This window comes from Tachysurus vachellii, chromosome 2 (assembly GCF_030014155.1).
Source record: "Tachysurus vachellii isolate PV-2020 chromosome 2, HZAU_Pvac_v1, whole genome shotgun sequence".
Taxonomy (NCBI): Eukaryota; Metazoa; Chordata; class Actinopteri; order Siluriformes; family Bagridae; genus Tachysurus; species Tachysurus vachellii.
The window spans coordinates 11,025,383-11,097,471 of record NC_083461.1 but is presented as its reverse complement, the minus strand read 5'-3'; the positions used below and the strand labels follow the sequence as shown (position 1 = coordinate 11,097,471).

The following is a 72,089-nucleotide window of genomic DNA, read 5'->3' as shown; positions in this document are numbered from 1 at the left end:
TACTAATAACTTCTCACTCTTCCTTCCAGAGTCACAGGGGTTTGATTGTGTATCTTGCCACTTAGATGATGAACTAAGTGACACATTAAAGTTGGACATGGTATGCTGAGTGTTTTATAAGCAAACTTTCTCAAAATGATCTAATTTTCCACATGCTTTGTCTTGCAGGACAACACAGATGGCCACCATTATGCGAGAACTCGCCTCCACAGTTTTCTGATTGTGTTTGTTGTTTGTGTTTTTGCGTGTGAAATGATCCAATAAAATGACTAAGTATGTTGCATGCATTTGTCAGTCAATACTGTTTAGTTACTGCATATCTTTAATACTGTTTCCTTACATTATTATATATTAAAGGGTCTTTCTGGGAAGGTTTGTGAAACCACATTTGAATTATCTCTTAATTTATGCATTTGCCCAAATCACTGAATTTCCATATTGCATCCAACTGCTGGAGCCTTAAATGATATCTAGCTTCAGAGACATTTTTTTGCCTAATGCGTTTTACACCAGGTTTACTTTAGTATAAAGACACGAAATCTCACACAATCAGTTAAAATCAGTGCTAGAAGTATTGATTTCGATTTATACCTTCATAAGTCACATGAGATTGCATACTGATGTACGTGAAACACATAGCTCAAGGGAAAGTGATGGCCATTTAACAGTATCTTCCCACAATTTTTATTTCACAAATCCATGATATTAATGCAAATAATTTGCATTTGTTTGTTTGCAGGAACCTAGTTAGTGCTGCAGCTGATCCAGATCCTGTTGTCTCTATACTGTGTGAGGCAAGGAGGTTTTCCCCCAATTCAAAGACTTATATGTTGGCCTGGATTTCAAATGGCGATGTATGTTTCATTCAGTAAATATTTTAGGATCTTCTAATGAGGACATTCATAAACTTACGTGTATAAAGTCCGTACAAGTTCATGCTTTATTGGGCCTTTCAAAGGTTTAGCAAAAAATTACTACTGTAACCACTTTAAGATTCTACCCATGTTTTGTCTCTCTATGCTCAAACCATGCATTGATTCTTTTCTGAAAAAAAAAAAAACAACTCTTGATCCCTCAGACATCAGACTACACACTGCTCTCACTTCTCCTTTTTTTCCTTTTTAAAATTTTTGAATACACCTTCTAGAATAAAGTGCCTTTGTCTTAAGGAGCAACCACCTAAACAGTTCTGCTTCGAAGAAGCACATTCTGCAGAATGGCATATAAAAGCTCCATGTTTCTAAATCTAAACTGTCAAACATCCATCAATCTCATGCTCCAAAAACTAAAGTGTGTTCTGACTGTCTACGAGCAGCGCAGCGACGATAAGCGTTGATTTAACAATTTAAAGTATTGTAAATTTTTAAGAATTTTCAGTACAGTGCGGTCAACCTAGGGATAATCATTTCCATTTACTCACAGTCTGACACACTCATGCTGATTTCTCCTTTACAAGATTAAAAGATTTGTCCATTTCTATCTATGCAGACCACTTATGTGCTTGCTCAGTCCCTTGTTTTAACAAGGCACACTATTAAAACAAAACAGCAACATTAACCTGTAGTCACAAAACCTTACACTTTGCCTTGTGAGTGCTGAACCTTTTTTTTTGGATAGCTGTAATGGGATGGTTTATTGTGGACCAAGTTGCAGAGTGAAAACTTGTTGATTATAAATAAATGGGCAACCTAGGTTTTATTTATATATTAGATAGATAGATGCCTCATTGAAGGGTTGACTGTGTGGTTCATGCACTTTGAAATCCTGCCCCATGCAGGGCCCAATCCAGTAATCTCCACTCAAAGACATGCACTCTACAACACCACTAAGTAGACTGGCTAGGAGTGGTGCAGGCACTGCTACCATGTACAGCCATGGTTAAAAAGGCAGAAAAATATAAATAAAAAAAAAAAAAGGGATGCAAAAGCTTCTTTTATTATTTTTCGTTACTTTCTTTTTCTTACCTTTTATACTTAGTTATGTACTTACCTCAGAAAAAAAGCCCTGAAACACCATACCAGCCACCCCTTTACAAAGGTACGACAAAGGGCTGTGGCCAAAGCTGGCCTGAAGTATCGTGCCTGCCAGTTGCAGGCAATTCAGTTTGTTCAGCCTGGAGAATTATGGGAAACTGATGCTCTCCTGGTGCTCCACTGCCTCCCTCTGCTGGCTTCTGACATTTTAGTTCAGCCTTAAATGCTTTGTTTTGATCTCACCTTGCCTAGATTTCTGCTTTTTGCCTTTCCCTAGATCTTTGATTGCTGCATTTCATTTCTGGAGCTCTGTATGTCCTTTGCTGAGTAACCCTGTCAAATACTGAAAACACCAAAATGCTGAAAACACTTACCGAAACTACCAAAACACTTCAAAACCTGTCATTTCAGTAATTTTTGATTTTAGCTGAAAGCCAAAATTGCAATTGATTGTGTTGGGAATGATTAGGAGAAAAAGCTTGAAGGTTCTGCACAAGACGCTTGTAAAGTCTGCAACAACTATTCACCACTCAACCCCTCGTCTCCACCTCCTTGATCATCCCTGACTGCTAAAGCCTTTGCATTCTTTTACAATAAGAAGAATGAATAAATCTGCCAGACCTTCACTTCTGTCCTGATACACCTGCATTACAGAGCCACGATTCCCCTACTCCTTCACTATCACGTTTCTTAACTGTAGCAGCAGAAGAGATTCTACAAGTCATTCAGTCTTGCAATCCTGCCACATGCCCACTGGATCAATCTCTCCTACTATGCTTCAGATTATCTCACAAGACCTCCTGCCCTTCATCACAACAATCATCAATAGATCCATAGCAGGTCATATACAGTACCAACTGCATTCAAAAGAGCAAGGGTTTTTCCTAGAATGAAGAAACCTGCTCTGGATCCCTCAGACATTAGCAACTACAGACTGGTATCATTTCTCTCTTTTCTTTATAATATTCTTGAACACATTGTTTATAATCAACTCTCTGTCTACCTCTAACAGAACAAACACCAAGATCCTGAACCAGACTGCCTTCAAAGCAACGCATTCCACAGAGACTGCCCGTTTGGCTGTCACTGAGAAACTACATGCTGCTACATCAGCCAAGCTGTCATCTCTCCTCATCCTCCTCGACTTTTAGGCAGCATTTGATACATTCAACCACAAGACTCTCACACTCAGGAATCTTGGAATATATGGAGCAGCATGAGAATGGTTTGCATCCTACCTGGAAAGTGGACATCTGCTCCACGCAGACTCATTACTCGGTCCTTTCATTTCCCCCCTCTATACTCACTCTTATATATACTGTACTCTATCTATATCTATCTATCTATCTATCTATCTATCTATCTATCTATCTATCTATATATATATATATACATATATATGTATATATAGATATATCAATCATATGATGATATGTTAACCAGACATGCTAAGAGCCAAGAAGAAGCCATGGTAATATAATATATATATATTATATATATATATGAGTGAGTATAGAGCAGCTATCAGCTGAAACAGTTCAGCAATACGGGGAAGTTGTGGCTTAATGGTTAGAGAGTCTGACTCTTAACCCTAAGATTGTGGGTTCGTGTCTCGGGCCGGCCACGACTGAGGTGCCCTTGAGCAAGGCACCGAACCCACCAAACTGCTCCCCGGGCACCGCAGCATAAATGGCTGCCCACGTCTCCAGGTTTATGTTCACGGTGTGTGTGTGTTCACTGCTGTGTGTGTGCATTTTGGATGGGTTAAACGCAGAGAACAAATTCTGAGTATCAGGGTCACCATACTTGTCACGTCACTTTCACTTTCAATACTGAACTGTTAGTTATCCCAGGGAATTCATTCGCAGGTCAGGATCTTGCGCACAACTCTCTGATCTTCCCTTTGGTCACTGCTCACAACCATGGGGTAATCATACTGTATATGATCAACTGTACTTTTCCTCTTATATTGCTAATTTGGCATGCTCTTGTTGGTTTCTTCTCTACAACAACAGAAGTATTTGGTTATTTTTAACCACACAGACTGTTCAGGTGCAAGTTCAGTCGCTTGTCATTTCAAGACTGGTCTGAACTCACTGAAACTCTCTGCTGGCAGATCTGGATGCAATTCAACCTTTGCAAATGATCCAAAATCCAGCTTTTTGAATTGTTTTCAACAGGCCTCTAAGTTCTCATACACCACCTCTATGCTGCACTTCCACCACTGGCTTCCAATAACTGCATTCATCAGATTCAGAACACTGAAGATTTGCCTACAAAGCCCAAAATGGAACAGCACCCTTCTTACCTCAAAGGTCTTATCACTCCTTATAATGCAACGTCCCCTAGGATCTACTAGCACTAGTGGTGTCTGACAAAATGTGAATAATTATTATATTTTATTTTAAAAAATATTTTATTCATGTATTTCAAAATGGTTACTGTCAAACTACACAAAATTTGCCATTATTCTGTTTTAAATGTGTTTTGTGAGTGGTGTGTCAGCATTTGAATAATGTAGTGCATGAATGCGTGTAATACATATGTAACACTGGTTGGATTAAGTGTGTGAATGGTGTGATTCAAATGTCTCTCTAACATCAACCTGCAGATGGCTATGCACCTTTATGTAGGTAGAGGATGTGTGAATTCTGAGTGCTGGTGGTTTCCCGTCTTTTAATTTACTTTAGCTTAACTTACATAGCCTGAGAGAAGAATCTGTCACTCAGATGAGTCCAGAAAGATGCTTTATTACACCAGCCAAAATAATTTTCTCTTCTGCTGTTTGAATGCCCTGGTGTTTAGGCAAAACTGTAATGTGTGCGGTATGGCAGCTGAAACTGTAATTATCTCACTCACCCCCTTACATTTGTCTCATGACTGTCTTCTCCTTGCTTTTTACCTAAAATCCCTAAATTGCATGTCCTCCCTGTCAAGAAACCATGGCATCAACATTAAGCTGGAAATGACATGATTGGCATCCACTGCCTCCATAATCATCTGAGATTTGATGAATACATATAACCACCGTGCTAGGAAGGCAGGCTACCCGAATTCAAAAACGCCAATTACAGCCTTCCCCTAAGAAAATCACCCAGATGGAGGCAAAATATTCACCAATTTGTGTGTTCATTACAGCAGCTCAGTTTTGTTTAAAACCGTGATTGCAGTATAGCCGGCTACACCTCTTTTTTATGGTCTTGCAAATGATGGAATGATTGAATGATTGCACTGACAGGTGTTAGTGAATGAGGTCATCACTGCCACTTGTCACATGTTGTATCATGGATTGATCTCGCCAGCGTTTATGTTATGAATCTTGCAAGTATTGCAGACAGAGAAACCAGTGAACCTGAAGGTCTTTTTGTGTTTTCTGTGTAACACAGTGGACCATGTATGAAGCATTAAATAAACACAAGAAGGAAATGTAGACAGAGATACAGCCCCACATCTAAATCTACAATAACAGAAAGTGTATCATCTGGCAAAGTTTTAGCTTCTTCATCTCTATAAAGTTTTAACAGAGATGCTAAACAATTTTTTTTGTACTTGCAAGTGTTTGCTCTCAGTACTGAGTAATTGCCAAATTTGCAAGAAGGCTTTTATGGAAGAATGGGAGTTTCCTCTTAACGCCTAGAATTTGCTCACAGCATTCATTCATTCATTCATTCATTCATTCATCTTCTACCGTTTATCCGAACTACCTCGGGTCACGGGGAGCCTGTGTCTATCTCAGGCGTCATCGGGCATCAAGGCAGGATACACCCTGGACGGAGTGCCAACCCATCGCAGGGCACACACACACACACACACACACACACACACACACTCATTCACTCACACAATCACACACTAGGGACAATTTTCCAGAGATGCCAATCAACCTACCATGCATGTCTTTGGACCGGGGGAGGAAACCGGAGTACCCGGAGGAAACCCCCGAGGCACGGGGAGAACATGCAAACTCCACATACACAAGGTGGAGGCGGGAATCGAACCCCGACCCTGGAGGTGTGAGGCGAACGTGCTAACCACTAAGCCACCGTGCCCCCTAATAATAATAATAATAATAATAATAATAATAATAATAATAATAATAATAATAATAATAATAATAATAATAAAATAAAAAATAAATACTGTCAATTATATAACAAACCTATATTAAATTCTATAAAATGCTTGATTTCAGACACCAACATATTTACTTGAAGAACCCCACATCACTCTACCTACAAGAATTTCACAATTATTAAAAGCAAAGGGTAAGCATCTCAAATATTGATTTGATTTGATTTCTACTTTTTTGGATGCTATTTATAGTATGCATTTGATATTTTGAAAGCCTCTCTGCTCCATATAAAGAAACCCTAGACCTTTCAAATTCAGAGTGCTTGCCAATATATTAAACTGTTATCCTAAATTGGTTTAGAACCCCCCAAATCCCCAAACACCAAAACATCAACGCAACACAAACCCTCTACAGCTTGTTAGGCTGCTATCCTCACAGCCAAGCACCTCCTGAGTATCTGCCCCACTATTACCCTCTTCTTCCCTTGAGAGCTGGACTGCTTTTTAAGATAGATTTTAAAAGCAATGAGCACATCCACTGGGACTGTAGGGGCAGCAAGACTCAAATGATTAATTGTCCGACTTGTTGGTGTTCTACTATACACCCTTGAGTCGGCACTGAAGTGCCTGTTTACTGCCTGTGCCACAACATTGCAAGGCTTATGAGTCCTTCTTCTGTACTTGACTTTCTTCCCTCTTTTTTCTCCTTTTGCTGACAGTTCTTGCGGTTGTTCTGGTAGAATCATTTGGTTGACCTGTCGATCTTGTCATAAAACACTTCAAGTCAGTTTCCCTTCAAATTTGTAAGGGAAATATTTTTTTTTTCAAAAATGACTAGCCATAAATGTGTGTCAAGCAAATTATTCATGCTCAGAAGCAGTGTCAGCTGGCCTATAGGGGCATATATAAGGCTAATACTGTATATAGCTGTTTAATAAATTTAAAAAATCCTAATTTACAATCCCAGAGAAATTAAATTCTGTTGAAATCCGTATTAACTGCCCAACTTACAGTACTGTTAAGTTGTCAAGCATTATTGAACCTAGTGGTCAAAAATGTTCATCACAATGCCCCATGCTCAACAGAGGTGTAATAAAGTGAAAACATGATAACAGGGACAGGGCCATACTTTAATTTGGAAGTAGCATTATGGGCTATTTTCAAAAATAATTGCAAATTGTATTTGCAATTGTGTTTTCTATTTGTGGATGCATAAAATTCAAATAAAAAAGGAAAAATGCATATTGCCCCATATATGTCTGCCAAATTTCAAATGGGAAAGCAAAGTCCATTTGCAATTGTATATCCCATGTCATACAAGTTATGACCTTGTCAAATCAAAATAGCAATAGCAATTACTCAGTTTGTTATTTCACTTCCTCTACATCACATTCCGAACCTGTCAAAATAAATCTGGTATATATGAAACTTCCATAATTTCAGAAAACAAAACAAAGATACACTATATAATGGAAAAGCAAACATTCAAAAGCATACATATACATTTAAAACACAAACCTACAGTATGTGTGTATATAATGAATATTTTGTGAAACCTGGTCATTTCATATTAAAGGCTTTAAGTAAAAAAATATTCGATATAAAATAAAATTTAATAAATCAATTCGCCCTTTATTAAGAATGCTACTGCGTTTAAGGAAGATGAGCTGCAATGACTCAGGCTGTGTATAAATAAGGTTTTGTCTTCCACAGAATGTCCTTGTAATGGTATGCAACACTTTATTAGAGGCAGAAGAAAGTGAACGATCTTGTATGCACCCAAGCTGCAGTGAGCCATATACTGCCTAGTGTGCCATCATCAGAGTTCCTATGACACTCGCATTCTACCTGCTTTTCCAAAAACAGCTTTGGGGTGGGTGTGTCAAAAGGCAGCTTTGATTTTAACACACACTTACACACACACACACACACACACACACACACATATATATGTATATATATATATATATATATATATATATATATATATATATATATACACTATATATATATATATATATATATATATATATATATATATATATATATACTATATATGTTTATATATATATATATATAAACATATATAGTATATAGTGAATGGCTAGTGTGGCAGGTCAGAGCCTTTTCTTTCCTTGAATATCATAAGAAATTATTGAGTGTGTGTGTTTTTAATAAGAGAGCTGACATTGCTGAAATGAGAAACAGTATACCACAGGGGTGTATACATCACACATACACCATGGTTTGCTGACTCAACAGGCCATTACTGCACTGTAAAATGGTACAATGTTATATAAAACTGATCTACCATCAGCTTCCAATGCCTGTGAAGCATGTAGTAATTGACAGCTTATTGAAGATTATTCGACCTTCTTCTAGCTGTCAACCCATGAAGTGCCTGCATAGCAATAACAAGAGGGCTTTCATGTATTATTCCATGTGGCACACGGAGAGTTTAAGTATGCCTCTTGAGAGTGAACGTTATTGAGAGTGAGAGAGCTTCTTTCCTCTGTGATCACTATGATCATCTCCTGCGATCAGTCTGATTGATGCATATGAGGATCTTTTCCCAGAACGTTGCCGTGGCAACTCTGCGATGTCCCGCGGGACGTGAGACATTCCCCACAGTTCATTGCAGAGCATGGGTCATTGCTCTCTCCAAATAGCTCGCTGTGTGATGCCTGGTCCCCTACCCTGTCTAAAAGCTGTGATTAAACTGTTTCCACCACTACAGGAAGCTGCGCCTTGCGTCAGTCTTACCATGCTGGTGGCAAATATCTAGAGAAATCAAAAAAGTCTTGACATTGACAGCCATGGTAGCCTAATGGTGGCATTGCATGTCACGTTTTCCTTTCTGATTGCAGAATAAATGAGAACTCTGCATGCATTTTAAGTGCTTTTAATGTGACAATGCCTGCTGCTTAGTGTCATTAAGGCTTTTGGGAACATTATTAAAGACAAATTATCCCAATTAGACATTAGATTTATGATATGAGAAGATTGATTGTTAGGTTATTTGATCATGTTCTTCATTCTTGTGCATTACAGTGGTGGGTACTAGAAACAAGATACGTGACAGAAATGTTGCAAATTCACAGCCGCTCATATTACTCCCAACAGGAACAGCACATTGCTCCTCTCCTCAGATTTCCTTTAGCTCTGCAAGATAAAGGTATGAGTGCTTCTAATTTAGTTACCTCAGACATTAATGGCTCATTTGAGGCTTTGGGTTGCACAGATGCTTCATTGTCTTATAAATACTCAGGCCCCATTAATATTCAGTGACAGTATGTGTGGTGAGTGGTCACCTTGAGTGCATTCAAGACCCCAGGTCTCATTTACAGATTCAGCTGAAGCAAGTCATGACATGGCCTTGCTGTGGTCAGCTCCCTCTAGCAATGATGACTATTCACTGACTCACTGCGCATACTCATGTTATTTGAGGTTAATGAGTGCAGTTTTGATTTAACCCTATAGGTATATTAGTGCTGAGCATTGAAGGTTCTCAGTTCTCCATGAAATGTTTTGCAAACATTTGATATACTGTAATTTTGAATAATGTTTGATTAAAGCAGATGTTGAATCTGGTGATTCTGTAGTCTTCTTTCTTCTTTAGACAATGTTGTTAGTTTATTGACTAGACCCTGAAAAAATAATTAGTTTAGTATACCCTGTTGAGAATACTTTCTTTATTCCAGAAAAGGAACCACAATAATGTACCATTAATAGACAATATTGTTACTGATAATAAAGTCAGTCTCTAGATAATGTAATTGTGCACCATGCTTTTCAGCGTGTGAAATGTTTTTGTACTGAATATATCTCTGAACTGCTTTATGTTGTGGATATATAGGGTTTGGACAAACTACAAAAAACATTTTAGACCACAATAATTTATTAGTGTGGTATATGGCTTCCTATTTTGGAGAATACAGCATCATTTGGTGGAGGGAATGACAAGTACAGCTCCTGCACAGTGGACAGAAGGATTCTGAGCTATTGCTCTTGCAGAGCAGTGGCCAGGCCATTGCATGATGCTGGTGGAAGAAAACATATCCTGACTCACCCAAAATTGGCTCTATAATATTCAGATCTGTGCAGGCCAAGGTATATGTGGAAATCCACTTTTATGTTTATTAAACCAATCTCTCAACACTCTTGTTTTGTGTATTAGTGCATTATCATCCTGATACAATGTTTGAATGCCCTAATATTGCAATCCAAACCATCACTGAGCCACCCCTGGGATTTACTCTGGGCACCCAACAGCCTGGTTGGTAAGCTTATAGACCTAAAGCTACCAGATGTGGGAAACACAGTAAACATGGACTCATCAAAGTGCAATACAAGTGTCACGTTGTCCACAACCCAAGATTTCCACTGGTGCTATTAAAACTGATGTTTGCCATTGCCAGTATTAAAAGCTTTGGATACCTACCCTGTGGTGCTCTGAGAGCAAAGATTTAAGTAGCTGTGGTTTTATGTTTTTTTTTTTTTTATTTACAATTCAGACTGGTACCTGGATATCCCTTTCAGACAGCTTCCACTTGCATCAACAGTTACTCCTGTTGGATGTGGTTTGTCACTTGTGGTGGTTTGTTTTAATTGCTGTGGATACTAAGGCTCTTGAAATACCACAAAGACTTGCTGTCCTGGTTACAGATGTGCCTATGATACTCACACCACAAATTGTCCTCTTTTGAACTCTGATATGCCTCCCATTATTTTGTGTGGATAGCAATATTTTATGTAGAGCCATGCTATTGCTCTGCTAATTCAACCTTCACACTCTGTTCCTACATATGGAATGTGAAATCAGTGAGGATTGGCCACCAGGCTGCATATGTAGGCGTGAAACCTCCAACACTACATTAGCTAATGACTCAGTTCCATTGTCCAACCCATATATGTTAATAGCATATTATGCACAGAAGATAATATTTTTTTGTAAATGAAAGCAGAGAATTGTAGAATTTCAATTTATAATTTGACAGAAATTCTTATATTGTAAGATTTTCACTGTTGCACTGTTGCAAAATGAGGTCTTATATGAAAATCTGTATATTCAACACAATCCTTCACATACCTAGCTAAAAATATCCATAAAAGGAAATGTATTCAAATGAATTTATGCCATGTAATGAATACATTTCTCAATATCCCAAAGAGACAATCCATATCTATTCTTATCAGTATATTCTAAATGGGGGGAAACAAATTTGAACCAGCTGGGTTTACATCAAAAATTCAAAAAAAGATAAAATAAGGCTATTTTACAGGCAAAACATTTAACATTAAATATGAAGCACTCTCTGAGACTTCCATAGAAATACTACCACAGTCAATCGCATGGATTTCTGTTTTAGCTTCACTCGACTCAAGAATATTACAGTTTCAGTCATTCATTTCTCAAAACTGTTAGCTAACCTATGAAATTTTCCCTTTTTGCAAACAGGTAAAATTGTTGAATAAAATATACTTTGTTTAATTAAAAAAAAAAAAAAAAAAGATTAAAATGCTCAGTTAAACTTTATAAAAACTGAAAATAAAATTGACCCTATAATGGATCCCTGATGTACTCCACAGGTAAGGTCAGCAAGATAGGATTTCCTTTCAGATAAATAGGGCAAACAATTAAAGGCGTTGCCAAAAATTCAAAACCACAGTTTAAGCCTCAGATTAATTATAATATCATGATGAGGCTGCATTAAGGATTTACATCATTATAGATCATTATAGACATCTCTCTAATGCATTAAATGTCATTCAATACGCTTGATTACTCTGTCTAAATTTCATTTGCACAATTATTCATATAAAAAAGATGCATCATTCACAGTTTTATTCAGAAGAAACTGAGCATGTGCTAACTTCAAATTCAAAGTTTCATAGCCTGAAATTTAAAACTAATTCAAAACTAGGTGGCACAGACAGTCCCAAATATCACATTCTTATCCTTCAAAAAATAAATACATATAAATACATAAATTAATTAAGTAAACAAAAAATAAATCAAAATACAGGCATACACTGTAACAGCTAGAACATATTAAATGTAGCCTTCTGTCTAAATTAATCTAAGCCAAAGTAGCAGTGTGTCACTGTTGTTTAGGACACTTTCTTACCAGACCACCAGAGGGAAGTCTTCCTCAGTTATAGGTTTCATTTTCCTTTGTTCATTGTGCTCACCTGATCTGTTTTCAGTGATTGCACAGTGGTCACCTTATTTAAGTTTCTTATCTACTTTTTGAGTATCGTATATTTATATTTGTTTTTGCTTTTTTGATCACAGTTCCTGTTATTAGTTTGTTCAGCAATATAAATAAAAAAACTGGCATCTGCTTTCAGCCCTGTGATGTGTCAAATGTAAGTGTACAGTAAGTTGAGATACACCAACACAGACATTCAAATAAAGAAGGAAAAATTAACTTTAAAAACTGTTCACAATCAATAGTGCAAACAGTAGTGGCAGATGGAACACTGTTTACAAATTGATCTAGAGTAGACAATAAAAAACTGTTAGTTCTGTATACTGGCAGGAATTAACTTACTAAACAAGATGCTATTGCCTCCCAAACCCTGGGGTTATAGGAAACCAATAAAGCTTCCAAGTGTAGGTAACAAACCTGCAGCTTTGTTTGTGTCCATTTTCCTACAATGCTTCTGTAATCTTGTTTTAAGCAATGTGTATTTCACCATTCACCCAAGATAATGGTTAATATGATTAACTGCTTTAATTGTTGACATGATGGAGCAAACTGTTTGATAAAACATGTAAAAGATGAAATGATTCAACAATGTTTATGAACTGTGAAGCAAATGTATTAAAAATGTCGAATTTGACAACTGACAATAAATCAGAAAACTCAGTTTGAACGATCGTATGAGGACGTGGCCACCACCTAGCTAACCTGACTATTCTAACCAACTTTAAGCCAAGTATCCAGTACACAGCAAGAGGTCTAAGTTCATTTAAAATAAAAGCCTTATTAGATGAAGAACATACATTAAATAGGATGTAGAGTAAAATAGGATTAAGTAGAATAAGACAATTGTGAGATGCATTAAATTTTCTGATAGTTGCACTCTTTATTGTCCACAAGTTTAAAGCCATACCTACCAGGTCTCCAGAGAACATGGCACAATGAAGCAGTTTTGTAGCAATGATCCGATCAGAAACAACTTCACTTCAGCTGTGCCCTATGCCCCCTGTTTACCCATTTCTCTTCTGACATTGGATATGTTAACAGAGTGCTTGTAGCAGGCAAATTTCCAGAGGGACCAGTAGCACCAATGGAAGTAGAATAAAAGTGTAAGTGCTGTTAATACACATTGCATTATATTCATATACAGTAAGGAGAAATTCACTATATTGTCAAAAGTGTGTTGAACCCTGACCATCAAACCAATATGTGCTTGTTGTACATCCTGTTCCAAAGATGGTGCCCATTTTGCTGTTATAACAGCCTCTTTTTCAGTAGATGTTATGTGTCTGAGGAAATGTTTGCCCATGCAGCTACAAGAACAGCCCCTGGCACACAATGGGCTTTCTAATTAATGACAAAAATAGTGTTCAGAAATGATGGTGCTGAGGTCAAGGTTCTCTGTAGGCCACTCAAGTTCTTCCACACCATCCTTTGTCTGTATGAACCTTACTTAGAGCACACACTTTGTCATGCTGGAACATATTTGAGCCCCTTATTTCCAGTAAAGGGAAATCTAAAAGATACAACATGAAAAGACATTCTAGAAAACCACATATGGGTGCCAAATTGTCTTCAATTCACCAGGGCTATGATGGTCCCACTGATGGACTCACAGTTTCAAAACCCTCTATTACATTTCAGTGGAATTCAAGCCAGCAGATTGTCTTGGCTTCTCAAGTTGTTTGGCTGTACGGTTAGGGTCGTTGTCTTGTTGAAATGAATCTTCTCCACAGATTTAATTTCTTGACCACTGGGATTGAATTTTTCTTTAATATGTTTCAGTTACATTACTCCAATCATTTTCCTTCAATGACATGTAATGGCCCGGTACTATTTGCAGTGAAGTACTGTAGCCCCTTGTATCATGCTCCCACTAAGTTCACCTTCCCTGTGAATAAGATGTTCTTGGAACCTTACATGCAATCTTAAATTATATTCTAAAAACACAACACACTGAATTATTGAAAAAAGTGATATTTTTATAGCATCTGAACAGAGTATATTGCTCCAAAGTGTTTTTATTTGTATACATGCTTCTACGCTTGCATTAAGCGCTTGTTTTTTAGTAGAGGAGTTGTTCCTGGAGTGTAGGAATGGGGTTGCTTGTGGTGCACTGCATTGCTTATTGTTCTCTGTGAAAGTGCTTTTCCTGTTGCTTTTAGGTCATCCTGAAACACGTTTTATCTGACTGCTGGCTTCTCCTCTTACAATTCCTACAATTTCTTCACAATCACAAGTTTGAAATTTGTGAAATCATTGCAATGCAAATAATGAAATGAAAGGTTTTCTATTTTTCTACATTTTCTACACACGCAAAAATATATATATATACTAAAAAGAGCACTGAAGGCAAAGAAACAAAATCAATATTTTGTTTGGTAACTCATTTTAAAATGCATTATTAAACTCAGGTACATATTAGAGGGTCAGTATGAGCTGGAGATGAATTGGCTCATAAACAACTCTAGGTAGACCTTGGTAAGGGTAAGATTATCCTGATCAGGAGATGATCAGGTGTTGTCCATCTAGCCAATGGTAGATGATTTCCTTTCTTCAGATTCTGTGTTTTAATCATGTTTATAAAACTCAGTGTAACAAATTATCGCGGCCCATCCTTTATGCTCATCAGCAGTACAAATAAATCATGAACCTTTTTACTCTTGCCCATGCCTAGCAGTGGGATACTTTATTTTCTCAAAAACCTCCACAACATAAGATATACTGTGCATCTAAAAATGAGAATCTGCAACATTTCTTCTGGAAACACAACGGTCACACTTGCTTTTTTTCTGCAGGTAAAACCTAACAGCCATCATTATGTTTTTTTTTTTGTTTGAAAAGTGGTGTATTACATAATACCTTTTTTCACACTTCACTCACATACAAAAAATAAATTAATAATTAATGAAAAATAATGTTTGGAAAAGAAAATGTGTTTTAATAAATCAATAATGTAGAAATCATGCCATAACCGCTTAACCGCATAACCGCATAACAATGGGTGTCAAAGACTGTATATTAAGGTGTGTGTGTGTGTGTGTGTGTGTGTGTGTGTCTGTGGTCACATTCATAATTCAAAGACGTCAAAGCCAGAATAAGTGGGAAACATTTTTGTGTTCTATAAAATTACTATTATATTAAAATCACTGGATTTTTACTGACCCTTCATAAAGAAACACCATATTGTTACTTTGTGGGACCAGTTGCTCTCAAAACAAGTTGGAAATATTCCATTGCATTGGACTAGCCAATATAAGATGCACAAGCCATTATACGATACAGAAATTGTATCCATAAAGGGATGCACATGGCATAGATTGGATCTGTGTACAAGTTTGTGGCAAGACTGTGCTCCATACACCATTACATTACGACTAACATCACCATCCTGAACTGGTGACACAAGACAGTTTGGGTCCATTGATTGACGCTATTGTTGCCAAATTCTGACTCTGCCATATGCATGTCAAACCAGAAACCAAGATTTATTAAACCAGGTGACATTTTTCTGATCTGTCTAGTTTTGGTGTTCCTGTCCTCACTGTGCTCAGATTGCTGCTCTTCTCTGACAGAAGGGAAATGTGGTGTGATCCTCAGCTGCTGTAGCCCATCCATCTTAAGGTTCGATTTTGCTTTTCTGCTCACCACATTTGTAAAAAAGTAGTTATTTAAGGCTTTGAAATCAGTTTGAACCAATCTGGCCATTCTTTTTTTATCTTTAATGAGGTCTAACCAAACTCTTTGATTGGTTGATTCATTCATTCATTTCCGTGCATTTCTACTACTTGACTAGCTGTATGGATAAATGCATGAATGTGCAGATGCATGTTTTTCTATTAAGTAGAAATTTTTCTATCAAGTAGCCAATGAACTAATTGGAAATAAATATGAAATTATGTATTTTTTACTTTTTCTTATGTCGACTAAGAAAGCTCCTAATACCCCAAGCAGTTGTTCTATCTAACAAGATGTTAATCAGTAGAAATAGAATTCTTTGAACATACGTTAAAATAAATACATACGTTTGCAGTAAGTCTTGTGAAAATGGTGTTCAGCAATGGATAATGGACCATTATGGGTCTCCAAAGGCTAAATTCTATCCTCAATTCTCAACTGTATTGTTTTCCCTCTACCAGAATCTTCAGAACATTAAACATCACATTTATCCTCAAGTTGTTCATGTAGATTAAAATCTATAAAGCACAATTTGTAAAATTATACTTTTCTCTGTTCTCTTTCAAAACCACTACCCTGCTACTCTGGCACATGTCCATGTATTTAAAGTGCAAATTAAAATCTGCTCCAGTTGGTAATCATCTGGAGACATCCACCAGTGTATAAAGGGGTGATGAAATATGATCTTACAAAGGAATGAAAACAAACCCTCATGCGCAGGCATATACATAAACCCCTCTTTTGCATTAATCAGTGGATTAAAGTTCTTGAGAATGCCTGTGAAAGTATTTTTAAATTAGATTTTTAACATGAAATGCAGTGTGAATAGATTAGAGAGAATTGTAGTTGTAATCAAATAAACAGAAAATTTATTATAACAAATATATATCTTTAAGAATTATTGAATTGCTCCTGTCATATCACAAAAGGACTCAACTATGAGTCTTCAGACTCAAATTCAGCCATGGATGGACCCATTACACACAGTCACTCTCACGTTTATGGTAATCTAATAACTAATTGCACACAGCTATATTATATTATATTATATTATATTATATTATATTATATTATATTATATTATATTATATTATATTATATTATATTATATTATATATAATATTATTTTTTTTTCCATTTTAAACATAATACAAAATAGCAGTTTACACATCATAGATAGATAGATAGATAGATAGATAGACAGACAGACAGACAGACAGACAGACAGACAGACAGATAGATAGATAGATAGATAGATAGATAGATAGATAGATAGATAGATAGATAGATAGATAGATAGATATGGTCCTAGTGTAAGTGTCAGACGAAATATTAGAATTACATAGCATCTTTGGTATAACTTGTCAATCCAAACACAGATGAGATTTTCAAGGCTTTATTATCAAAATAAGTATAAAAATATAAATACAGTATAAAACAATATGACAGCATTCAACCAGAATGAAGACTGTATGACCAGGTTTCTACAAGATTACACTTTTCATTGTACAGGATCTAATTCTATGTGCTGAGATGAATGCACACACTGACACTTTGAACCAATAAAAAACTTCCACTGTAACACTGCCTTTTAACCAAAGATACCAAATAGTTTACATGTATTTATTTTATATATGGTTTGCAATAAAAGCTAAGCTAATAATCAGATTGTTTTTCATTTATTTGCAGTAAACATCAATAGTATAGAAAGCTGCTATTACTGTTCGTACATACAAAACACGTTATTCACACCATCGATCACAACAAATTCCTAAACTTCAAAGGCATCTTTATGGAATATAAAACAGAGAGAATAGGAATAATGAGAAGAAGTAGATCAAGAATGAGAGGAGGAAAAAAAATTTTTGAAACAAATCTCCCAATTCATTTGAGTTTGATTTTAAAGTCTTGCTTGAATCTAAGTGGATTATACAGTTGGGTAAAATTGGGTACAGTTGAGTGATGTAAGTAAGCTCATGGAGTGATGAGTCAGAATACTCAGGACAGTGTTACAACATTACCTTAAGTCTCTCTATGAATCTCTTTTCCTATATACATATCTGCAAGTTTTTTGAATGGTGGCCCCCACTGACTAAGATAATCAAAATCCTGATCCCCTTCAGTTGCTGTAGACTCAAGTGAACTGAGAGATTCTGCAAGCGAACCATTGCCCTCATAGGCATAAGTGGCCAGTGAATCATATGGCGGTGCCGCGGGGTCCAAATCATTGTCCTGAAGACGTCCGTTAATAAAGTCCCTCACGTCTGCGTTGTTCTTAATGGGTGAGACACGTCGGAAGGGGAAGAGCATTTCTGGGATGATGTCACGCCTCATCTTGTTTGTGTCAATGACTTCGGGGTTCCTCAGAGTGCCAATATCGAAGGCTTGTGTGTCTTCCTCCCCTCCACCCTCGTCATTGTAACTCACAACATTGTCCCTCACGTCCTCTTTGGAAATGATCAGAGGCTCTTTCTTCCTCTGCCGCCTCAGTGCCGCAAACATGACCACAATCACTATAGAAACGGGAAAAGTAAAACAAAAACATTATCATTTCCATAGCAACCATTGAGATAAACAATGCTTTTTGTCCCCTAAACATTCTGTGACTGGATGTGATAACATCGGCTAGAGTGGTACATATGAAGAAAATGACTGAAAGCCAACATGATCACCATAGCAACAAGCAAGAGAAAAAGCTGTGATCGAACCCTGAGTGACCAGAGGGGAGAAAATGCTTAGTAAAAATGGATTATATACAGTCATTAAGCCACAAAATAAATAAATAAATAAAAATAAGTAAAGAGAAGAGGGAACAATCAAGCATCCTTTTATGAGAACTAGTAATTCATCAGATTATTAATGCATTCGGAGGCCGCTGGCTGGCAGAGGGCAGGAGAAGAGATAAGAATGGAGCTGGCATTGTGTAAATCTGTGTAGGGCTCAGCAGACGATGCAGAGGAGTGTGTTTCAAAACATGATATGTGTCATGAATAATGGGAAAGGAGCCATAAACTAGCTCTGATAAACACTTAGTACTGTATGGAGATATAAACTATATAAACTTTAAAGTATTAAAGTTTCAGGTATAAGGATGTTTTGCTGTATTTTACTCTTTGTGTTGTATATTTAATTCAACTGAGCAAATTCTCTCTGAGAAGAGAACAGGTGCTCCTCTTGGCAGATTGTTTTTATTTCCTGATCAGTGGCTGCTCTCTCATCTCAGCAGGTAAATGAAGCGATTGCCCCTGCCTCCCACTCAGGTGTTAATTATGAAGGAGGCGCCGCAGGATGTGTGTGTGCTGCATGATGCCCAGACTGAAGGGCCACAGGTGGTGAGGGCTTGTTGAGGGTATGTTTGGGTGAGTGTGTGGAAAGAGTAGTTTTAGGTGGAGGGAGCTGCCTCTTGTCATGGCCCAGTGGCCCATCTTTTACTGCGCTGGAGTGCGATGGTGAATTGGACAGCTTGTCAGAAAGAACAACTAAAACGGTGGAGCGAGGGAAAGGTAAAGTAATGAGCAAATGTCATGGTATTGCACTCATGAGTCATAAATGCTAAGGTTTAACCATCAGGGCTATCACCTGTCTACTCAAGAATGAAGTACTGGTGGAAAGGGTGTCATAAAAACAGAAATCTATGCACAACAATAAACTGTTTTACGCTTAGTGCAGTTCAGCAGATATAGTAGAAGATGAGAACCTATTAAATATAATGAGCTAGAGCAGAATTTATAATGTATATGACAAAAAAAAAAAAATCTGCACATTCTACTTGATGCATCTATACATTCACATTCATATGATTATATTCCCATTACCCTATACTGTATGACTGTGTAATAGGACTCACTATTATATACTTTTTCCTACATTCTCTACTGTGGACACTTGATTTAGCAGCACAATTACCTGAGATGAATCACAGGGCAGTGGGGTACAGGTTAACAATAATACTACAAACCTGGCCACGGAAATACCTGATACAAACATAGTGGCTTCAGTAGTTGTACTAACCCAAATTATATTACTTCAGCGGAAACATGAGTCATGCTTGGTTAAGTGGCATACTGAGAAAATGTCCTAACAAAGTGCCTCTGGTTATATACTGTATGTGGCATATTTTAGCTCAGTGCTGCAAAAATTAATAGATAAATAAATAAATAAGACCTTTGAGTTTGGTAGGGGCTTTTTTATGCTACATTAAAGAATATCCAGGTAAATGTGGTGTTTTATGATGGCAGGGGCATGTGACCTACTTAGAGCCTTACAACAGCAGAAAGGCCTTTCTGTCAATTTCATCCATTTAATAATGAAAACAATTTTTTTCCCAGCATTGCATTTTGAATGAGAGAAAGAAAAAGAGAGAGAGGAAAAGAGACTTTCTGTAAGTATAACCTGAAGTAACATCTTAATGGGGTGCCCTACTTTTAACCTAGTTTGTGATTGTTTGTAGAAAATTAAAGGAGAAAAAAAGATTAAAGTAGAACATGCAGATCCGAAAAAAGTCCCACAGAAAACTTGATAAAATGTCACTGTGAACTGTTGATTTTCAACATTTATTAAGGTTTACCTTTTTTAGTTAAATTATGAAAAAAAAAACAACAATATAATGAATTTAAAGATGCAACTACCCTGTTGTGTTCCAATAAGGTTTGGCTAATTAGCAATTTTCTATGACTATGGTTCCTCTCATCTAACTGGCAACAAGCTTAATGGTTTTGCCCAGACTATAATGATAAATGGTTCTGTTTTCTTTCAAAGTTTGTTTAAAGTTCCTATAACCATAGCATTCTAGTCAGATTTAACTGGCCATACAAAAGAAACTGACCATAACATTCATACTGTATATTGATTGACATACTTTTCATACTGTAAAGTGTTGCTTCAATCATTGTTTAGCCTTTTTATTGCTTAATCTGATTACATCTGTAGTGCTTAAAAAGCAAATACAGTATCTAGGCTAAACGTTGACGTAGCATTGACATATATGTGGTTGCTCGGTGTTTACTACATTGGTCTATTAATCTTGTGGTTCAGATCTCAGCAGTGCTAAGCTGTACATGTATAAATAAGATGGATATTGCTCTGGATAAGGGCAAAATAATCACTCAACAAGGTGCTGTAATAATATGAGTGCATAATATAATTTAAATAAGGTTTATCCACAATAAATTCACTATTTTGTGGATCTTGTGAATGACAAGTAATGGAGGAGTTGCACTGTTGGTCATAATACATAATTAAAAATATGCTTTAAGCAGTTACAAAGTCAGCATGTTCTTTTAACATTCATTTAGGTTTCTTCTGAGTTTGTTTTCACCTCTCAAAAATATGCCAGTCAGTGGATTGCTACTCTAAATTCCCAGTAGGTGTGAATGAATGTGTGAATGTGTGTATAGATGGTGTTATGTGATGTTCTGGCATCCCAAACATGATTTATTTACACCTTAGCCATAGTATTTACGGATAGACTCCGGATTCACTGCAAACCTGGACAGGATAATGTACATATTGAAGATGTATGAATGAATGAATGAATGAATGAATGAATGAATGAATACACTGCAGTATGCACTCAAAAGGGGAAAAAATGAAATTAAAATCTATCCAATTTCACCCTTGAACAAATTTAGTAATAATTACAACACAATTAATAATGAAAGACAAAAAAAAAAACATATGGTGATTAATCTTCGCATGACCCAAATTCCTAAACCACTGCACCAGCTTTAAGTTTTCATTAATACCAAAATCCGCCATTTTAGCAACAATACTGAGAACCAGAGTCAGACCAACAAATGTTGTGCATTTGTGAATGATATAAATAGAATCAGTTCATGGCTTCAACAATAAATTGGCTGTGAGGTTACACTGTGTGTGTGTGCGTGTGTGTGCGTGTGTGTGTGTGTGTGTGTGCGTGTGGATAAAATGACATAGTTTGAGGCATGTTTAAAGCAGGATATCATGATGTACTGACAATATCAATCGCCAATGCTAAATGTTTGTTAGGCTGGATGAATGCTAGGTATAATGTAAAAAAAAAGTGGATACTATAAATGGACACAGATATTTCCTTGTGTGTTGCTGACACTATGAAGCATGTTTTGCTCATTTTAGTTCATCTACAGCAGAGCTTGATTCTGCATGTTAAAGCCTTTGCACACTGAAAGAATGTTTAAATAGCATTTTTCTGGTATGGTTAAAATAAATGAAGCTTTCTGTTTCTCAAAAATGTAGTCTGGAGAATCTGTGGAATGTAGAATCTGAGACACATCAGTTCACTTCCAATACTGTCTTCAACTGGACTCCTTAGAAGGAATGAAAGATAAATTTGCCAATTATTTCTGTTCTTTCTGTCATTCTAAATGCAAATGGATCATCAGTTATGAGCTGAGTAACCAATGCACTAAGGCATGTTTTGACATACCATATATTTTCTGAAAAAAAGGTAGTTATGGACTTTATTATATAAGAATTGAAAAGTTTTCACTATAAGTATTTAATCATTTTGAAAGAACAAAATCCTATTTGAGCACCTAAAAGCTTAAGAAAGGCTTCAGAATTAATTGTGATTGTTACATATTTTAATTGATATTGAGTGAATATAATTTAGTGAGATTGAGCAAATGTTTAAAAGAACAGAGAAAAAAATTACTCTTGATGTTACTGATGAACTATAATTAAGACTATTTCAAATAAAGGTCAAATATTAGAGTAGTATGAAAAGCACAATGCATACTTTGGACACGTTTTGCTAATACAAGCTCTACTCACTGAGTAGTATGATGATACAGAGTAAGATAGCGATTAGTGCCCCGGTGCTCAGGCCTGCAGCAAGCAGTAGGGCTTCAGTGCTGCATGACTGCACGTTCCCACGGCTGTCACAGGCACACACCCGCACAGTCAGAGTGCTTGTACTGCTCTGTATTGGGTAGTCATTGTCTGAGATCACCACGGGCAACAGGTATGAGCTCATCTCGTGTCGGTTGAAGCTGCCCCTGCGTGTCAATATCCGTGCTGTGTTATCTGGAGAGTAAACAAACAAAATCACCAGGATTAATGGCCATGTCTCTGTTATCAATGCTGGGAAACAACCGTGTGATTGTTGTATCACTTTATGCTGAGATAATTCAATACTGCTAATATTTATCTCAAACCTGTTTCAAACCTGTCTCAAACTTCTGATATGGACCAAAATGTTATGTAGAATATATTACTACCAAGGCCAAACATATATCTGTTAATACTGAAATGTAGTAAACAAGAGAATACCGGACAGACGTAAAAAGCATTTCAGTGCATGTCGTACTCTGTATGTGTATGTGACAAATTAAATTTGATTTAGATTTTTTTCTTATTGCAGAATTTCATCATGTTATATTTACCTTCATTGTCAAAAATGGTAAAGTTAGGGTTGACTGTGCTCAGGCTGAAGACAAACTTATGTGCGACAAGTGGCTCATCCGTATCCACAGCACTTATGGTCTGAATGAGCTAAAATACAAAATACAATATGGCGATATTATTATTCTTGGTAAAGTTTTTGTTTAAGTTACTTATATCATTTCATTATAGTATCCACAGTAATTGTGGGCAAATATCAAACTGTACGGACATAACGGAAATTTAAATAACGATCATATACTTGGCTGAAAAAGTGAATTCTGATATAGCGATCACGTACCTGTCCAGCTTTGACATTTTCACAAACAAAGGTCTCATAATACATGGCAAACTCGGGAGCATTATCGTTTACATCTCGTACTTTGATAAACACAGGGACTCTAGTCTGTAGAGATGTACCTGAATGTGAGAAACATGTTTGTGTTAGCAGTCATGGACAGGCAGATATGTTGTTCAGATGTGTTAAGATTATTATTAAGGCTTGAGATTATCTTCTCATGCCCTTTTTTATGTTTATTGACATTAGCAGCATTTATCTAATGTTATTTTAGAAGACCTGTCAGCATTGCAGTGCATTAATATGAAGATAAAATTTTCAAATGCTAAAAACTGATTCTAAACTGATGACTAAAGGAAGGTGAAGTTATTCAGAAGAATTTTACCCTATTATAATAAATAGTACGTTTTGGTATGTTTACTACACTAGATTAATGACTATATTAATCGATTATATACTATAGATACTATAGATTAATAACTATTTGTGACGGTTATATGCCATTTCTAATCAGTAACAAGCATGTGGTGTTTAATAATAACACCAATAACTTTCTACTTGTAAATTATGATAATGTTTCCAAATATACTGTCATGTGTTTTTTGTTAAATTTCTGAATTTGATGTGTTTTTAGTATTGTTGTAGTTCCAAATCTAATGTGTTTTTAGTTTTGTTGTATTTTTTTTTAATTCGATGTTGTGTTTTTGTTGCATTTTCTGATTTGCTTTACAGTTTTTTTTGGTTTGTTTTTTGTGTTTTCCATTTAAAGGCTGCCATATCAATACAAGGTTTGAGTTTATCACAGCTCTTTGATTAATGGCTCCATTATTTCATGAAGCTATTTGTAACTGGGCAGCATATGAGAACTTTGAAATAAAGTTTTCAAAAATCTGACTGCCATTCTTTATGGTTACACTCTGCCATACCTCTGATGAAGTCATTTTCACTTCATTGTGGTTGGGGACGTTTTTTTCTTTTAGTCAGTGAGAATCATTTTAACTGGGTTTTGGGTTGATTGACTGATTTGAACTACTCAAGTATATGGCACTTTTTGCCCTGAAAAACTCTATGCCTCATTTATTTCTGCAAGATGGAGTACCATCCACTGGGTTTTGAGGCAACGCTTGGATTTATGCAACTAAAATGCTAAATACATTCAGAAATAAACCTGCTGCTTCAGCACATCATTAATAAGACAAGTGAGCCAGTTCTACACAAGGGTAGTGTGCTTGGTGTGCTTTTTCTTTCTCCCATCACTCTGGTGCTTGTAATTTTCATCTCAAAAACCTATAAAACCTAACCTTGCCTTTAAGGTCAGTCCTCTGATTCCACGCTAGCATATTGCTGTGTTCAGTTCCTTGATGATGTCCCTGGGTTCTGTATAAGATTTTATATTACACCTTTGTTAAGTCTCTTGCATATGAATTAGGAAAGCTTTGAAGAACATTATGTTAGGTCTTTGATCAAAGAATAGACAAATTTAGGTACTCAAATATTCCATATGGGCTTTCTCTTTTGCACACATTTTATTGTTTTATTTTCATTAATTATACATATTATATTAAATTTATTTTTTCTGATTGCTGATTGCGTAGATAATGTGTTCTAAGCAGGTACAAATACAGACATGAACATTTATTATTACTTTTTGCCAAAAGTCAAGACATGTGTTTGTGTGTGTGTGTGTGTGTGTGTGTGTGTGTGTGTGTGTGTGTGTGAGTGTGTTTAGGTGGGTGGTTGAGTGGGTGGTGAATGTGTTAAAATTTTAATACATTAAAATGTAATTATATTTGACTTGAAATTATAATATAAAAAATCGAACTATTTGGCAGTATTGAGAATTGCGCCACACTCCTACTAAATGTCTGAATTATACATGTTGCAAAAAAGAGGATTTTAAAGATGGAATTAAATTTGAACTTATTCCAAAACATTTTTTAGCATTGACAAATGATTAACAAGTTGAACACATTTGTTCATATGTTTGTTTACACGTAACATGCACAACGCAATTTAAAAACAAATTCAAACTTTGCTTTTGCTCTCAATTAAGTAGGTTACTGTTCATTTTATAACAATTCAGATGTTAGAAAGAAAACCTACTGATTTCAGTGGCCAGGACGGAGATATTGTGCCATTTGGATGTCTCTCTGTCCAGAGCTTGCAATGTGCTGATGGTGCCATTGTTGGAGTCAATATTAAACAGCCTCTCTAGGTCGGTGTGCCGATCGATGGTGTATCTTCAGAGAATACAGGCAAGAAAAAAGAGTGATTATAGACCAGCAGAGGGAGAAAGCACACACAGTTTTAGACTTTAGTGCAGGCAGCAGTGTTCATCATATAGTTATTACTAATGACCCTGAAGGCTCGCATTTGGGAAGCAGCCAAATAAACACTTAGGCACTAGTTTATTATTCATAAATGTTGGAGTATATAGGTTTGACTTGCCAATTAGAACAAAATATGTTATCGGACAAATCAATGTTAAAAGCAAAACAGCAAAGAGTGTTTGGACTGAGCCAGTTACTGCTTTCCACAAATCTAGGTCCTTCAGTAATTTTCCATAGCGTTTGTAGAATAATTTATGTATTTACACAATGCATTTGATATTCTCGGCTGGATATATTAGGTAGCTATGATGATATGGAAATCTTTTCACCTGGGAGCGACAGTGCTTTAATAAGGTGACATTTTGTTAGGTCTCATTTAAAAGAGCTAAATTGCTGATCGCTCTGAGTACCCTATTTCTTTTCTTGTCAGGACAGAAAGCAAGGAAATCCCTCATTTTAGACCCATTTATCAATGTCAACTCATATATTCTGGTGACATTTAAACATGCAGTGTAGTACGATGTGTTTTACAGAGCCAGAGTGACAGCTTTCTGCTTTTCTTACTCTGTGTGTGTGTGTGTGTGTGTGTGTGTGTGTGTGTGTGTGTGTGTGTGTGTGTGTGTGTGTGTGTCAGAACAAAAACAATGCAGGCTCTTTCAAATCACGTTTGTGACTTACGGAAGTTGGAAGGAATTCAAACGGGTGGTGCATGAGAATATTGGAATAAACAATGTCTGTACTCATGCCACTCAACTTCCATGGGAAAATTACCAGCAAGGAATTCATGAATAATTTGCTTTTCTTTCACCTTTCCAATGATATGCACACAAAGACAACACAGCCACATACAGATAAATACATAAAGATGAAAAGCTGAAAGCTGAAATTTGATAGTAGACAGGAGGAGACATTATAATAGAGAATTACATGTCAGTTTTAAATGTGTCGCTATGCTCATATTTCACATATTCTTCACTACACCAGCTATAACTGTCACTGAATATAACAAACCATCAAACATACAAAACAGTGCTTTAGTTAATGCTGGGCTGCATAACCTCACATTATGGCAGGATACATTTTGAGTTTAAAAGACAAATTTGTGAAATTGTAATAACATGTTTTGTTAAAAGCAGCAGCCAATGTTTAATTTAAAAAAAAATGCTTATAATTTTTCTCAAATTAATTCTGTTATCTACAGAGGTACCATCATCTTTGGATCAGCTGAAGCATATGCCAATAATGGGGATACCAACAATGATGCTTTTCCGCTTTTTCAGATAAAGTAGTGGTCAAATCAAACACACACACACACACACACACACACACACACACACACACAAATGTAAAACTCCTGGCGAATGCATCCTGGTAGTGAATTTTATCTAAGTAAAATTTTGATTCACAATCTGTCTGTCTCTCTGATCTGTTTTTTGTTGTTGTTTTTTGTTGGCTTGATATTTGCTAAGATTAATTAAGATTAAGTCTTAATTAAGATTAAGTCTTAATTAGTAGTGTTCACCCGTTGTATTTATTGATGTGTAACTGAACATAATAACAGTAAAATATAATATAGAAATAAAATACAACAATATAAAAAGAGGACGTGAGTTACTGGTGTATGTTTTTTGGTTTGGATAAACAGGTATGAGGTTAGATAAATAGATAAATAAATATGACATTTGGAAAGGTTTCATCTGTCACTTACTTGACAAGGTGATTGGCAGCATCAGGGTCACGGGCACTTACAGTTCCTACAGGACTTCCAGGTAGTGTGTCTTCATCCACTTCAAAGATATAATGGGTCCGACCAAAAACGGGTGGTTCATCCACATCTGTGACTGCGATTCTGACTGTAGCTGTGTCACTGAATGGACCCAGATGTTCAAATCTACGATCCAGGTGTGTGTTCATGACCTGAACACGCAGTGAGTACATCCTCTTGCTTTCATAATCTAGTGGCTGAGAATCAAAGAAACTGAATGAAGTTTGGGTATAAAATCCTTCTCCTGGTCTTTTCAGCTTTGGTTGGAAGGGTGTAATTTATATATATATATATATATATATATATATATATATATATATATATATATATATATATATATATATATATATATTTGCTTCTCCTGAACTTTTCACATTTAAAACTGATCTACTATGTTATGCTCTTGCATAACATTTCTCCTGTCTGTCTATGAGAAGCATCGTTTTTTGGTTAATTTGCCAATGACTGACCTTAATACATCATTTTAATTGCATGGAGATTAGAGACTCAAGGGTTTTTTGCCTGTTCTGTACCTCTGTATCTATCTCTAATTCATATTTTAATAATAGAGTTTGGATAATGGCCACAGCCTTTTGAAAGCCTCACCCAAGCAGAGAGAGAGAGAGAGAGAGAGAGAGAGAGAGAGAGAGAGAGAGAGAGAGAGAGAGAGAGAGAGAGAGAAAGCTAGGGCTAAGACTAAGGCAGGCTTAACAAACTCAGTAGAGCCCTATACAATACAAAAGGGAATAAAGGAGTCTTTGGCAGTGAATGGAATTAAGCATCTTTGTAAAGTTAATAGGACATGATGTCTCTGATTGAAGGGATTACTTTCTCGGCATTCTTAACTCCAAATGCACATGTATGCAAATGATTGTGTGAATTTGCTCTGGTGCAGGTTTGAAAATGAGAAAAACTGCACACAGCATGGATGAAAAGGCATGAACAATCAGGACAGATGACGATACATTACTTTGTTTTTCAGTACTGTATATCAGAACATCTTCAGTAAATCATCTGAAGTAATAGTATCGTAATACCTAATGGCTATACAGTAAAAAAAATCTTTTAGAATAAAATATAAATATATTAAACTGCATGTAATATTTTGAAATATTGTATTAAAATTCGAGGCAAATTCTGTTTATAGACACAATATCTTAATTATTTGGGGAAAATATAATTAAATTATCACTATATAGCATCATAGTAATAGATTATCCTATACCAAGAGGATGTTGGCAGGTGGGTCCTTAGTACTGAGCATTGGATTATAGCAATTCACAGGATTCAGATGTTTGAAACATGTGATATCTGTTCATTCACCTTCTTGATTATGATCACTCCTTCCTGAGTAGTTCCATCTGTGATGACACTGAATACATCCTGTCCATCACCATCCAAAATGCTGTACCACATTTCGGCATTCTCTCCCACATCTGCATCGTTTGCTTTTATCCGGCCAACAGAAGATCCCACTTCAGCTGACTCGACCGTGGAGAGATGGTACGCACCTCAGGAAGGAACGAGGGAAGTGAGTAAATTGAGTAAACATCCCGGTGCTCGAGTGAACCTTTTGTTCTCTCTGCCACTGTGGAGTGCATTTGTCTATTTGTTTACCCATGTCTCAGGGGAGACACAAAGCTGCCCCTCTATGGTTATTGTTTAATAGAATTTTAGCTCCAGTGAACCACCGGAGTTTTCATCGGTATGCCTATTTTTTCCTAGGATGATTTTTTCTGGTGTTGCCTCATGCACTGGATTTCAGCGTGTAACAAAAAGAGGGATTATCAAACCAAAAGAAGCTCTATTGCCCTGTCTATTCTTCTTTCTCTATCTCTCACTTGCACACACATATACATACATATTTAATGTCTACTTCCATTAGAAATATCTCATTTTTTAGCTAGCTATTTTATTTCATGACAAGCATGTAAATGTGTCCAACAGAAATTTAATGTGCCTTGCATAAGTATTCATGTCATTGAACTTATATACATTTTGTAGTGTTATAACCTGTTCTTAGATTGGATTTTTACCATTTGATTTAAAGAATATATTCAAAATTTGAACATGCTATATAGGTATTGGTTACACAAGTATTCACCCTCTGTGTAAATACATGGCAGAACCACCCTGGCTCCAATTATACTGTAGCTACAAGTATTTTGAGACATGTCTCTTTATGTGTCTGTATCCTAATATTTCTGCCTATGCTTAAAACTTTGTCAGATTCAGTCACAAACTTTGGTGAACAGCAAATTTTAATAAAATACTTACTTTAGGTTTATGGTCTAGGCTTTGACTGGGCCATTCTAACATATTCAAATACTTGGTGGTAGCTTTGGTGGTATGCTTGAGGATGTTGGGCTGTTGGAAGGTGTACTTTCATCCCAGTGTCAAATCTCAAGCATTTCCTTGCTTTCTTAAAATTTTCTTCTAGTATTTTCCTGAATTTGCCTGTAAACATTTGGCCCCATGATGCTACCTTCACCGTGATTCATTTCATGATTCATTGTGTTCTTTTTTATGTTTACTCAGGCTTTTTTTGTTAAAGCTCTTTAAGGTTTTGTGGACTCTCTAGCTTAAGGTCATCCTCTGATCAGCTTCTTTCATACAAGTTTTGATCTCAGCAGCTCCTGCAGTGTTACGTTTATCCTTGTGGCTGCTTCTATCGCAAATGCCTTTCTTACCTGATTTCTGACTTTTCTTAGATTGTTGCTATTGTTAAAATATTCAACTATTGCATTTTTTTATTACCAAAACCCACTTGTTACTTATTCAAAGCAGTGCATGTAGGACATGAAAACATTCACATGCACTTGAATTAAGGGTTGTTCTCAGGGAAGTCAATTATAGAATACACACAAGCTTTACAAAGGTCTCTTTAAGGATTATGTTTAACACAACACAATGCAGTGAGCTTGATTTTTTTCTTCATAATGATGTTCAAATGTGCAGCAAGTAAAAGCAAAGATTTACTATGTGGGAAGCGAGGAGGGCTGTTGTTGACATCCAGCAGTGTGATATTGACTGTGGCAGTCCCTGAAAGTCCACCCATCTGTCCTGCCATGTCCTTAGCCTGGATTACCACCTGGTAGTGTTCCCTGTTCTCTCGAATCATATTGGGCAGCGCTGTCCTTATCACACCTGATGGAAAACAAAAAGTGCATACCTGTTATGACCTTAGCATTGGTAGGGTCTATCTGATATTTTGTATTATTTGGAATGTAACTTCATTGTCATAACATACTTATTTTCCATTGTGTAGCTATCCAAGTCCATCTATAAAAATGATATATATTTAATAATTAAGTGTGTATTAAATATGAGAAATATGACTAATTACAATGTCTGTATTTACATAACTGAATTTCACAATGTGTTCACCTGATGTATTAAATAATAATAATAATAATAATAATAATAATAATAATAATAATAATAATAATAATAATTATAATAATAATAATTATTTTATTCTTATTATTATTATTATTATTATTATTATTATTTATATTTTGGTTTAGTATTTAGTATAACTGAATGTTTGTAATGATGATATTGCTTTTATACAACTGTTCTACAAACAAGAAATATCAACCAACTGATTATTCAGACACAGTTTCACTAAACATTTTGTTAATTTTCCTTTGCTCCTAAAATAGAACCCTAAAATGAAATAGGAATTTGGTGGCGAGTTATATATTTATTTGCTGGAGTATTGTGTAGTTCCTGGTCTGTTATGTTTTCTAAGCCAACATTTTCTAGTCTCAGCGAATGATCACCAGTAAGATTTTAGCAAGCTTTATGACCTACAAGAAACTTTATTTGAAATCTGATTTTAATTTTAAAGGTTTACATTAGATGTGCTAAAGGTTTTTAAGGAGAAAAGTCAGGTAGCATACAGTACCTTCACCAAATCACTACTACAGTATAATCTCCTTTGCTTACAGATTAGATCAGATCTGAAAGTTTTCAAATCCTTGTAGCCTTAAACCTGTGGTTAGCGTATGATTGTGTCCTACCCTTTGAGCCAGCTGTTTTACTCCCAAACGAATGACGGTATACCAGATGATATCATCGACAGCATTTATTCTTTGGGCTGCAGGTAGAGAGCTTTGGATTTGGGAGGTATTATGCTAAGCTATTTCTCCTTCAATGTGATTACATCAGAAATGTAATTGTTTCAGTTTGTCCAGGTCTATGTTCTCAGTAGGTACAGGTCATTGGATGAAAACAGACAGTAGAGTGTTTACTGCTCCATTGGATTTGTTTTACAACTCCTTTGAACACATTGTTGGCTGAGATTAATTCTGAGTCCTGAATCAAATTGCTTGTACGAATAAGAGAGAGCTTGCTGATGTAAAAATCTATCCCAACCAGACCTAAAGTTAGCTAATGATGCAGTAAAGCTCTCCCTTACTGTTCCGAACGGATCCATAAAAATCCCTTAACACTGCACTTACCTCTGATTTTTGATTACTTTTAAAGTCGACAGCGCACTGTTTTTTTTATGGAGACAAGGGTTAAAGCAACTGACGGCCCTTACTGTTTGCTTTAGAGTATTAGATTAATTTTTTACTTTTCTCTAAAACATCCAAATCTATCAATGTGATATTTAATTATTTAGAATATAGTGCTGTTGAAATTGCCTTTGCATCTTCAGTTTCATCTTCACCTGATGAGCCTCCGTATTTTATGTCAAAAGTTATATTCATAACTATTACTATGATTTGAATTTAAGCTGTGAACACATATGAGCAGAGTAATTAACAGTAAAATGTCCCAGTGAACTTATATTAAACCGAAGCAGTCTTGGAAAAATGCTGTTCCAATCTGATTACTGGACCAAAACTAAATGCTGTATAAAATGGCAATATACTTGACTCCTAGTAGATGATTTTGGAATGCTAAGTCTGATAAGTGATAAGTCTTTCTTGCTCATTTTTTTTTTGACTCTTCTCTTGCTTTCATAACACACCATATTGCAATTTTTTTTAAAAAAAATGAGAGACATGCTTCCTGTGGATTTATTTATTTATTTATTTTATATTTAAATAATAAAGATCCTGTGCTCAGGTTACTGTTCATGTTCTCCCCATGTTCTCTTAGGTTTCCACCACATTCTCTAGCTTCTTCCCACAGACCAGACACATGCAGCTAGGCAGATTGGTTATACTTAGTTGTCCCTATATGTGAATGTGTGCGCATGGTATTCTGTGATGAACTGGCATTCCCATCTGGTGTGAATTCCCATCTTGTGCCCAGTGATGCCTGAATTGCCTCTGGGTCATTGCGACCCTGACCAGGAAGAAACAGTTACTGAAGAAGCGTGAAGTAATGAATGAAGTGCAGTACTGTACATTCACACTGAGTTTCACAGTGCCTCTTTCAACAGAAGCACTTTTTGAGACAGCTGTTGTAAGCTAGATCTGTGTTAGATCTGTGAAACCGCGGTTACGATTGTTGTGTGTTTGTTCTTTTAGGAAGTGATTAATTAATTGATCTTTTTTTCTGAAGCAGTTACAGGTTTTTTTATGATGCACAAAATTAAGATCTAAATCCTTCTCAAAACCTGTAGAATGGCATAAAGTGGGCTGTGCACATAGAACTTATAGATCTCCAATTTTGCAAATAAAAGTCAAATGCCAAGTCAAGATGTTATACATTAGAAAACTCCCAAAAAGGCTGACGGCTGAATTATCAGCAAAGGTGATTATTTTATTTAAGAGATAGGCACATTTATGCTTTCAGGTTACTTTATTTTTTAAACTAGTTTAACTTGTTTGTTTGTTTCTTTTTTTTTTTTATCATATTTTAATTTCTTTTTAAATTGAAATTTTTGGTTGCTACAGTATACCACAGAGAGCCTGAAACCTGTGGGTCCCAGGGCACAAAGCAGGAGACAGGAAGTGGTGGCAACCCATCACAGGGCACAATTGCACACACAGTTACACATCGCTTCACATACACTACAGATAATTTAGACATGCCAATCAGACTACAACACATGTCTGGGGAGTACAGGTTAGATTGGACTGGGGAAATTGGTGTATCTGGAGGAAACTGGAAGGTGTTAGGATTCGAACCACTAACTCCGGAGGTGCAAGGAAAACATGTTGACATAGCTTCTGACATGAAAAATACAAAGGTAGTATAACACATTTAGGCATCAGTTAATTCAATTAAATATTATTCGATTTATCTTTGGTGATCTTTTAACATTACTGAACAACTATATTGATGAAATGGGCTCATAAATCTAGGCTACACATTCTTATAGAATGTGCTTATAAAACAATATTATCTTACACAGACATATCCACTTAAATGTGGGTTTTATTTATGTTCAATTAAAACACTTTCGCAGGCTCTACTGAACTGTAAATGTGGTTAATACTCTTCTAAAATAAAATGATCTCCTAACATTAAAAAAATTTGTTTGCCATGGTCAAATTACCACAGCAACACATGGAAATTTACATAATAACTATGAGTTCTATAATGAGTTCCCATTGATTTAGATAGAAAGCATATTGGCTTAGAGTGAAACGTGATTGAATAAATCACATCGTTCGTCAAACATATTATGTGCATCACAAGTAGATTGAAGTAACTTGAGTAAAAGGAATGTCATGCTTGTTGAATTGAATATATTTTAATAGGCGATTGTGTTTCTCAACAGCAGACAGCCTGTCTATAGCTCTATGTTCAGGTACAGTTATGCCCTAATAAGACATTGGGCTATGGCTTGGTGAATGGGTAAACATTCTGCATTCCAAGCATCTAAATGGACTATAAAAGGCAAAATGCAACTACGCAGTGCAATGCTCAAATTGGATTTCTCATACAGTTGCATTAGCCCATAGCTGTACCGCACTGCTTTCAATACAGTGACCCAGAATAACTTGTTCACTTAGTCAGAAAATGCTCTGAGTAGCGTGACTGCCTAACATCACAGCACAAGCTCAAGGGATGAAAGGCCAGTGCTGTGCAAGTGAGTATTACTACTGATTCCATGTAGAGAACAGAAATATTTGCTGCTTTTAGACTGGGGAAATAGAAATAAACTAAACTAAACTAAACTAAAAACGACAAATGGATGTTAATAAAATTCCTTATCAACATCCAGACTTGTTATGTATTTACCCATTTCAGGTTCCACAGAAAAGTATGGCTGTCCCTGTAGTATACTGTACACAAGCTTGGCACTGTTTCCATACGATTCATCGTCAGCATCGGTAGCAGTTACTCTCATCACGAATGCACCTGAAAAAAAAAGAGGGAGGGAAAGAATCAGTGAAACAAGAAATTGTCTAAATATTTCACACAGCAAATCATCATATCAGGAACCAGAAGATTAATGCATAACTACCATAACAAATATGACTAATAATTAAAATATTAGTCATATTTTAAATAAAATAAAATATTAAGAAGAAGAAGAGGAAAAGGAACAAAGCCCTTCTTCTTCTTCTTCTTCAAAAAAAAAAAAACACATCCTGGCACACCATTTGATTTATAATTAAAACATGGAAATGTGTGTGCACCCCCCCAGTGTGACCAGTGATGAAGGCCAGGCGCTGCTAAATCATGTGCTCCTTTATCCTTGATCAGCTTATCCCATGGTGTTTAATATCTAAATCATAATCTTATAATTACCTTAGTACTACTATGTGATGAACTTTTCTTTGATAGTCAAAATTTCATCCATCTAGTACTACTGGGTCATCCCATTCTTTTTCATGCGCTCGCTCTCTCTAGCTAGGGATCATGAAACCAGAGTAACACAGTCTGATCTGCTCAAAGAATTATAATTAGCCTAATTAAGCCAAAAGTAGGCTATCTCAATTTATGGTAGGATGACATTTTTAGAGTCCCTTTCCACTTTCAAGGTAGTACATTTGCTTTAAATGAATGTTTTAACTAATATAATAAGAACAGCAATATAAGAATAATAATAATAACATAATTGCAGACTTACAGAAATACAACCTTGAAATACAGCTCTGTGTGATTTTCTGTGACCCAGTGGTAATTATTTTGACCAGTAAAATCCAGATGTTATGCCCGAAAGACCGTAAAAATTATCTATTAAATAATAATAATAATAATAATAATAATAATAATAATAATAATAATAATAATAACAATAATAATAATAATAATAATAATAATAATAAGATTTGTTTTAATGTGGTAATTTGTGATAATTAATTAATCATCCAAACATTAATTAGTTAGTTAGTCTACCTCTTTCTCTCTTTGTTCATATATTGTAAACATTTCTTCCCACATTTGAATGAATTTTAAAGGTGACCCAACTCTTCCATCATGCTTCGAAAGGTGTGCGCATGGTGTCTCCCACCCATCCATGTTGTCCTTGGCATCTTTGAGACCTCCATTGAGTGGTGTTCATGTTAAGCCCAGCTTGGAGAATACTAATGAACTCAAAAACATCTGTCGCTCTCCGATGGTGTTGGGAAAACATGGAGTGAGCAGAGGCTCACTCTTCACGGATGGCCAGGCCTGATTAACAGAGAGCACGTTCACAACACATGGCCAGTTTGTTCGGCTTAAACGCAAGTGCCACCCATGACCTCTTGACTCGACACATGCTGTGCGTTTGAATCCTCTCTGCATGGAGAGGGATAAGAGGAGGAGGAAAACGAGTTGGCTTATGAGAGCAGTGTCCCATTTAGAGTTGCTGTGTATGATGTAACTCCAAAGCCCATGGAGAAATAGACAAATGAAAGGGAGAGCGTGGGCTTGTTGGAAGAGAGTCTTAGGATTTCAAGTGCAAGAGCCCCAGGAAGCCGAAGAAAGATCCATTAAGAGTGCTGCTTTTAACTCAAACTTCTACTATATGTGACCCATTACATAAAAGTCAGGTTTTGCAGATAATAAAAAGAGTAAGATAGAGTTATACCACACTACATATTTCCTTCTCATCATTAAAAAAAAAATGTATATGAAAGTTACATTAAGTGTTCACAAGAAATACAAGTTATCCATTGCAATATAAAATTTATTTATCATTCTGCAATGCACTAATTTGCACATATTGCTACAGATTACGCCTTCAATTTATGCAGCTCAATAAGTTTAAGAAGATGTAAATAGCAAATCCATGTACTGTCACAAACCTGCCATGACTCATTTCACTTAGATTAATTTTCTTGCGTGCCGATTTGTTTGTCAGCCACGATATCATTAATATCAACAATGACTATGTTATACTAACCCTAAACTTCTAATCAAAATACTCTGGCATGCTTTGTCTCATCTGCAAATGAGCTTTGATTTATGTGAGATAAAGCCACGGGCTAATTTAGTGCTTCTGAACCAGTAATGGATTTCCACTTGCTTTGGTGCATTCATCTACATTTATTCAGTCTGTTTGTCTTAATAGGTGTAAAAAATCATTGATGATAATAAGATTAATTAAAACAGGATGAAGCAATTTACTTTTAATTATCTGAGGTTGAATGTTCATCATACCTTTTAATGACAACATTTAATTGGCCAGAGAATTGAATATAATTAGACCTACAAATTCCAGCACTCATCAGTGAACATTGTATCAGTTAATTCTATGAAAACCTGCATATTAGAGATGTTTTATGAGCCTCTAAATAGAGACGTACCATTTTTTTCTGTTGGGAAATACAGCTTTAAGAAGTCAAAGGTCTATGAGCAACCTGATTATGTGGAAGTTTTATTGTAGACGTGCAATTTTATTTCACCCGCTTTAAGGACTGTTTATAAAGGCACCTTAATTCACAAGTGAAATCCAATAAGCACAGAGGATAGCTGAGGTTTGAATTCAATAGGGCTGTTGAGGCATTACTTCTTGTTGAATAAGATGTACTTCACTTTAAGTAGATCACAGAAACCTCTGAAGCAGGCAGTGCCAGAATCAGCAAAAAAAAAAGTCTCATTACAAAACAGCCAGAACTCTCCAGCTGCTGATGCACAAGTGTGTCACAACACATTAATACTGAAACTTACCAACGTTGGACATCTCAGGTACACTGGCCACATAAGTGTCCTTACTGAACTTTGGCTCGTTGTCGTTGATATCATGGATTTTGATGACGAATTCCGAGGCCCTCTCCAGGACATGTCCAGATGTTTTGTTGACTGCTTTAGCACTGAGAGTGTATGAGGACTTCTCCTCCCTGTCTAATCTTCTGGTGGCATGGATATCACCAGAGTTTTCATCAATCTCAAAGACTGTGCCTGCTCCATCCCCGGTAAGGACGTATATCACAGAACCATCCTCAGTGTCCATATCAGAATGAAGCTAAAAACAAAGAAAAAATGTGTTAACTTCATGTATAGGGAGAGAATTGAATCCTTATATCTAATCATTTTCTTTGTGTTACTTTTCCATCTTTTTTCTAAAGCACATACAAAATTATTGTTCAGTATCATGTAATCTGGTGATTATATATTAAATAACCTAAAGGCCTTGTGTGCTGATAGTATCAGAGAATTTTTTTTTTTTTCCAAGAAAGTGATGTTATGTAAGGAATGAAACATGGCATGGCATGCTGTTGTAGAATAAAATTCACTATCGTAGTGGTGTGATGCATCCAGTGTAAAGTGGGAACTGCAAAGCCATCTGTTCCCAAGACTTTTTTGTGTCTAAAAAACATAGAAACAGCCTTACCTCTGACTATCACAAAATGCTGACACTTGAGAATCCTACCAACAATGTTAAATGAACGTCTCCTCACAGAAAAATTCACCGTATCAACTCTTATGCACTGAAATTTTAATCTGCTTATGTGGAGTGTCTGCTGTACAATTTCCTGTGTAAGTGATAAAGAAGTGATAAGTATTAGAAAAAGCACATTTATATAAAACTTGTAGGCAGTGTTACTGTCAGTGCCACTGTTATAGATTAATCAGCACTTTGGAATCAATCGGAATGGAGAATTCAACAATACTGAGGAATACTAGTGAATAGTACGTGTATATTAATAACTTTTTTGTATTATCAAGGACTGCTCCGTTTTCTGTACAGATTATCCTACAATGGGTTATAGGGAACCTGGAATCTAATGCAAGTGATTCAGGGCACAATGTGGGGAGGTTTAGGTGCCAAATCCTTACAGTGCATAATTCATATAGAACGGTGAAGAAAACTGGAGAACTGTGAGAAAAGCACACACAAGACAGAAACAGAAGTAGACACCAGGGGTGCAAGGCCACGAAGCCTCTGGGCTAGCTTAGATTTAGTTTTCATTTATTTATTCTTTCAATTGCTGCATCCTCAACATTCCCCCCCTTTAGCAGAACGGTTGCTGTGTTAAAAAGAACTTTTACCCATTTCAGAATAAAGTACATGCCAATTTTCCGTCAACAAGAGCATCCATATGTGAACTCAAAACCATCTGACTCGAACACATAAACTCATTTTGCACCTGTCTCTTAGCAACAGGAGTAGTTGTGCACTGGCTACATCTCAAACTGATTGCAATGCTTCTAATCTTGATTGAAGATGCTACCTGAAGAGGACTTGACTGGAACTACACACATCCTGACAGACAGAAGCGATCTGTACCAAGATCATTACACAACACTGTTATGTCCTGTTTGTCCTTAACATTTTATAAAAATCAGGTACTGTACCATAAAGAACACTGAACATTGACTTTATTATGTTAGTAGTGTAAGGAACATCGGAGGCCACAGTTTCATGATTAGAGTAATTACAGCTGACTGCCGGCTATAATTGGGTGCTTCTTTTTCTCTTTGTCTGCAACCACATCAGGATGCCGATAGGCTAATTTGAGTGGCTCATGCTTCCATTTAGGGATTGTGTCACCACATGATATCACTGTTTCAAATCATGCAATTACATTAGCTGTCCATTAAACCATGCACAATTGTTAGCAAATCTATGCACTCTCTTCTTCTGTAATTGGCTTGTTTGTGTGTGAATGTGTATTTCTTTCTATATTTATTTATTTATTCATTCATTCATTTATTTATAATACACATATCACTGTTTTCTCAAATTTGTCATATTGAAAATGTTAACTCCTTTGTACAAAAGGTCAGATTTTCCTCATGTCTATTCTCATCTATTGAAGAATGTGCTTAGACACGGCTCCGATACATTTGATCTGATATGAATCATAAGGTTTTAGGCAAACCAGTGGAGTCCATGACAGCTCGAGTGAACACTGTCATTAAAACAAACAAACAAAAAAAAAGGGGGGGGGGAGAAATGATTCAGAAAGAGATTCATGTAAATATTTCAAATAATCTACTATTCATGATGTTCTATGATTGTAAAATGTGTAAATAATATATACTGTATTTTTATTCATTCATTCATTTTCTACCGCTTATCCGAACTACCTCGGGTCACGGGGAGCCTGTGCCTATCTCAGGCATCATCGGGCATCAAGGCAGGATACACCCTGTACGGAGTGCCAACCCATCGCAGGGCACACACACTCTCATTCACTCACGCGATCACACACTACAGACAATTTTCCAGAGATGCCAATCAACCTACCATGCATGTCTTTGTACCGGGGGAGGAAACCGGAGTACCCGGAGGAAACCCCCGAGGCACGGGGAGAACATGCAAACTCCACACACACAAGGCGGAGGCGGGAATCGAACACCTAACCCTGCTAACCACTATGCCACCGTGCCTCCGCTGTATTTTTATATTATATATAATTTATATGGTGTACCAGTAAGTATGTAAGGCAATTCAAAGTCAGTATGGTATTCTACAGCAATAGCAAGTGCTACACAAGTAAACACACACACACACACACACACACACACACACAAAACACCTACACATATAACATTGTTTGATGTGCATTTCCAGCAGCTAGGATGTGATATCTCAATGGGCAGAAATGGTAATTAACCTCTTTCTGCTTTTTTTATTTTCTTTTAAGACAAAAATGTCTTATGTATAAACAAACAATATTGAAACTGTCATGAAGTTGGGAAAATGGTTGGGATGCCTTTGGGAGAGATGAGGGATGAGGCAATAATACATTCACACATAGATGCATACATTAATGAAATGTTTATGCACACTTCCTCATGGGTCCATGTATGTTCTTCTGAGTGACAGGGAGACAGCGAGGGAGAGCGTCACATAATACAAGCTGACAAAGATATTAATAACTTCAGATATTGTGTATATTTTCTAGTTATTTAGCAGTCACTACTAGAGACACGTAAGCAAAGGTGAATTATAGGTTAATAAGTAACAATAAATAAATTTCAAATTTAAATTAATTATATTCATTATTGAATAATGATAACTGATTAAAGCTTCATTCATAAAGAGCTGTTTAAATGCAGTTATGTGCCTGAATACACCTATGGATTGCAAATGACACCGTTAGTACCCAAACCTGTACTGGTTTAACAGTAATGGTGGCTCTCAAAGGGGAGTTCAGAGTCCCCCAAAGGTCTATTAAGCATAGTCAGATATAAAGAATGAATTTTAATTTAGTTACAGGTGTGGAAATAACCACCTTCCATTATCAAAGTTATTACATTTATAATTGAGTTCTTAGCCTGTTTGACTTATCCCTTGGGTTTAATGCAAACCTCAATACCTCAAAATCAACTATTCTTTAATAATAATAAAAAATAATGTCATCTTGGACCTACTGAATTCTATCCATGGGACGTTCACAAATGAAAAAAGCTCTAAGGCTTTAATAAATAGATGATTTTTGTATGATTACTGTACGCCTTTAAATAATGCACACATCTCCCCTACCGCCACCACCATCACCACCACCATCACCTCCACACGAAGCAAGAGTGAAAACCCTCCACTGCAATTACAATATGAAAAAAAATGTTCTATTAAAGGGTACCTTTGACAACAAACAACATATTATAATAAGGTACTAGAGAATCAGGGAAAAAGCACTAATGTGTGTTTTAATAAGGAGGAGCTTCTATATTAATGCAGATCCCATTTTCATCATAGCTTTTGAATAAAATCCCCTGACAGCCCTGAAATTACTGTCCTGGGTAGAAAAATCCTACAATCAAGCCTAGCTCTCATTTGTCACCATCTACGACAAAGACGCGCAACAATAGCCGATGACAGCGAGAAATCAACACAAACACACATGAGCGTAGGATAATTGGCATTTGACAGACACCAGACTGCAATGGCTTATGGGATACATACATAAAATAAGTTGTTCTTTGCAGTAAGCACATGCATGAACAGAAGGCATTGATAAGAGGTTAATACAAGCTGGATTATTGATGTTTTGATGTATGAGTATAGTCATAGTATATACTGAATGGATCAAAATAGTATATAAGTATAAGCATATCAGCTAGAGGCAAATGTTAGGCCCAAAGTAAATAGTCTATGTATGCGCTCTACAATTACATAAACAATTATGGCTAGTTAATTGAATTTTCTCTCTTCTACTGTTGGTCATTTTTCATTTTTCTGGACTAATGCACTAAGATGACTGTTGGCTATGCCCAGTCTTATACACGCCAACCTGAACATGTACCATTACAGCAGTTAGTAACAAGGCTAATTGATTGCAATTCCCTTTGTATTTTTCATTTCTAATGCCTCTGAATAACAATTCTCCAGATGTTTCTTTTCCACAATGTAGCCAATGTTTTTCATTCAGCTGCTCTCCATAGCCTCAGAGGAACACACAGGGTGTCCTAATTACTGGCCAGAAAAAGGACTCTTCTGGGGCTTTAGGGACAAATTAAAATACATTTCAGAATAAAATATCCCCTAGCCACACAGTGGCAGTTTATGGTGATTCATGAAAAATATCATGAATATGTTTTGGCCATGCAGATTTTCTCCACATTTCAACTCCCTCGCCACATTTCAGAGACAACATAGCGAAAGCAAGGCATGGCAAGGAATACTGATTACAAATTCATTTGCTCAGTGAAAACTTTTTGGCACAGAGTAATGTCCTTTTTGCCTGACACTGCAGTCTTTGTGAGATTGGCAACATGAACAGATAGCCTTTGTTAAATCTGTAATGGGCAATGAACACTTCATATATATATATAAATATATATATATATATATATATATATATATATATATATATATATATATATATATATATATATATATATATATGTGTGTGTGTGTGTGTGTGTGTGTGTGAGTGTGTGTGTGTAGTTAGATAGATAGATAGATAGATAGATAGATAGATAGATAGATAGATAGATAGATAGATAGATAGATAGATAGATAATATTATAAATATAATTTCCCTATGAATACTCAAGTATACAGCATTTTCACATTGTGTTTCATCTTATGCAGAACACCTTGTAGGAACAGGTTGAAAAAACACATGAACATTGACAATTACCTTCCGGGTCTTGTCCAGAATACTGATGTGGTATTTAAGTGGATAGGGACAAACAGCACACACGTTCAGATAGCTTTCACACCTTGAAAAATTGTCTGTAAAAGTGTGTACAAAATCGTCTGCCAGAATGTCTGTGGGATTGCTTTCAGTGAATACAGAATGATCTGCAGTCCTTTGTGACTTACTATTTTAGTGTTTTGAGGTGGTATAATATATAGGACCATGAATATGATTCATCCTAAAGTAGACACCAACATTTTTTGCTGTGTCTGTAATTGAGAAATCATTCCAGGTGGTTGTGTAGTCTGATGTGAGTAATTGTATTGCAACGACATTTTTATAATCACAGCACTGAAGCTCAAGTGACTCCATTAACTTGTGTACAATTGTTTACCTAAATAACGTATCATCAAGCACACAATTAGTTAATGAGTAGTAACAGGTGCCGAGAATGAATGAGTAAAGAATGTGTATATGTATGCAAATGGAAGCAAATTGCGGTTCATCTGCTTTAGAGTTTTTAAAAATTTGAAACTTATTTTTTTTACCGTATGATATTTATCGCCAGCTAATACAGTGTTAAAATTTGGAGGTTTAAATTGCTGTCGCCTGCCATAGACCATAAGAATTAATTTAGTAAATGAATATTGTTGTTTCAGTGACAGCAAGATCATGTTTTACTGTAGGGCAGCTAGTGAGATTGCCTCATGCCAATAAGTTCATAATTCACACTTAGCAAGTTTTAGCAATCTTCACACTCTCTCACACTCTCTCTGTGTGGATACAGTAAACAATTCCTTTCACTCTTTCACTCACCGTAATTAGTGCAATCAATCATTGTTAACTCTGCTTAGCAGAATCTTAGGGGATTGGTCTTTTCCTACAGTAGGTGACTCTAGAGGAGTCAAGTGTGGAGGAACAGGAAAGGGCTTGTAAGGAGAAGCCGAATGAGGGCAAAGGAAAGACTGAAGAGTATGAGCTTGTTTACTTACCCAGTGAATCACAGGGCTTGGGGAGGTTAATAGGATTTTGTTCACATCAATAGTGCGGATAGAACAACGTGTGAGCTACTGCCCTTCCATCAAACCACAGCCACAAAAGGAGGCCAACTGCATGCCAGGTTCTAGCACTTCAGCTACTCACTAGGATCTGACTGCTTATGTACTTCTACTGACTAATGACAATACAGTGCTAAGTACTGCAGCTTTGCTCTTGTGCTGTGTAGTAAAAGGGATGTCAACGTTTCTGTGTACTTCATGTTGACCAAAATATCTGTTCTTACCTCCAGTAGACTCACGGATATTAAAGAGTTAAATCATTAAGTGGACGACCAAATTTCTGAGGGAGCAACAGGATACTTATGAATATTAGATTTTATTCATCTGGGTTTTAAATGGCCATTTGACATTGATTTATATGAGTTCTGTGCTTAATAAACATGTGAAAAGAAATCATAATATACGATGTGTTGTTCTGGATTGCTGAGAGTATTGTATGATTTTTAAAAAAGATTGATTGTTCTGGTCTAAAAATAAAAAAAGGATGTCTATATTTTTGTTTATATTCAAATGCTAATAGGAAAATTAAACTTTAAGCATGTATTTTCCTTATTAGCATGCATAATATGAGAGAGAATTCATATTCAGGTGCAAATATGTATTTTTGTAGAAAACATTTTACGTTGGCTGCCCAGATTTAAATGCAATTAAAATGCCCACTCAACACTACATTTTAAAATCATTTTAAAAGTTGTCTAAATTGTTTTGATCCTGCCATATTAGAAAAGTTCTAACAATCCTTTCATTTAAAGATTCACAACTAATAAAATAAATCAAATGTCACTTTAATGTTATTTGCATATTTGTTTTTAACACTCAGTCAGACTGTACACATTTCAGAGGAAGTGATGAAATCGTTATACAGTTTCTGTAGAGGGAAGTTGACTGACCTCTGACACATCATGGAGACACTTGTGGGAACTGATATCCAACTCAGTGTTTTGTAACAACAGTGAAAGTCCATGTGGTGGCAGGAAATAAAATGGCTGGTGAAAGCATAAAGACAGCTGAAAAAGCAGTGTGGAAATGCCACAGAGGAGAAGAAGGAGGACATTAACCTTTTGCAATATGACATCAAGGTCAAGCTCACAACACTAAGGAGAGCTGAGAACCTGAGGGAAAAGCACAGGATGAAAGAGCAGGCAAGAGTTAGTATATACTAAGATCCTTTAAAACTTGTAATAGACCTACAGACAAAGAAAAAAAGTCTGGGAAACTTTCAGTGCCAAAGGCAGGCCTAAAAAAAAAGCCACCAGGCATTTTATAAGTATCCAGACTGTAGATGAGGGTGATGAGGGTGGCAGAAAGATCCTGGAAAATCCTGACATCATGGAGTAGTGCAGAAGGCATCCAAATAGCAAAAGAGTAGGATTCTGTTGACCTCAGTCAGTTTCACCAGATTAGATCATTGTCGAAGGCTAAATATTCTTTAGCATGGTGGCACAAAAGCTGCTGGACTACCTGGAAACAAATCTCTTTATTTATCTCTATAAATATAACCATGATCTGGCATCAGATGCAGGCTGCCAAAAGAGATGGAAGAGACTTCCATGTGGTGTTTTTGGATCTTGCCAATGCCTTTGGCTAAGTTCCCCTCAACTTCCCCTGGGGTGCATTTCTTTGCATTGGTATTTGAGAGCATCACACACCCAGGACTAGTTCCATGATGCCCAGCTATGTGTGATGACACTAGACTAAACCACAATATGGCAGCATTTGGAAGTGAAAATCATGGCAGGCTGAAACATCTCCATACTTATCTTCACAATTCCATTGGAGGTAATTATAAGATCTCCATGGCGGGTGGTTGCTTAATTGGAGCAAATAAAATCCTGCTTAAGGCTTTTTTCCCACTAGAGTTTAAACGGATGACCTGACAACGTTCGCTACAATGAGGCCATGCACCAGTGGCTCCTGAGAAAACTTCAGGAAAATATCAAACTGCCTGGAATGAAGATCAAACCAAGCAAATCCAGAAAAATTTCCATCATCAAAAGGGAAAGCTGTCAGTGCAACATTTACAAATTGGCAGTGAACCACATCCAATGGTGGGCAAGAAGCCAATCAAGACTCTAGTATGTTTGTATGATGCAATTCAGGATCATATGGACACTAATTTTCCACAAGACATCAAACACAAAGATTGACAGATTAGAAATGAAAATTCTCACCAGGTGTCTCAGGTACCACTGGGCTCCAAAGCAAAGGCACCCTATACCTACCCATTTTTTATCTAATAGTGAAATGTAAATGCACAAATGTATGGCTGGAGAAAATGCAGACAGAGATTTACGATAGCTACTGTTGCCCCCTTCTTGTCAACTGGGAGGATGTGGATATCCGAGGCAACCCTGCAAGCAAAGGTGACAGTCCAGAACAAACAAATACTGTTGGCCATCTTGATCTTGCAACCAATTTACACTGATGCAAGGCTAATCCAGTCCAATGCTGAATTTTCATGATGGAGAAAGTGTATCAATGAATGCAGGCTACAGGCTACAGTGCTGTCACACTGTAAAGGCTAGGGCAATGGATAGGACAAAGCAGAGAACAGGAATATCTCTTGGAAGACCTCAAATATATGGAAGCATTTAGATATAGACATAGACATCATTAATGGAGCCACAAATAATAATAATAAAAAAAAATCAGCCAATACCAACAAAAAGAGTGATAATTCTCTGTAGATGTAAACAGATTTTGCAGTTGAATTCAAACGCTGTCTCAAAAATATGCACTCATTTGCAATACATGTTATTGTAAATACATGCTTGAATTAGCATTTTCAAATTAAAACTTGAATAAAGTCTGGAAAATGTTGAAATGCAATATGATTGGTCTTGAATAAAATGAGAAAAATTAGATCTTAACCTTAACCTCTCCAATTTCCAATACAAATTGAGTTGTGCACATTTCTTTGATTTTACGAGCATGAGACCATGTCTGAATAAAGCAATAGTTATGATTTAAATATGAAAGGAGGCTCCATTGGCCATAAATAAACATGGCCTCCCACAGAACAGGGCAATGGCTGGTGAATTATCTTTATAAGAAAGACCATCAATGGCTTTGAAGGGTTCTTGCTGGGTTTTAAGTGCCTTTTCATCGGTCAGCACAGAGGCTCTGACACAGATTCACTACTATGCACTGATGGAAATTGATGGGATTAATGGTAACACATCTGCTTAGAGTCATCTTTGAAACATTTTCTCTTCTCCATACTTATTATTTATGGCATTCATTTGTTTCCTAGTACTTTTCTTGGGAATGTGATCGGATAGACAGGAATAAGGCGGGCCACGGGTGATTGTTAGAATTCCAAAGACAAACACAGAGTGAGAGAAAGAGAGAGAGAAAGAGAGAGAGAGAGAGAGAGAGAGAGAGAGAGAGAGAGATAGAGAGAGAGAGAGAGAGAGAAAGAGAGAGAGAGAGCACACAAACAGAAGCATCCAAATACTGGGAAAGAGGCCAAGCAACTGATGAGTATAACACTACCTCTACTGATGAACTTGTCCCAGTCAGCACTGCTTTACTGCTTCAACACATCCACACAATGATGCTATGGCAGAGCGCATCTCTTTCTTCTACCTTGTTTTATGATTTATTGTTTTCTTTATCACCTTCATTCATTATTTCTCACTTTCCCTGCTCAAAAGCTTGGGTCTGCTAGCCAATGATCTCTTCATTCACACTTCATAGATGTGAAAGGACAAGATGCTATCTGTTGGCACTCACAGACTCAAGTCCCTTCTCTGCCTCAAACCCCTGCTCATGACACTTGTTTACTTGGGCAAGATGAAGGGAGCGATGAAAGCAAGCTTCCTCAACAGAAAATTGGCTGCTGACAGTCGCCCTCATTTCTCTCCTCCCCCCCAGGACTGTAACTGCTGCTTTCTAAATTATGGTCGTCTCAGAGCTTGGCGTTTACGCCGGTGGCTTGACAAGCACTTCACTCTGATCTGATGCCATGCAGGCAGAGAAGAACACTTACACTATTGTGATTTTTATCAGAGTACTGCTCAGCACACCTTTCTGTAGCTGTGAAATACTCTGGAGTTATATTATAGAATGGCTTTGACTTTCATATTGTGCTGTAAGTGTATTCAAGGATTTCAGTCATAATGGAAAATCTAAAGTGGATTAGGATATTTTGTACATAGGTGTTATATTTAGGTGCTTTAGTTTGATGTAACAACGTGTATAGCTTTTTCCTGCTCACCTCTTTGCAGAGGAAACACAAGAGGATATAATAGATCTCTAAATTATTATTGTGTTTTGCTGATATTTAATTTCAAGCATCATACATTTTGCGACTTGGCTTCCATTAAGGATTAAACTCCAATCTTACCTTGCCCACATATTGCTTTCCACTTCCGGTCCACTCCTCCAAGAGAAAGAAACTATTCCACATCCATCCACGCTTAGAACGGTGAAGTGTCCGTCCATCCCTATCGGCTGTGCTAAATCCAGGCACCGGGCGGAGCAAGGCTGAGCTCCACTCCAGGATGGACAACAGCAGAAGCAAAGTGAGCTGATTAGTTATCATTGTATCCAATCGCTCCTGGAGAGTCCTTGATAAGGAATCAATTAGCGGTTTGAGTGTTGTTTGGGAGATACAGCTGAATGCAAATCACAACAGAATGGGACATCCTATCCTCATTCTCTTTTTCTCCTCTCTTGTTCAGGCCTGAAAGAATGCAAGACAAGATTGATGAGGCACAGAATTATGCATCATGCTTTTTTTTTTTTTTTTTTTTTTTTAAATCCTTGAGATAAAAGCAACTGAATAGCTTGAAAGTTGGCAGCAGTTCAATCGTTAGAAAGTCCAAAAAAGTTACAAATACTTTAAAAACAACTCCAAAAACATATTTATACCCATTATTTATTTAGGAATGGATATCATACAGATGTAGATCAAAAATCTAGAGTGAACTGCAGAGCTATGCTCAAAGTTCTGATTACATACAAGTCTATGGTACACAATAAACAGAGCAGGCTGCTTAGCTAAACCCACAATGACTCACTGAAGCACAGTGTGCCCCAAGAGCACTGCTGAATGGTAATTTAGGGAGCGCATGCATAATTTATGGGCTTTTGGAACTTAATCCTAATAAATCGTTCTTCCTTCATTCCGTGCGAGCCAGTTTACAAGGAAAATGTGGAAGGCCAAAGTGTCATGCCAGCCTGATAGCCATTTATTACCCCACTGTGTCTCTGAGGGGATCACAAGCAAATCAGAAGCGAATTCATAATATTATGTCGTTCTTGCTCAACGATCTGAATTTACATGAGAAGGAAACGGAGAATAAAATGACACAATGTCAATGAAGGCATATAAAAGAACAAAGCATATATAGCTCTTTTTTCTATAACAAATTGGATCTATGGTCCTTTTTGATGTTACTGAAATAGTACTTGTAAAAGCACATTATCGTACGAGCATGAATGAAATAATTTAATTAATGAGATACAGATGAAACTGGGCATCATTTAAAAGATACTTTAAAAGTCTGTCGACTGTTGTAATTTTTGGAATCACTGTCTGTACTAACGTTGATAATGAATTCATTCAGGCCCAGCATGGGAAGGCCTCTTGTGGGCATCAGATGTGTTGTTCGTGTATCTCAGGGTCAGAGAGCTGGGGAAAACGTTTACATTCAACACCTCTGTAGCAGTCTTTATGAATTAAACATCACGTTAAGGGCCGAGGTGTTATGTGCTAGTGTAGAATTTTTAACCGAGAGTGTGGGGTCAGTCTACATGCTTCTAAAATGTGCTGTTCATGTAGGTAAGATTACATTGGTAAGATTATAATAGTGGGGGAATATAAAATGTAAACACCTCTTGGCATCATTGTACAGCTAGTGTACGGCGGTTTGATTAACTCTATAATTTGTACAGTAGATAGAAATACCATCAAACTGGCACTTTTAATGAATTCTTCTTACACCTTCACACAAATGTTGTTCTTCACACAAATGCACATTTTGTCCACGTAATAAGAATTTAAATAAATATAATCATTTTAAAATATATTCATATATAGATATAAGTACATTCTATTCTACACACACTACAGACTATACGTCTTTTTTTGTCAATGATAAAAACATACTGTGCACTTCTATACAAATGTTCAATTAGATTATATATAATAAGATTCTCCGTAATCCGGAAATGATGATTAGTGTGAGGCACAAATATTTTCCGTTGACATTGTCTCTCCTTGATTCCGCGTTAGTGCAATCTGGGTATGTCTTGTCCTTTTCTAGCTCAGGGACAATTTTATTACCTTTTGAAAATTCATCATATAATTTTAAATGACATAGGAAGTCACTATCATTTGTTAATAATACTTGAATAAGGTGGTTAAGATGTTGATAATAATACTCGTGGTTAAGGTGTTGGACTACTGATCGGAAGGTTGTGAGTTTGAATCCCAGGTCTGCCAAGTTGCTACTGCTGGGGCCCTGAGCAAGGTCCTTAACCCTCAATTACTCAGTTGTATATATTGAAATAAAAAAAAAAAAATTAAGTCACACTGGATAAGGGTGTCTGCTAAATGCGGTAAATTTAAATGTAATATATATGTTAGGTATGATTAAGTGCACTCTCAGTACCAGAATAAATATCAATTTATCTGTTTCTTTTTTCTTGAGCATTATGCATGTCTCTCCTCCAGATGACCAACTGAAGTCTACTTTGTCTTTATACGTTATAAAAGCTAGAGCGCTACTGTGTGTGAGTAAAGCTAGTATGCGTGCATCCTTTCTGTGTTTTCAGGAACATGGCAGGTTCACACTTCACATACATTTGAAAACATAATCAAGCACATTTACAAGCAGTCAAAATACTGTACATAATGACACAAAACACTTTGATATGATATTTTTAGAAGTATGAATGATATTTTGGGACATTTTGGTAAAGCTATGACACAGATGGTGTCAATACATTTGCATACAATGCATAGTGTATATGTATTTTTATTTTAAACTGATAGCAAAAATGAACAGAAATTCCATTTATTAGGGTCTATTGGTTAAGACTACGTTATTATTGTATATTAAATTATGTAATAATTAAAAGTTGACACGATGACGCTCTGCTTACTGCAGCATGGTTGTGTTGAGCTGTGGATCATACTGTGGATTGCACATGTATGCAGTCATTGTGAACCAGTTCTGCTGAGAAAGTGTTATGGATGTGGTTTGTGGAACGGTGCAGATAGGAGATTATGTGGTGGTGGCTGACTTAGAGGGCACCAATAAGCTATAAGCTGATAAAGGGTTTCTTTTTTTTTCCCTTGTACTGGCTTCCACACTCAGAGTTGAGCTGTTCTAGACTGATGACAAGTGCATCCTTGGAATCTCCCTAAAACTGTTTGTGGCTATTAAACTATGGTGATTATTGTGATTGCATTTTGTAATTAACATTCAAGGCCGTCCTTGGGTTTTAATAGCATTCTGGATATTAATCTTTGATGCAGTATGCCTATTAAGCATTAAAATAGCACATCTTTTTAAAATTCTTCTTGCTGCCCCATGCCAAGGGGGTGAATGGGCTCACAAAAATCCTTGCCAGATGTTCAGCACTTTCATTTAATTATCTCAACCTGATTATTGTATTAAGACTCAGCAGCATATTAAAATGTTGTTTATGAAGAAAGGGATCTGTGTAGGAGGATTTACAGTAGCTTAAAAGAAAAAAGAAAAAAAAAAGGAATGGGGAAAAGCAAATACTCTGATATAAAGCCTCACAGTCTTACTTGTCATTAAATGGTAGGTGTACAAGCGGGTTTCAAAACTTACTGAAAACTTACACACAGACAGAGAGAGAGAGAGAGAGAGAGAGAGAGAGAGAGAGAGAGTGAGAGAGAGAGAGAGAGAGAGAGAGAGAGAGAGAGAGAGAGAGAGTAGTAGTAGTAGTAGTAGTAGTAGTACTCAGGTCAGTAGAGTGGCTGTGCCCTGGCTAGTGAGACTCTGTCTTTGTAATTGCTGTAGTCCTGTCTGCAAGGCAGTGATCTATTTCTCCTGAGACTTATAAAAATCAGTCTGGAACAGTGGTGCCTACTGGGAATACATTTCCCATAGTCCAGCACAGCCTCGTTTGCTCAACCCTGTGTTGTGCCAGTTATTCCTTTCCCTTTCTCCTTCTCTTTCTCTCTTTGCTTTGCCCCGGAGGGCTGCCTCAGACATGGATCATTTAGGGAATCTGGGCTAGCCCTCTCCACGGCTGGTGCTGTGCTGATGGATGGTTGTACGCATATATGGGGTAACGCTGTCTGTGTCAGTACATTCATTTTACACAATGTCTTTAGAGGAAAGTTTTTTTTTCTTTTTCTTTTTTTGTTTCCTTTTCTCCTTTCCTATGACCTTGACGTCTAACAAACGCAGAGGATGGAAAATGGATTTGAAGCTGTGATGGGATCTAGTAGTGATTGCGAAATGGAATAGAAAGGAAAAAAAGAGGGGAAATGCGTTCTGGTATAGCATGTTGGATGAGCAATCCATTCTATATGATACAAAGCTTGAAACACCATCATAAGTCTTTAAGATAAACTTGATGGATATCTATGAAGAGAATGATAATGCAATGAAAGCAGCAATCCCATCAGAAATAAGAGCTAGAGATAGTCATTACAATTTTTCATTTCAAACATAAATTGATTGTAAATTGATAGTGTAATATCATCATGATTTAAAAAATGACAAGAGGTTTTTTTTTTTGCTCAGAGCGAATTGTTGTGAAGTAACTTAAAATCTCAACCACTTGGTGGAGCTCACCATCTCTCAAAGAATGCAGCACAATTATGGCAATGTTCCTCGCTCTCTTCTCTCTCTCTCTCTCTCTCTCTCTCTCTCTCTCTCTCTCTCTCTCTCTCTCTCTCTCTCTCTCTCTCTCTCTCTCTCTCTGTCTCTCTCTCTCTCTGTCTCTGCTGTTTTTTATTCTATTCAAATATTGACTGTATTGCATTGATGAGACATTCATTAGGATACTCTTTATGCTGTAAATAGCTTGCCAATAATAGTGAAATCTTCATCTTCAGTTTAATACCTGCTGCGTATTCACATACAATATTTTCCAAAATGACACTCAAACAACAGAAAAAAAAGTTAGTAATCCTTCAGAAAAAATATTTATACAATCCTATACAAGATTCTTTAAAGTCAATGATGTAATTGACTGCAAAACATTTGCTAAAAATCCAATTTCCCATATAGTTTTAGGTTTAAAGGTCGTGTAATTTTTTTTTGTATATTATTAGATGTTATTAGCTTCAGCTGTCATGAGTGTTGTACATTCACATCCGTAGCTGATGCAAACACGTAAATGAGGCAGTATAAAAAAAAAACACCAAAAACAAACAACCAAACAAAACAAAACAACAACAACAACAACAAAAAGAAAAAATAAACACTTTAAACTGTCTCCAGAAATCATTATGGCGAACAGAGGGAAGGGTAAAAAAAAATAGAAGGGAAAAAAAAATAGAAAATATCTAATTTATTTGCAACTTTACTTTGGATTGGAACAAAATTTTATTTATTTATTTTTCTTTATACTTTTTTTTTATTATTTTCCTCAATGTTTTCTCGTTCTGTTCTTCATTTCTTTCTGTGGTGTTTATTTGTTCTGCAGTGTACATCATGTTACATCATGTCTATCCATTGAAAAATTTGGATAGATAGATAGATAGATAGATAGATAGATAGATAGATAGATAGATGTTTTTTAGTAAATGATACACATTTTTTATGATCATCAACAATTTATGACGTGACTTGAAGCCAGGCAGTAAAAGAGTAGACAGATGACAGTTCACAGTAATAAGCGGCTTAGTGGAATCATGCAAAAGCATTTGTGTAATTGGAGAATTCCTATAAGGATCGTTCCTAGAGAACAAGAGAATCAAAGCATGTACAATTCCTCTTATCAGTTCATGACAGGCTATTTAAAGATCTGACTGAATTTAAAGGAATTCAAAACGCTTCAAAGCAAAATTTGCATTTCCCTCTCTTCTTTGCTGTCTTTGATGAGCCAGTATTTTACAATGCCGAACTATTAAGATATCTCTAAAATCAGCACAGACTCTCCATGCACTAAGTAGAGCAATACAAAATGTCCACTAATGTAAAGCATTAAATGATTTCATTTCTTTTTATCTGGAAAAAAAAAAAATCTAAAAAATATCTAAACAATAGAACTTGCACTGCTGATGCTACCAGCCTTAGTCAAGCTTTCCCAACTCCACACACGAGATACCGAAATACCGAAAAGTGACTCTACAGCTATAAATAAGTACTGATGCACAAAGAAGGATTTATTCATATTATATAATCATTGCATTATATCTCTTCACATGTTTAAGCCCTTCTTTAATATCCTGCAAATGTAAAGAAAATAAATCCACTTACATTGTTGCAGCTTTGAATCCTTCTCTGACTAACTTTATTCACAGGTTTGAACTGGCTTACAGTGAGATACATCCACAGCAGCAGTGTAAGTCATGGGGTGAAGCGCTCATGTCTTAATAATAACCTTTAGGTTTAGCAAGAGAAATTACGTACATGACTGCACTCTTTCAGTGCGCTCCTTTCATCTGTCTGAGAGAAAGGGATGGAGTGAGAGTGAGTGGGAGAGAGAGAGAGAGAGAGAGAGAGAGAGAGAGAGAGAGAAAGAGAGAGAGAGAGAGAGACCGAGCAATGCTGAGGGGGAGAGTGAGAAAGGTTTTACCTTCAGTGTTCATGCTCCGTTGCTGATATACGCGTTAGCAGTCATGCTGCTCTGTCCCTCTTTAGCAAAGCGAAGCACTGCCTGCTCTGTCACCTTTCCTGCACTTACACGCCAAGCTCGAGTGCAGTCTGCGAGTGGAGATGCGTGGATGGGAGCCAGGGTGTGTGAGTGTGAAATAGACTGTGTATGAGAGAGAGAGAGAGAGAGAGAGAGAGAGAGAGAGAGAGAGTGTGTGGCTACAACACTGACATGCTGTTTTCTCTTTCAAATATGTTTCCCTCTATGGTCCTTGCTTCTTTTATTCCTTCTATACAAATGCATGTGTATGATTGAATTTATTTCTACTTTTATGTTTATTCAATTGTTTTTTCTTTCTTTCTTTGTAATATCCATCTACATTTATATGCTTTATAACCTCTCTCTCTCTCTCTCTCTCTCTCTCTCTCTCTCTCTCTCGCTCTCTCTCTCTGTCCGTTGCTGTCAGGGAGAGAAAGAGTGAAGGAGAAAGGACTCAGCTCATGATTGGCTGCCACTTAGAAGTCCCCAGTAAAAGACGACAGGAAGAAAGAAAAAAATGAAGAAAGAGGAGGGGTTAGGAGAGCCTTTAGTCCCCTGGAGCTGTGGCTTTGACTTAGCTTGCCACAGAGCGCAGTGGGAGTGAAAGGATACATAAAGGCCGTCACTGGGATGTTAGGATGGACATGGCCAAAGAGAAAAAGGAAAGATATAGAGAGAGAGTGGAAGAGAGCGAGTGAGGGAGATAGAGATAGGGACAAAGACAAAGGGAGCTCAAGCAATAGATGGCAGTAATGATCCATTGCAAAAAGTCATTTCATGATGGATGGAGTCGCTGATGCTTGATGTCTAAAGCAATCCAGGCCTGAACTAATCCAGCGCCAATGACAGCGAGATGAAGGAGAAAAAGACCATAAGATGTAAAGCAGCAGCAGAAGAGACTGGCAAGGGACTTTTGCTGACTTCTTCTCATTCTTTATGCCTTGAAAGTTTCTTGAAGGATAGCTTTCAGAAATTCTGTTCAGGTCTAACATTTAGCATCGAACCTTACCTGAGTGAATGCACATATCACAGCCAACACACATAAGAACATGGTGCAGCCTTCCTATTTAAACAGGGAGTAAGCTAAGCAACAGGCATTTAGGGGGTTTGGTTTAAGTTCAGTTTTTAAATTTAGATTGAGAAGACAGATTAAAAGAACATGACTAAGCATGTAAAAGATAGCTAGCTAGTAAGAGGAAGAGATAGAAGCCTTTCATATGATGATTTGTGTAAAAGTACCACAGGCCTGATAACCTATCTAGTAAAGATACTTTGAAGCGCATGGGTTTCTATGAATATTTTATTAGCAAAGAAAGGGAATAAAAATGACTCAGTGGTGGCTGCTTGCCCTGAACTTTTTATCCATAGATTTGCTGTGTTTTCCTGATCTGAAATTTATCCAACTGAATTAACATATTAACAGATAAGAATGAACAAATGAGTGTGAGAGGATCCCTCAGTTCAACTCAAAGTGTAATTAACTTTGCCTGGGGCTTTCTGTTGTGGCAAATCTTTATCCATTATAGCTTATACTGTTTTAGGTATGTGTGTGTGTGTGTGTGTGTGTGTGTGTGTGTGTGTGTGTGTGTGTGTGTGTGTGTGTGTGTGTGTGTAATTTCTTTCTACGGTTTCTTTTTACACATAGATTATTAATTATCACAAATGATTAGATAGGTTTGTATAGCTTTTTAAGTTAATTACATTTGATGTGACAGGCCAGAGAAGTTTTCTTACTACTGATCGAATATTTTGAGTTAACTCTGTATTTCCATTCTGATTAAACAGAGCAAGGTGATGAGTTTGAGTAAAAACAGCTCACTGAGACACAGTGGCTATTGGATACTAATTTTAATCAACATAATAGACGGTGCTCCTCTGAGATCTACAGTATAATGGCTGAGATCTATAATGACTATCATGTCCGTGATTCAATTATTTATTTTTAATTTTATGAAGACCCCCCCACCCACACACCCACACACACACACATGCAGCATCAACCCCATCAAATTAGAAATACTTGTGGAATTCTAAGATCATAGATTCAGAGACGGACAAACCCTCAGACCTGTATGAGGTGACTATGACTGTTTTACAAGAAGCCTTGAAGGCATACCATAATACATACTCCCCAATGTCTTGTTGAACGTGTCATGTACGCGGGATGTGGTAGCCTAGTGGTTAAGGTGTTGGGCTACCAATCTTAAGGTTGTTAGTTTGATTCCTACATCCACCAAGCTGCCACTGCTGGGCCCCTGAACAAGGCCCTTAAACCTCAAATGCTCAGTTGTATAAAATAAAAAACGAGATAAAATTTAAGTCGCTCTGGATAAGGGCGTCTGCTACAAATAGTTAAGAATCAATTACTGAATCCTAACATGCTTACAATGACAAACTGTCTTAAGAGAGTTGAATATTACTAGGTTTCAACTAACTTGAGGCTTTTCAACTATATAGAAAACATATATCATTACTGATAGTATATAAAATATATTCAGACACTTATTCTTTAGGAAATGTATTTAACACAATAAAACAAAGATTAATTAATTTATGTTCATGTTCTTTATTAGTATTTATTACACTTATGGGTAAATTGGCATAATATCCAATCTGCCAAAGTGCATGTCTTAGGACAGTAGAAGGAAGCCATACAACCAAGATGAATCCCAACTGAACAAGGAGAAAACATGAAAAACTCAACATAGATGGCAAACCAAGCTCAGGATCAAACTCAGGAACATGGAGTTGTGATGTAGCAATCCTATGTCACATTCACATTTACATTAGCATTGTTTAATCACATGCTTAAACATTGTACAGTATGTAAAGCCATTTATGATAGGGAAATAGTGCTAGTACATAATAGTTCTACACAGACCCTTTAACGGTTCCCCTTCAAGTTAAACCAAATATTACTTTAAGGATAGGAGTGCAGAGCTGATCTTAGGCATTATGTTTTGATGTGATTGTAAATCGTACACTTTCATTACCAGACAGAAATAGATACTGTATACCTTGTTCAAACATTTTCACCTCTGTATCAAAACTATAATGCATTTCATATTAAGCACCCATGAAAGATGTCAGGCTTCCCACAACATAAATCCCAGTTGATTTATGTCCCAAATTTTTATTTTAGAGAATCTATTCTCTAGTATTACTTGATAAACCAACTTTGTAATGAGAATAAAAATGGAGTATAAAAGCATTTACTGGGTACCCTTATTTACCTAGGGATGATTTTCATAGGTCTACATCATACCTGTATAATAATAGCGATTATGTCATAGTTTGCTAAATAAGGCCAATTGGAATAACAAAAGTGATCAGAAATATGACAAGTAGTTTTTCCTGCCCCAAAAACTGCTGTTTAATGGGTTTAGATAATGAAAGTGATTACACTATAACAACAATGTTGTGCATATTTTCTTAGACTGTAAACAAAATGTGCTATACTTTCTACACATGCTTTTTCATGAATATCTACTGTTTTTTTTTTTTTTTTTACTTAGCTAGGTGTAAATAAAAGTGTGACCTTTGTTTTACTATGCGTAAGATTTATTTTTTTGTGAAAATCTATTCAACCATGTCCTGCAATATCGTGTTGTTAAACTGTCTTTAATCGTAATGTACTGTAGTGCTAGTTTGGTTTTGATGTTTAATTTGTCACATCTATAATATGATATAACCCTGATTGTCATGATGCTCTAACACACAGCAAGTCAAGAAAGTGTTAACAAATAATATCAGTTGACTTGTTACATCTAATTAAGATCAAGACTGACTTTTGATGTTTGTGTTGGTTTATGTCACCTATCTGGAAGAACTTATATAAGTTTTGTGAGCACCATCTTTAAGTGTCAAGTGATAGACATGATAAGGTGGCAGAGCATTACAGGAGTATCACTGCTAAGACATTAAAAGATTTGTGTACCTTATCACAAGTCAAAGTTTGAGTGATAACATACAAGCTAAAGTGCTGAACTAATCTTAAAAAACATGACTTGTGTGCTGATAAATCCCCAGACACTGGCTTTATCTCTCTGGTGATTTAGACTGTACATGGTCTCACAGTAATATTATAACAATTCGCATGAATCAGTTAGGAACTTGAGACAGGAAGCAAGCATGTAAGCTCAGTGTTCATTTTTTAAGGCAATTCTTGATTCTTAATCTGTATCCACACTGGGGGCCAGAATACATGTAGACAAGGTAATTATAGGCAGATCCGTGTCAAAATAATAAGGCATATGGGTCAACAAAGAAAACTAGACCATGAAAACAAAGCCCAGAGTTACAGTAACAAAAGCAGGATACTCAACAAAAACCAAATTACATGTGGAATATTAAGACAATCTAATCAATACATACCCATAACAGAAATCAAAACATGAGCTATATGTTATGTATATTTATATGTTAATAAATGTATATGTTATTTATATGTTAATAAATTTAAAGGGGATTAAACAGGCCTGAGGTTAGCATTTCCACTTCACTTATTTAAATTCCTGTATAAGATCAGATTCTTCTTCAAGGAGACTTGTGCAGAAGGAGTATTCAGTTATACACTATTAAGAAACATTCTCATCATCTACAACATCTCATTATATATAATTAACATATAAGTAGTCAAGACGATTCTTTGTTGCTGTGTAAATTCTCTCTAACTAGGTGCACATCATAATTTACATTCACACTCAAGTGTCAGGGTGTATTTTTTATCTCTCACTAGATTGATTCTTTTGTGTGTGTGTGTGTGTGTGTGTGTGTGTGTGTGTGTGTGTGTGTGTGTGTGTGTGTGTGTGTGAGTGTGTGTGTGTGAGACAATTGGGATATAAGTAATAGCATCATGTTAAATAATACCAAAGGGGGGCAATGTTGAGCTGGGGTTTTTGTTCCATTAGACTAAACACCTTTCTAAAAATCCAAAATAAAATTAATCAACAAACAAATAAATGAAAACATGAGCTACTGCATGGCAAACAAAGCTCACATGTGTCCAAGCAAAAGATTAATGCATGGCATAGGAGATCATGGGGAAGGCATTTATCACACCTACCCCTACTCCATTACACAAACACACAAAAAGTTTATTACTGCCATCTGCATTTCATCTTCATGAAAACAGACTGTAAAAATGATGAGTAATGATGAGTAATGCTGAGAGGTTAAAAATTCTCCACCCAAACACTCTCAGTCACACACAAACATGCTCTACAAGGTTTCAAATTCTCAGACTGGGCTTCAAATGCTAAACAGATTTGAAACAAAATGTATTGCTTATTTTAACGTTTTAGCTGCTATGTGGGGGAAATAAATCTATGTGTCTATTTATTTTCCCAGGACAATCTCTATGAGAATTATGATCATGACATTGGTGATGATGAAGATGACAATGATGTATGATATTAGCTTGTTTCACTTTAGTGTCAACTGTAAAAGTCAGTGAGATATGCAGTATAGAGTGAAAGGCCTGGTGTGTTACAATAAAGATTAAGAAAGAAGTAAAATGCAAATCATAAATAATATGGATTTTAGAATTTGAGAACTGGAGCATGCACCCGAAGCACCCACATGCACACACACACACACACACACACACACACACACACACATGCACTCACACACACAAACAGACTTTCTTACTTTTTTGCATTTCCATATTACATATGTTGTCTGTCATTTTGCTTTATGAAAAGTGCTCTTGCTTTGTGTGTCTCTCTCTCTCTCTCTCACTCTCTCTCTCTCTCTCTCTCTCTCTCTCTCTCTCTCTCTCTCTCTGTCTGTCTGTCTTTATGTTGTGACAAGCCTGTGCAGCCTTACTCAACCACCAAATCTCTGCTCTCACTACTGTCATATCTTTTCTTTTCCTGCACCTTGCCATGCACAGACAAACCAAATCATTAAGTGTTGAACTGCACTGTAGTTCTTACTCTCTTTCTCCTTACACTGATGCAGGAACGGATGCAGTGCTAAGACACGTTAACTTAGTATATAACACAGTCATAAATATATATTTTATATATATTTATATTAGTCATTATATATTTATTGCTTTAAGGTGCAGGTGAAATGTAGTGCAGCGGAAAACCAGTGATAAAGTGAAGGATAGGCCACTAGCATTCCTGTGCTAGCTCCCGGCTCGGTGTAGGACCTGGAATGAGAAATCCTGTAATGAGGGGAATCACCTAGCTACCCTGGTGTTGGTGTCCATCACCTTGGCCTTTTAGAGCAGAGGGGTGTGGTCTGTCACAAGCTTAAAGTGCCACCCTGCCAGGTAGTACCGGAGGCCCTCGATGGCCCACTTGATCTCCAGGGCTTCCTGTTCCTCTGCGGTGTAGTTTTTCTCAGCGGGGGTCAGTTTCTGGGAGATAAAGGGTGCTCTTCCCCATCGAACTCCTGCGCAAGAACGGCTTCTAGCCCCATTTTGGATGCATCTGTCTGCAACGTGAAGAGGTGAATGAAATCCGGATTGCACAGTACTGGCTGGGTGGTGAGGGCCTCCTTGAGTTCTGTGCCGTCCATCCAGTGCAACCTGTTCGGCTGGCCTTTCTTGGTTAGATGTGAGAGGGAGGCCAGCTAAAGTCGAAAAATTAGGCACAAAACATCTGTAATAGCCCGCCAATCCCAAAAAGGCTTGTACCTGTTTCTTTGTAGTGGGTCGGGGGTATTCTCTCACGGCCTGGACCATTTTTTCTTGGATGATGATGGATGATGTCCATGAGGTGCTGGAAGGTGGCCGGTGCCCCATGTAGGCCAAAACAAAAAACCCGGTACTGCCAGTGGCTATTGGTGGGGCTGAACTCCATCTTCAGTTTCAACTCCAGCACAATGGCCACCTGCCAATAGTCCTTTGTCAGGTCCAAGGGTGGAAATGAACCGGGCCTTCCCCAGGTGCTCCACCAGGCCGTCCACTCGGGGGAGGGGATAGCTGTCAAAATCCGAGATCTGGTTGAACTTCCAGAAGTTGTTGCAGAGGCGAATGGACCCGTCCGGTTTAGGCACCACCACAATGGGGCTGGACCAAGGGGTGGCAAACTCTTCAATAATCCTTTCCTTTAACATTCATTCCACTTCCTCCATGATAGCGTGACGGCGGGCTTCCAGGACCCTGTATGGCTGCTGTCGGAACCCCATCCAAGGAGGGGTCTTGATCTCATGGTGCACCAGCGCTGTATGTCCTGGACGGGATGAGAAGACATCCACGAACTGGATCCACGGACTTTCCCCTTCTTACCAGGAAACACTCTTGTGGATCTGTGTGGAGGGAAGCAAATACAGTGTCTTCCTTCACGATTGGCCCGATGCGCTCGATCCATGTCTTCATGTCCTTCAAGGGTTGTTCCTCCCAGTCCTCCTGAGCCACATCCAGCATGTCTCGAGGGCGCCGTCCGAACAGGAGTTCAAACACTGTGAAGCCGGGGGATGGGATGCCTGGGCGTTTGTTCGACAGCAAAGACCTACCACATTTAGTAGCATCCACTTCAGGGTTTGGTTAAAACGCTTTACAAGTCCATCTCTTTTGGGGTGGTAGATGCTCTGCTGAGTGATGGAGCCAGGGCGTCCGCCCAGTCCCTTTTAAACCAGCCCTTCCAGGCCACGGTATGCTCACAGGTGTCCAGGATCGCCTCCACGTCGTCTTCTGCGCTAAGATTAGTGAGTCAGGGAGGGGGATTGTTACGGTGCGGGAGCTCCAGTAATTCTTCTGTGGCGCTCTTGACACTTTTGGCCAGCTCCTGGGTCACCTCGCGCTGATGAAGGACTGGCCTTCAGAAGATGTTGTAAGACTGTCGTTCTTTTACAGACGGTTTCTGTAAAAGAATACTGGAAAGATACTAGCTTTCTGCTGTGCTCTCCTCCTGGAGGGTGAATGCTGGCCAAGGTGCTGAATCGCCGCCTTTTACACTCACTCTCTTCTTGGCTGCCGATGCAGAGGTATTTATACAGACAGTATTTACAGTTTTAATTACAGCACAATTGTAACAGATTGGACGGTCTATTCTGTCACTTTAGCACTGAGGTGCCTCAAACAGATACAGACCCTTCTTAATGCATTTTGTTTAGAATTTGTTTGATATAGAGCAGTTTGGAATATTTGCAAAGCTAATTCTACATTTCTGAAAACAGCACCTTTAACAGTTTAGTGATACTATTTGATAGGTACCTACACTGGGCCTTCATAACACATTCATAAGCAGTGCCTAAATATTTTAGAATGCAATACTGGATTATTTATGCAAGGCGTATGTCAAAACATGAATGTACATCAATGTTTTATTAGCTATATCATTTTGTCTTTACACCACAGCGACAAGAGAAAAGATCTTGTAAATGATTTGCCACACACCCCACGGACAGGAAGTGGGGTGGCGTCCTCCATGGGAAACCAGGAAGTGAAGCAACTTTCCCCACCGGAACAGGTGCGGGGTGATGCTGGAGTGCACAAAGAAAAACAAAAACAAAAACAGGCTGTGACATCGTCCGCAGGCAGGAAGTGAGGCGGCATCCCCCGCGGGAAACCGGAAGCGGAGCGGCGCCCCCCACTGGAACAAATGCGGACCGATGTCACACACACAAAAAAAAATAACAGTCCGGATAAAAAAAATGCTCCCACAATAAGCCAGTCCAGGCTGACGCTATCTTGCTGGGTCTTAAAGTGGCGGAATCCTTCTGTCAGGGACGCTGGAATAAAAACAGACCAAAATGCAGGATGGCTAAAATAAAAGGGTTTATTAACTAAAAAACACAAAACAAGGACAAAGACACGACAACCAAAGACATGACCAGACTTGACACGAGACGAGGATTCCGCGGTGTGTGAGGAACAGGTGTGCAGAGGCGGGGAGGCGTAAACAAGGGTGTGGCAGACACGTGACACAGAACATATACAAAAGCACGTGGCCAAAGTCCCGGCTGGATCCTGACACCTGACACAAAATCAGGGCCTGAGAGCAAAGAGTGGATTTGGAACAGGATGCTTTACATTAAAATCTGGGTGTGATGGTCAGATGTCCATAAACGTTTCTTAGGGTTAATTGGAAAATTAAAGAAATTGTGCAATGTCAAAATATCTGTCTTCTGTTCTTTGGCTCTATCACTTGGTAACACCAGGGTTAAAGGCTGCTGTATAACGATTTTGGATAATGACAATAATTACACTATAATTCCAATATCAGACATATTGTCATTGACCTTTAACCAAAACCATTTTTTTTGCAGTTTTATGAATACTGTAATAACAGATGTTTTTTTTTCTTTCCCTTAGATAATGTGAGCTTAATTTAGCTATTTGTCATAAAATAATACAAAATAATAATAACAACTTTGTGAATAATTTCTTTGACCTTTAAACAAAATGTATTGCATTTTTATAAATAACTATTTTAATGCCCTTACATGAATTCACCATTATTTTGAGATGTTTATGAAATCCTGACTGTGACCTGTATCCTAATAGCCATCTTAGTATTATTCTTTTGTCTGAAATTGTAAGGTAAGTTTGGCATTGATGGCTGAGTTGTCTCAAATTAAGCATTATATAACTCCGACATACTTGAAGTACATGAAAGAAAACCAGTTCTAAAAATGATTGAACAAACAACAGGCCTGAAATTTGTTAAGAAAAAACAGTCACTTGACTTTGGTGTTACTTAACATAACATCAATCTGATTAAATCAAAGTCGATTTATATTTATATATGCTTGTGTAGGTTTATTGGCATTGCGAGGAAGTCCATACGGAAGTGACAAGTAACCTTCTGAACCCCATGTTTAACTAAAGTGAGAAGTAGATTGTCACTGCTCAAATAATAAGTGATCAGATGACAGAGCATTCCAGGAACAGTACCACTAGGGTATTATAAGATTTGTTTACCTTATCACAAATCCGTGTATGAGTGATCATTGCGCTCAAGTGCATGAAAGTGTTGATAAAACCCCAGACATGTCTCAGTCTCTCTTTCTTGACTGCTGAGATGTTTTCCTGCTTGCATTAGTAGATGATATTCAGACTGCAGGCTGCTCTGGCTGGGATCAGGGAAAGAATTGTCAGATTTTCTTTTTTTCTGCTATGTTGATCTTTAAGAAAGAGCAAGACAAATAAGAGAGCGGGGAGAGAGAAAGAAAAAGTGTGTGTGTGTGTGTGTGTGTGTGTGTGTTTGAGAGAGTGAGGAGAGCGAGAGAGAGAGTGAGAGAGAGAGAGCGAGAGAGAGAGAGAGAGAGAGAGAGAGAGAGAGAGAGAGAGAGAGAGAGAGAGAGAGAGAGAGAGCAGTAAGCCTCATTGGAGCATTCCAAATAAAGTCTCCATTGAGAGTAATTAAGTCTGATGAACCTCTTGTTATGAGAAGAGAATATAGTGATTTTCTAACTTTCACAGTCTTAAGGCTGCTACTGTAAAATGTTAATCATTGACTAGCTTATAGCTTGTTGACAGAGCATTAAGGACACTGCACATCTATGGCAATATGTGTTCCTCAAAACCCTACAAATATTCTATACACAGAAGAGAACATCTCATTCTCAAGAGATAAGAGTCACACATTCATTAAAGTACTGGAACGTCTGTGACAGAAAGTGGAATAAGGGAGCTGGATAAAGAGGAACAAGGCCAGAAAAGTTCAACTAAATCACTCTTTGTGCTTGTTAGTAATGGATAAGTTGGTACTCTTGGGGAAATTATGCTGAATGATGGAGGCTTGGGCTGCATTGTTTGGAGAAGGGAACTCTTAAAATGGCACTGTTGTGGTAATGAATGCTTTAGTGTCACTGCACTGCACTGTTTTCCTCTCTCATCTTATGCCCTGTCACCCTGAGGACCAATGCATCCTTTCAACTCCCCAAATACATCCCAGAAAGGCAGAGACTGAAAAAGTCCTGCCAACAATACTCATGCCTTTCAAAGTTTAATAATGTTTGCTCACATCAGAATTATCCACCTGATGCTTGCACTAATGGTGTAAACATTTAAACAATCTTGTGTGGGCATGAGACTGTCATTGCTTATGTATTTATTCAATAGACTGCTGCTTCAGGTGCTTGAACAACAATAATGTCACTAGCATTTTTTCCCCACAATAATGGAGATGGTAAGAAGGTAACAACTGGATGTACCAAATCTGTGTTTTATGTGGTGAATAGAGACTCATGTGGTGCAACTGGAACAAATTAGTATTTCTAATGTAGGCACTATGCCTTTTTTCAGATGAAGATGAAGAACTCTCTCCTTTTTTTTTTTTTTTTACATTATTTCTAGCTGTAGGTAGTAAGTCTTTAGGTTCTGGAAAAGGCTGAACTAAAGGTAAACTAGAGGTATTGGACCTCATTTATCAAGCTGGAAACAAATTTATTCATAAATCATTTATATGAGCATTTACACCAGATATTTGTTATTCATGAAAGTCATATAATTTCAGAAAGAAAAATTTATATCCTATTTGTGCTCCTGCATGTAACGTTAAACATAAATGATTCAAACATAAGAAAACTAACAAATGTATACATTTATTCATTTATTGTTTAGTTCAAATGACATACGTTTCACAGATTAATACATTTGTAAATATGTATAAATGACACGGTTTATTTTGTTTTATTATACAGTATTAAGCTTTTACAGACAGACCCACAGAAGTCCGTAGTCACTGTAAAAAAAAAAAAATAATCCTTATACTAGTTCAGTATATGTAATTGAGAAAATTGTTTGAAACCCTGTCATTTAATGTTATTGGCATTACTTAAAAAAACTGGAAGCAAGCCAACGCAAATTAAGATAAAACTAGTCATTTAATTATGAGGGAATGGTAATGCAACATCCATGCTTTTTTATTTCCTTAAAGATGAAAGCAAGCTAATATATCAGTTCCATTTGACAGGTCAACTTCTTTAATGTTAAGACACACTTTAGATCCAGCATGTCAGCCAAGACACTTTTAATTATTTTTAATAATTGCAGCAAAATTTCCCTGTGTAGTCTGCTCACTTAATACACACTGAATTCACCTTTTGTGTATTTTGTCTCAAGTTTTTTCAAGTGCTGGCATAGAAGTGAGTCTTTTCCATTTCTGACTTTAGTTTCACTGTTTAATCCTAAGTCAATTTTTCCTACCCACTCTGAACGTGACCTTTTGTGGGTGTCACTAAATGCAAATGAGTTAGTGTCAGAAAAGCTTAAGTGAGCTTTACATTTTATGGGTAATGAACATATGCAAATAAATATACAGAAAATCAGAAATTCTAAAACAATTGTAAGATTGTAAAACTAATATTTGTTTAGTTTGGCTAACCGAAGAATTTACACATATGTTTACTAAAATGTTGATAAATGAGGCCCATTGTTGTCAGTATTGTTGTAGTATAAGTATTATTTCATTATTTTTCAGGTGAATTATTCAGTTACGAAGCTTTTCAAAAATCGTTAATAATACAATATTGCTATATCATATGTAAAAAATCAGAATTGTCTAATGTACCTTATTCTTTCCTTACAGAAACTACTATTGCTAATTCAATTGCTAATATTTTACAGTGAAATCTTTGAAAGCATATATAATCTATTAAATGGATGATATCATGTTTATAGAAGAGAAAATGGCTTCTACAGTTAATTCAACACTAAGCTACTGTACATAATCTATATTTAATTTCAGCTTTCAATTTAAAGTTCTTCATGTTCTTCATGTAATACCTCTGGTAATAGAACTAGGCTAATTGTTCATGTTGTTGGAATAGCTGACATGAGGTACGTACATCTCTGCCATAGTTATGTAGAGATTCAGCTTGAGACTGTTATATTGTCTATTTATCTGGCTATTATTATTATTATTATTATTATTATTATTATTATTATTATTATTATTATTATTATACATTTATTTATTTATTTTTATTTATTTATTTATGTATGTATTTATTTTATTATTATTATTATTATTATTATTATTATTATTATTATTATTATTATTATTATTATTATTATTATTATTATTATTCACAACCTCTGTATAAAGAAAGTCAGAATAATATATTTAATGCCATTATCTATATTTTGTAAATTTAATTTATGGATATTGCACAATGCATCACTAATTGTCTGCAACCTATTGAAACAATTGCATGGCATTTAAATGGCATTTTCACAATTATATTTTTAATTGTCCAAACTGAACTCTAAAGCATTGCCCTAGATGGCCATTCTCTTGTGTAACCCACAACCCCAGCTCACCCATAGTCTGGGAAGCCTGATGACAGTCAGGGGGTCAGACTGACAGACATTCATCATCGTTCAGCAGGGACAGACAAACAAATCTATCCTCATTGAGTCTGTCAGTCTCCATTGCTTTCATGTGACAGAGTGGAAATGTGATGGTCCACCCACCTAGAAAAATGACATAGCCATGTGGTGACACTTTGCTCATGGAGGCTGTCACACTGAGCATCACAATGTGAAAAAGCACAACTATGAAATGCACTGTTGAAGGAGACCGAGTGAAAATGATTAATGATGAGGAACAAAAGGACCACAGTGATCACTGTATTGATTTGATAAACTCTTGAGTGACTAGCAGTATTTGTCTCAGAGGATATCCTGTTGTTGTTTACTTCAAAACCCTGCAACTAAATTAATAGCTAAAGTCCAATTTGCATAAAGAATGCAGATAAGGTCTCCCTGATAGTGATGATAATGAGAGTAAATTAGATCATATTCAGCCTTTCGCTATGCTTCAATTAACTTCTAATTTATTTCAGTTTGGACCATGATACAAACTGTCCAATGCATAATATAAGCAATCCGTACTAGCCTTGATACCTGCTTAATTGTTTCTAAATTGAATTTTTTTTTTAAATGATATTTAAAACATTAACATTTCATATCAACATATATCCCAGGTGGAAAAAATATGACAGAATAATTCAATAAAGAAATGGTCCATAAATTAATTCAGCACAATAATAAATATTGTAATATGTTATCATAACAGATGCTTTCAGCAAATGTGGAACTTAATGACTATCATTACAACTGATTCAGGGAAATTATGAATACATTAATGCAAAGAGTTTATTTATGTGTGGCCATTTAATTGCCATGCTGTATATATACAGATCTGTGACTCTGTATTGCATTAGTTTATAGACATGTTTTGGATCTATTATCGTTCTTACAAACTCCAGTACATGGACATATTAAGTATGATGTTTTTATTGCTTCTGACAGCTATTAGTCACAGCACTATCAGTATTCCCCTGGTGTTTGAGAGTAAGGTCATTACTGAATGCAAATAAATGTGACAGGAGATAAACCATTGACCTAAGATAGGATTAGAATATTAAAGAAAGGTCAAATTTACATTTTATCCTCTTGCATTCTCTTTCTTCATCTTCACCTCTGTATAACAACATATTATTTTCTTTTTCTTTTCTCACTGGCCACGCAACACAATCACATTCACAAAGGACATGATTACATGACCAAGCCTCATCAGACTACTGACATTTGACACAGGAGTATCCATTGCTGTAGTAAATGTTATGCAATATTTTTTTTTTACAAATACTGACAAATAAAACCCCAAAAATATTAACAAACAAACAAACATACTAATAGTTGCAAAAATGAGATGAATTTTAAAAAATACGTGTTTAAAAAAATACGGTAGTTACACTAGTGAAAATTGCACTAGGTTATTGCACAGTTACTATTGCACAAAAATTTAAGGACATGCTGTATACTATTGTGCCCGGACCTTTGGCCATGTGCTTCTGTTTATGTTCCGTGTCACGTGTCTGCCACGCCTTTGTTTACTCCTCCCCGTCTCTACACACCTGTTCCCTATTGTTAATCGTCATGTCTATTTAACGGAATCATCGTCAGTGTACCCTCGTCGATTTTTCCTGTGTAGTTCATCTGTGTTCTGTATCTGGGTCCGTCTTCCTCCTCCCGGTGTGACAGAATGATTCCGCCCAAACTCGGACCCAGCAGGATAGCTTCCAGCCTGGACCGGCATATTGGGAGCATATATTTTTTTCCCCTGGACTGTTCTTCCAGTCTTCCTGTTTTCCCCTGGACTTTTTTCGGTGACGTTGCTCCGCATTTTATCCAGTGAGGGACGTCGCTCCACTTCTGGTTCCCCGAGGAGAACGTCGCCTCACTTCTGTTCCGCGGAGGATGTCACCATCCCAGTTTTGTCCTTTTTTTTTGGTGTCCTGCAGAATCGCCCCGCACCTATTCCGGTGGTAGATGTCACTTCATTTCCTGGTTTTCCGTGGAGGATGTCACCTCACTTCAGTTCCGCGAAGGGTGTTGCAGGCCCGTGGCAGAGGATCTTTGTGTGTCGGGGGTCGTGCTCGGCCCTTCTGCTCGGCGGTGGACGTCGCTCGGCCCTTCTGCTCGGCGGTGGACGTCGCTCGGCCCTCCTGCTCGGCGGTGGACGTCGCTCGGCAATCCTGCTCGGCGGTGGACGATGCTCGGCCCTCCTGCTGTGTTCCTTCTCCTGATTGTGACAACTATATTAATCTTTACATACATTTTTTTTTCCCAAACAAAAAAATACAAAATTCAATTTTATTTAATAGTTTATTTATTTGTGTTTTTTTGTTTGTTAATTAATTAATTTATTTAAAACCCCTACACCTAAAATTAGGTCAAGCCATTACTTTACTGCTAGAGAAAACCAGCACTGATCATCTTCCTGTAATGTCTAATAGGGCTAGATGCATTAGTTGATGAAGTGTCTTCCTGTAGCTTGTATTTCAATCTACTTTATGTTCTTATGTTTATGCATGTGAACCCTCCTCTTCAGTACACAGCACAAGTCAACAAGATTCAAAACCAAGACCATTTCTGTTTTTATTTTAATGCATATTTGGGTTCAGTATCCATCCATAGCCAGGTTTGACTCTCCTAGAAGAGGAAAGACTAATAGCTGTGACCAAGGTTTAACCTCCTAGAAAAAAACAACTCCACTGAGAGGCATCCATGTTTTGAGTTGTAAATAATCCCTTTTTAAAAGCATGTCAGTGGTGAACATTTCCTAAAAATTCAGGTTTTACCACAACACATGTTTGCACATGCAGATTCTAAAATAATAATAATAAGAAAAATATTTTTCCTCCTTCTATTCCTGATGTACTGATTTATTGTTGTATTTGTTTGTTTGTGTGTTTGTTTCAGGTTAGGTATTGACAACTACGGCATGGCATGAACTATGTACAGGTAATTGTTTTGCATAATCTCTCGACAATTTCCCTATGTAAATATTGTCATACCTTTAAGACATAATCAGAATGTTTTTAAATTTTATAATCATTAAATGGGGGGCACGGTGGCTTAGTGGTTAGCATGTTCGCCTCACACCTCCAGGGTTGGGGGGTCGATTCCTGCCTCCGCCTTGTGTGTGTGGAGTTTGCATGTTCTCCCCGTGCCTCGGGGGTTTCCTCCGGGTACTCCGGTTTCCTCCCCCAGTCCAAAGACATGCATGGTAGATTGATTGGCATCTCTGGGAAATTGTCCGTAGTGTGTGATTGTGTGAGTGAATGAGAGTGTGTGTGTGCCCTGCAATGGGTTGGCACTTCGTCCAGGGTGTATCCTGTCTTGATGCCCGATGACGCCTGAGATGCCCGATGACGCCTGAGGCACAGGCTCCCCGTGACCCGAGGTAGTTCGGATAAGCGGTAGAAAATGAGTGAGAGAGTGAGTGAGTAATCATTAAATGTATTGCCCATATTGTATATGTTTGCTAATAATTAAAGGCATTTCCCATCATTGAACATCATTAAAAGACATACATTTTATAGTTCATTGTCTCAAAAGTACCTTATATTCTGATAAAACTTTTGATATATACTATTTACTATTTTCCTGCCAGTTTATTGACATGCATGGATTAGTGCAAGAAACACAGGAGATTGCGGGTGATTTTGAAACTAATGGTCTTTAATTGCATTATGTAATGTATGGTATTTTGTGAAAACCATTAGCTGAGTTCATAAGCAGTCGCTGTATTTAAGCCTGGAGGGGAAAGCGCTGCAGGATTCAGTGATGTTATTCATAATACAGCCACCATAATTTATGCTAACATGATTAAATAAGCCTTTGGTGTCAGTGAATAAACAATTCGTATTAAATACCAGCCAGGACCATACAACCCCAACAC

At 36.9% G+C, this 72,089-nt stretch overlaps 1 protein-coding gene across 2 annotated transcripts; it reads right to left on the bottom strand.

The window, feature by feature from the left end:
• Nucleotides 1-17,331: 17,331 nt before the first annotated feature.
• On the bottom strand, nt 17,332-55,013 carry LOC132863698 (cadherin-10). 2 transcript variants are annotated; one of them, XM_060896655.1, is made up of 12 exons: nt 54,877-55,013; nt 48,488-48,826; nt 37,713-38,007; nt 34,851-34,970; nt 30,681-30,848; nt 29,025-29,212; nt 27,645-27,898; nt 25,710-25,846; nt 23,610-23,728; nt 23,311-23,419; nt 22,700-22,951; nt 17,332-18,441 (listed from the first exon to the last, which is right to left on the bottom strand). In XM_060896655.1, exons 2-12 carry the CDS (start codon nt 48,683-48,685, stop codon nt 17,951-17,953), a joined length of 2,331 nt encoding a protein of 776 aa, XP_060752638.1. In that variant the 5' UTR covers nt 48,686-48,826; nt 54,877-55,013; the 3' UTR covers nt 17,332-17,950. The 2 variants fall into 2 exon arrangements, with proteins under 2 accessions (XP_060752638.1, XP_060752646.1); XM_060896663.1 differs by lacking the exon at nt 54,877-55,013 and adding an exon at nt 54,558-54,722.
• Between the last annotated feature and the right edge of the window lie 17,076 nt (nt 55,014-72,089).

Excerpts from the sequence above, each read along its gene's own strand:
- LOC132863698 (XM_060896655.1), bottom strand. The coding sequence starts at position 48,685 with ATGATAACTAATCAGCTCACTTTGCTTCTGCTGTTGTCCATCCTGGAG. Across the intron at positions 30,849-34,850 it reads TTCTGTGGAACCTGAAATGG|GTGTGATAAGGACAGCGCTG; the intron begins GTAAATACATAA and ends GTTTTCCATCAG. Across the intron at positions 23,420-23,609 it reads AAAATGTCAAAGCTGGACAG|CTCATTCAGACCATAAGTGC; the intron begins GTACGTGATCGC and ends TTTGTATTTTAG.